Below are 72089 nucleotides of genomic sequence, written 5' to 3' on the forward strand. Positions count from 1 at the left end.
TCCTGGTGCGCGAGGAGATTAACAGCACCACTTAAAGGAGCTCCAGAGACAGGCGCGAGCCACGGCTATCAGCGCAGACCCCAGAGACGGGCATGGGACACTAAGGCTGCTGCTGCCGCCACCAAGAAGCCTGTGTGTGAGCACAGGTCACTCTCTACACCTCCCCTCCCAGGAGCCTGTGCAGCCCGCCACTGCCAGGGTCCCGTGATCCAGGGACAACTTCCCCGGGAGAACGCACGGCGCGCCTCAGGCTGGTGCAACGTCATGCTGGCCTCTGCCGCCGCAGGCTCGCCTCGCATTCCGTACCCCTCCCTCCCCCTGGCCTGAGTGAGCCAGAGCCCCCGAATCAGCTGCTCCTTTAACCCAGTCCTGTCTGAGTGAAGAACAGACGCCCTCAGGTGACCTACACGCAGAGGTGGGGCCAAATCCAAAGCTGAGCCCCGGAAGCTGTGTGAACAAAGAAGAGAAAGGGAAATTTCTCCCAGCAGCCTCAGGAGCAGCAAATTAAATCTCCACAATCAATTTGATGTACCCTGCATCTGTGGAATACCTGAATAGACAATGAATCATCCCAAATGGAGGAGGTGGACTTTGGGAACAAAGATATATATATTTTTTTTCCGTTTTTCTCTTTTTGTGAGTATGTATGTGTATGCTTCTGTGTGTGATTTTGTCTGTATAGCTTTGCTTTTACCATTTATCCTAGGTTTCTGTCCTTTTTTTTTACTTAAAAATGTTTTTTCTTAATAATAATTATTATTATTATTATTTTTTTTTTTTTTGCGGTACGTGGGCCTCTCAATGCTGTGGTCTCTCCCGTTGCGGAGTACAGGCTCCGGATGCGCAGGCTTAGCGGCCATGGCTCACGGGCCCAGCCGCTCCGCGGCATGTGGGATCCTCCTGGACCAGGGCACGAACCCGAGTCCCCTGCATCAGCGGGTGGACTCTCAACCACTGCGCCACCAGGGAAGCCCCCTTAATAATTATTTTTTACTTTTTATTTTAATAACTTTTTAAAATTTAATTTAATTTTATTTTATCTCCTTCCTTCCTTCCTTCCTTCCTTTCCTTCCTTCCTTCTTTCTTTCTTTCTTTCTATTTTTTCTCCCTTTTATTCTGAGCCGTGTGGATGAAAGGCTCTTGGTGCTCCAGCGAGGCATCAGGGTTGTGCCTCTGAGGTGGGAGACCCAACTTCAGGACACTGGTCCACAAGAGACCTCCCAGCTCCACGTAATATCAAATGGCTAAAATCTCCCAGAGATATCCATCTCAACGCCAAGACCCAGCTTCACTCAACGACCAGCAAGCTACAGTGCTGGAAACCCTATGCCAAACAACTAGCAAGACAGGAACACAGCCCCACCCATTAGCACAGAGGCTGCCTAAAATCATAATAAGGCCACAGACACCCCACAACACACCACCAGACATGTACCTGCCCACCAGAAAGACAAGATCCAGCTTCATCCACCAGAACACAGGCACTAGTCCCCTCCACCAGGAAGCCTACACAACCCACTGAACCAACTTTAGTCACTGTGGACAGACACCAAAAATAACAGGAACTACGAACCTGCAGCCTGCGAAAAGGAGACCCCAAACGCAGTAAGTTAAGCAAAATGAGAAGACAGAGAAACACACAGCAGATGAAGGAGCAAGGCAAAAACCCACCAGACCTAACAAATGATGAGGAAATATGCAGTGTACCTGAAAAAGAATTCAGAATAATGATAGTAAAGATGATCCAAAATCTTGGAAATAGAATGGAGAAAATACAAGAAACGTTTAACAAGGACCTAGACGAAATAAAGAGCAAACAAACAGAGATGAACAACACAATAAATGAAATTAAAAATACTCTAGATGGGATCAATAGCAGACTGACTGAGGCAGAAAAACAGATAAGTGACCTGGAAGATAAAATAGTGGAAATAACTACTGCAGAGCAGAACAAAGAAAAAAGAATGAAAAGAACTGAGGACTGTCTCAGAGACCTCTGGGACAACATTAAATGCACCAACATTCGAATTATAGGGGTCCCAGAAAAGAGAAAAAGAAAGGGACTGAGAAAATATTTGAAGAGATTATAGTTGAAAACTTCCCTAATATGGGAAAGGAAATAGTTAATCAAGTCCAGGAAGCACAGAGAGTCCCATACAGGATAAATCTAAGGAGAAACACACCAAGACACATATTAATCAAACTATCAAAAATTAAATACAAGGAAAAATATTAAAAGCAGCAAGGGAAAAACAACAAATAAAACACAGGGGAATCCCCATAAAGTTAACAGCTGATCTTTCAGCAGAAACTCTGCAAGCCAGAAGGGGGTAGCAGGACATATTTAAAGTGATGAAGGAGAAAAACCTACAACCAAGATTACTCTACCCAGCAAGGATCTCATTCAGATTTGATGGAGAAATTAAAACCTTTACAGACAAGCAAAAGCTAAGAGCATTTAGCACCACCAAAGCAGCTTTACAAAAACTGCTAAAGGAACTTCTCTAGGCAGGAAACACAAGAGGAGGAAAAGACCTACAATAACAAACCCAAAACAATTAAGAAAATGGGAATAGGAACATACATATTGATAATTACCTTAAATGTAAATGGATTAAATGCTCCAACCAAAAGACATAGACTGGCTGAATGCATACAAAGACAAGACCCGTATATATGCTGTCTACAAGAGACCCACTTCAGATCTAGGGACACATACAGATTGAAAGTGAGGGGATGGAAAAAGATATTCCATGCAAATGGAAATCAAAAGAAAGCTGGAGTAGCAATTCTCATATCAGACAAAATAGACTTTAAAATAAAGACTATTAGAAGAGACAAAGAAGGACACTACATAATGATCAAGGGAACAACCCAAGAAGAAGATATAACAATTGTAAATATTTATGCACCCAACATAGGAGCACCTCAATACATAAGGCAAATACTAACAGCCATAAAAGGGGAAATCGACAGTAACACAATCATCGTAGAGGACTTTAACACCCCACTTTCACCAATGGACAGATCATCCAAAATGAAAATAAATAAGGAAACACAAGCTTTAAATGATACATTAAACAAGATGGACTTAATTGATATTTATAGGACATTCCATCCAAAAACAACAGAATACACATTCTTCTCAAGTGCTCATGGAACATTCTCCAGGATAGATCATATCTTGAGTCACAAATCAAGCCTTGGTAAATTTAAGAAAATAGAAATCGTATCAAGTATCTTTTCCAACCACAATGCTATGAGACTAGATATCAATTACAGGAAAATAATCTGTAAAAACTACAAGCACATGGAGGCTAAACAATACACTACTTAATAACCAAGAGATCACTGAAGAAATCAAAGAGGAGATCAAAAAATACCTAGACACAAATGACAGTGGAGACACAATGACCCAAAACCTATGGGATGCAGCAAAAACAGTTCTAAGAGGGAAGTTTATAGCAATACAATCCTACCTTAAGAAACAAGAAACATCTCAAATAAACAAGCTACCCTTACACCTAAAGCAATTAGAGAAAGAAGAACAAAAAACCCTCAAAGGTAGCAGAATGAAAGAAAACATAAAGAAAAATGAAAAAAAAAACATAAAGATAAATGAAAAAGAAATGAAGGAAACGATAGCAAAGATCAATAAAACTAAAAGCTGGTTCTTTGAGAAGATAAAGAAAATTGCTAAACCATTAGCCAGACTCATCAAGAAAAAAAGGGAGAAAACTCAAATCAATAGAATTAGAAATGAAAAAGAAGTAACAACTGACACTGCAGAAATACAAAGGATCATGAGAGATTACTACAAACAACTCTATGCCAATAAAATGGACAACCTGGAAGAAATGGACAAATTCTTAGAAATGCACAACCTGCCAAGACTGAACCAGGAAGATATAGAAAATATGAACAGACCAAACACAAGCACTGAAATTGAAACTGTGATTAAAAATCTTCCAACAAACAAAAGTACAGGACCAGATGGCTTCACAGGCGAATTCTATCAAACATTTAGAGAAGAGCTAACACCCATCCTTCTCAAACTCTTCCAAAATATAGCAGAGGGAGGAACACTCCCAAACTCATTCTACGAGGCCACCATCACCCTGATACCAAAACCAGACAAGGATGTCACAAAGAAAGAAAACTACAGGCCAATATCGCTGATGAAAATAAATGCAAAAATCCTCAACAAAATACTAGCAAACAGAATCCAACAGCACATTAAAAGTAGCATACACCATGATCAAGTGGGGTTTATCCCAGGAATGCAAGGATTATTCAATATACACAAATCAATCAATGTGATACACCATATTAACAAATTGAAGGAGAAAAACCATATGATCATCTCAATCGATGCAGGGAAAGCTTTTGACAAAATTCAACACCCATTTATGATAAAAACCCTGCAGAAAGTTAGGCATAGAGGGAACTTTCCTCAACATAATAAAGGCCATATATGACAAACCCACAGCCAACATCGTCCTCAGTGGTGAAAAACTGAAACCATTTCCACTAAGATCAGGAACAAGACAAGGTTGCCCACTCTCACCACTATTATTCAACATAGTTTTGGAAGTTATAGCCAAGCAATCAGAGAAGAAAAAGAAATAAAAGGAATCCAAATCAGAAAAGAAGTAAAGCTGTCACTGTTTGCAGATGACATGATACTATACATAGAGAATCCTAAAGATGGTACCAGAAAACTACTAGAGATAATCAGTGAATTTGGTAAAGTAGCAGGATACAAAATTAATGCACAGAAATCTCTAGCATTCCTATACACTAGTGATGAAAAATCTGAGAGTGAAATTAAGAAAACACTCCCATTTACCATTGCCACAAAAAGAATAAAATATCTAGGAATAAACCTACCTAAGGAGACAAAAGACATGTATGCAGAAAATTATATGACACTTATGAAAGAAATTAAAGATGATACACATAGATGGAGAGATATACCATGTTCTTGGATTGGAAGAATCAACATTGTGAAAATGACTACTACCCAAAGCAATCTACAGATTCAGTACAATCCCTATCAAACTACCACTGGCATTTTTCACAGAACTAGAACAAAAAATTTCACAATTTTTATGGAAACACAAAAGACCCTGAATAGCCAAAGCAATCTTGAGAAAGAAAAACGGAGCTGGAGGAATCAGGCTCCCTGACTTCAGACTGTACTACAAAGCTACAGTAATCAAGATAGTATGGTACTGGCACAAAAACAGAAATATAAATCAATAGAACAGGATAGAAAGCCCAGAGATAAACCCATGCACATATGGTCACCTTATCTTTGATAAAGAAGGCAAGAATATAGAGTGGAGAAAAGATAGCCTCTTCAATAAGTGGTGCTGGGAAAACTGGACAGCTACATGTAAAAGTATGAAATTAGGACACTCCCTAACACTATACACAAAAATAAACTCAAAATGGATTAAAGAACTAAATGTAAGGCCAGACACTATCAAATTCTTAGAGGAAACCATAAGCAGAACACCTTATGACATAAATCACAGCAAGATCCTTTTTGACCCACCTCCTAGAGCAATGGAAATAAAAACAAAAATAAACAAATGGGACGTAATGAAACTTCAAAGCTTTTGCACAGAAAAGGAAACCATAAACAAGACCAAAAGACAACTCTCAGAATAGGAGAAAATATTTACAAACAAAGCAACTGACAAAGGATTAATCTCCAAAATTTACAAGCAGCTCATGCAGCTCAATATCAAAAAAACAAACAGCCCAATCCATCAATGGGCAGAAGACCTAAATAGACATTTCCCCAAAGAAGATATACAGATTGCCAACAAACATATGAAAGAATGCTCAACATTATTAATCATTAGAGAAATGCAAATCAAAACTACAATGAGTATCATCTCACACCAGTCAGAATGGCCATCATCAAAAAATCTAGAAACAATAAATGCTGGAGAGGGTGTGGAGAAAAGGGAACCCTCTTGCACTGTTGGTGGGAATGTAAATTGATACAGCCACTATGGAGAACAGTATGGAGGTTCCTTAAAAAACTAAAAATAGAACTACCATACGACCCAGCAATCCCACTAGTGGGCATATACCCTGAGAAAACCATAATTCAAAAAGAGTCATGTACCACAATGTTCATTGCAGCTCTATTTACAATAGCCAGGACATGGAAGCAACCTAACTGTCCATTGACTGATGAATGGATAAAGAAGATGTGGCACATATATACAATGGAATATTACTGAGCCATAAAAAGAAACGAAATTGAGTTATTTGTAGTGAGGGGGATGGACCTAGAGTCTGTCATACAGAGTAAAGTAAGTCGGAAAGAGAAAAACAAATACCGTATGCTAGCACATATCTATGGAATCTATGAAAAAAAAAAGTCATGAAGAATCTAGGGGCAAGACGGGAATAAAGACACAGACCTACTAGAGCATGGACTTGAGGATATGAGGAGGGGGAAGGGTAAGCTGTGACAAAGTGAGAGAGTGGCATGGACATATATACACCACCAAATGTAAAATAGATACCTAGTGGGAAGCAGGCGCGTAGCACAGGGAGATCAGCTCGGTGCTTTGTGACCATCTAGAGGGGTGGGATAGGGAGGGTGGGAGGGAGGGAGATGCAAGAGGGAAGGGATATGGGGACATATGTATATGTATAACTGATTCACTTTGTTATAAAGCAGAAACTAACACACCATTGTAAAGCAATTATACTCCAATAAAGATATTAAATTTTAAAAAATGATTGTAAATTACTTACTTTCCATTTTAAATGTAGTGGTTAAAACGTCTTTTAATGAGGAACAATTTTTAAACTGTTCTATTTATGCAGCTTTCAAGGTTTTACTTTCAGTATTTTCAAAATCTTACCTTTGAGAAAATGTTGACTGGCATTTTAAAATATGCCTCCAGATCCTATGAGCCATTTTTCATGGTCTCTCCTGGGTTATCCAGGTTAATAGGTAACCCTCGCTGTTACACACAGTACACCATCAGGGAACAACTTTAGGGGTAAAATAAGTCTCATAGGAATTTTTTTCCGGGATTATTTCAATAACATCTCAAACCGAGATGTTTTAGGAGTTTAGAACAGTTTATAAATAACTTTAAGTAATAAAATATATGCCAAATTGTAACCTATTAGTAACAAGAGAATGACTTCACACAATTTTAAAAACCGGTAACTTCAGTTTATGTTACCATGCCACATCTACTTGCCAGCAAATGCAAACTGTATTTTATTAATTTATTTTTTACCTCAGCCTATAAGCCTGCAGTTCCAGCTTCCACGGGTGTCAAATGGAGCTGTTGTGTTCGTACAGTGTCTTTTGTACCATCACGTGTGGGAATTTAGTAACCTTTTAGTAACCTTAGAAATAACAAAGACGTAAGTATTCATTCAGTATAAATTCTGAGCATTAGCAGCTGGCCCAGGACTGGTAAAGTTATTAGAGTGTTTCATATCTGGTTCACTGTGTTTCCCCCTTGGTGAACTATGCGTTGAGGTAGGGTTCTCATGCTTGAGGCTAGGCAGCAGTTTATAGGGTAAAAGACAACAGCACAATTTAACTTTTAGTTAAGTGTTTTTCCATAAATTGGGCCACACATTCTTACAAGCACCATTGCACACAGTTTGGTTCTGAGAAGATTTGCAAGCGTTTTGTGTGTCTTTTGTTAGTTCTGACATACAGTTTATCCTTGATTTAGCAGACTACAGTTACACAAGACTTTTCTTAATTGCTTTTCATGCACAGTTGGGAGAAACAGCAGGCAGCCTCTAAGTGAAGGTTTTGTGGCCCCGAAATGGTAGCTTGAAGGGCCTCCTTTCCTGTGTTTATTATTGACAATTCAATTAGCATGCCAAAGCAGCTGTGGGCTGCAGAAGGCGGGGTCAACGGAGTTGCACAACAACTAATTTTATTAATATGCAAAGCAGAGGGGCAAAATTGGCTGCGATGTATTTATGTCCTGTACTTACTGAAGAACACAACAGACAGGGGAAAGTCTAGCCAGTTTTCCGAGATTTAGATTAATCTTATGAAAAGGCACAAATTTAAGCTTATTTTCCCCCCCATTAGTGGCTGATGAAAGTTATCCATTGTCTCACTCTTCAAGCTTTAACAAAAACCATACTTGGCAACAATGAGATAAAAGACCTCATACTCATTCAGGGTGTTCTTTTAATAAAAAGTGATTTTTTTTTAACTAAAGGCAGGCCAACAAGATAAGTTTCATATAAGGGTATTTCATGGACAATGCATTCAACAATGATATTCAGGTAGCCATAAGCATACTGAATTGTTTAGTTGCTCATAGTAGTTGCAGTATAACTGGTGAGACAACCCAAACAGTGCCAACAGCTACATGTAGGTAGGTAAGCTGAGGGGACTCCAGGGGCAGAATGGGGGAAGCTCCTGAGGTGGAATCTGGCTCTGTAAGTGGATCTGGGGGCAGTTTCCAGACAGATGCTCCACGTTCTGCTGGTGCAGCCGCTCTCTGGAAGCCACGTGGCACTGGTTCCCCGGGGTGCCTGGTGAGCTCGGAGGTGACGGCTGCATCTCCAGGAATTTGGCATTGAGATTGGCTACAGCAGCAGGGTTGACCATCAGACCCTTGGCATGTCACAGCCAGAAGGAGGGAAGGGTCACTTTTCAGAGTTCACAGTTGGTGGCATTGGCGTCCCAGATGCTAACACTTTTTTTTTTAATAAGCTGAAACTTTTTATCCTTTATTTTATTTTTTGGCCACAGTACGTAGCTTGCAGGATCTTAGTTCCCCGACCAAGGATCGAACCCATGCCCCCTGCGATGGAAGTGCGGAGTCCTAACCACTGGACTGCCACGGTATTCTCATTAACACTTACTTCTAATGCCTTAGTTTGACTTTGGACATCACTCTTGGCTGATGGCTACAGAGAGTCTGGGCTGGAGGCAGAGACCTCACAAGGAAACAGCTTAGGGTGACTGTTCTTCCTGCTGTTTGATTTATATACCAAAAATTCTGCAATGGGCAGAATTTGAAACTGCATTACTTTTCTTTCCGGCACTATCAGCAAGGTCTCCTGAATCATTCCATTCTAATCCTGTCATAGTTTAGCCTCTTTTCCTACCTTTCTCTAAAATGTTTTTATCATGCCATTTCTTTGTACTTCTTTAGGCTTAACACCCTAATGTAAGCAACCCCAAAAGTATTAATTTCACCCCAAATGTTCTTATGTTGGCTTTCCTGTGGTGTTAGTCATCTTCTGCTACATTCCCCATGCCTACCTTTTTTTCCCCTGAGATTAGACTTCTCATCAAATACTACTAGGCTTCAAAATAAGTATTTCTCAAATTGTGTGTGTGTGAGGGTAGTAGAGGGCAGAAGTCCCACAAAGATAAGATATAAAAACTCCTAGATCGCCAACTCTCATCAAAAAACAGAGAAGAATCTGAAGAAAGGGGTTCTGAAATAAGATGGAAACTCATTCATATAAAATCCACTCTTGGAAGATTTCGTATAGAGTTGAATGCTGAGTTGACTGACATTCTTCACATTGCACAATTAGAGATGTCAGTCCCTAAGAACCTTACTTTGCAGCCTAATGATCTCCTTCTTGCATTCCATGTTTATTTCAGTGCCTGTGTATTTTCTAAAAGCCTAATGAATGAATGTAATTGTTTAAGAATAATATAACTTTTATTGCTTTTGCAACTACTGATTATGTTTACTGGTCTATATTCCCTAAGGAAAAGGTAAGAATTTTTTGTAAGACCAGCATAGCAGTTACTTTCTCCTTCTAGTATCCTCACTTATAGTTCTTTGAAATTGTCTCTAATGCTACAGACACCATCACACACAAATATGGATTTGCCAGGACCCTAAACGCTCAGATTGTGTTTAATTATAGTTGACACTTTAGAACTTTCAGTTACACTTGGAAGAAATTAGAGAACCAGATTAGCCAATGCTTCTCTTCCCTGCTTATTTGCAAAAATGTGTCTTTAACTCTAGGAAAACATCTCCTAACTGAAACGTCCTAAAGTCAAGGTCTTAATTCACAGGCAAACACAATGTTGGCTACATTTCATGTATGCTTTCAAAGCCTGATCTGTTCATTGATTGGAATGATTCAGTGGCAGTCATATAATTGTTTCCCACAGGCTACTAAGAAATGTAAACTAACTCAGATAACAAGGTTAAAGTCTGATTTATGAAGATGGTACACATGCTTCACATACCTAATTCATTCCTGCACACTCAAGTGGGATTAAATAATGCAGAATCATGTCTAACTCCGTAATCCTGCTCTTACATCACCTTCAAAGAAATGTCAGCGTTGACATATTCACACATATAAAGCCCTATCCATTATATTAATAAATGCCTTCCTAGATATTCCTAATACAACTTGTTGTGATGATTGCAACCTTTTGGCAGTAATTCTTCCCACCTCCAATATCTTTTTTATTAGGTCATCTTTGACTTTTTTTTTTTTTTTGGCTGCGTTGGTTCTTCGTTGCTGTGTGCAGGCTTTCTCTACTCGTGGCGAGCGGGGACTACTCTTCGCTGCGGTGCACAGGCTTCTCATTGTGGTGACTTCTCTTGTTGCGGAGCATGGGCTCTAGAGCACAGGCTCAGTAGTTGTGGCGCATGGGCTTATGGCTCCGCGGCATGTGGGATCTTCCCGGACCAGGGCTCGAACCCGTGTCCCCTGCATTGGCAGGCGGATTCTTAACCACTGCACCACCAGGGAAGCCCCATCTTTGACTCTTTTCTCTTCCCAGCTCCCTATATCCAACTCATCAGCTAAGATTTCAAAATCTAACATGTATCTTAAATCTGTCCAGTTCCCTCCATAACCACTACAACCACTGCTCTAATCCCAGCACCATCTCTCGCCTGGAATATTGCCACAGTCTCCTTTCTCTAATCATGCTCCCAACCTCATATCAATTCTTATCGTCTGAGCAATCTTAAAAAACATAAATCTGATCATGTCATTTGCCTGCTTAGAATACTCCAATGGTTTTCCATATCACTTTGACACAAACCAAACTCCTTCATATGGCCACCATGGCCCTCTATGTTTGCCCCTGCTACCTTCCGCAACGTTCCCTCCTACCCTCTCTCTCTATTCCCCATTCTACTCCCAAGTAGGCTGGGCAATTTCCAGCTTTGGGATTTTCAAATGGCCCTTCAACCCAACTGGACTCCTCCCCCCGCATCAAGCATGGCAGGCTCCTTCCTATCCTATTGGAATCAACTAAAATGTCTCTTCTTCAGAGAAACCTTCCCTAACCACTAAGAATGAATTCAGACTTTGTGAGCCCTGAAGCTTACACAATTTGGGAGAAACTTTTTTAATGGGAAAATTTTAAATCTTAAATTTGTAAATCTTATAAAAACACACCATCATGGGACTCCTGTGGCTGGGACAAGTGAAGGGCCCTAAAGCTTAGCATCATAACCTTCACAGAGACTCTCACTCCATGACTACCATTGTCAAGCAGGTCCTTGCCATCCCCACCCCCACCTCCACCCCATGGCCTCTATCAGTGCATCCCCTTTACCCTTCTTAGCACTTCTCACAATTTGTCACTTGTCTCGTCTGCCCCCTGCATCAGACCATACCTTCCAGCAGGGCAGGTACCATGCAAAAACACCCACCACCAAACATCACATCAAAGTGCCACTGAATGAGTGGGTGACAAAGTGTCCTTTGAGATGAACAATGCTAGATAAATGTAAACAACTATTTTACGATTTAAATTTGCATGTCATTAAAGCAGGCTGGTTTTCTGTCCCTCTGTCCCATGAGAAGAACCTGGCAGTCCAGCGGTTAGGACTCCGCACTTCCACTGCAGGGGGCACAGGTTTGATCCCTGGTTGGGGAACTAAGATCCCACATGCTGTATGGTGTGGCCAAAAAAAAAAGAACCTTACAGTATGACATAATGCCTGGTATGGAGGAAACACTTGCTATGTCCTCTCTATCTACTCCAAGCCTCGGGAATTTTTAAGCCCACCTAATTTCCAGAGACAAAAAATCAGTTGTCCAAGAGAGTGGGCCTGGTTTGGGTCAGGATCACCATCCTCTGTGTTTTGGGGGTAGAGTTCTGCATCAACATGACTCTGGCTGTGGTGACACTAGTCAGGGGCCAGGTGCCAGCATCCTCTGGCATCCTCTTCCCAGGCTCAGGCCTCTCCTCTTTGGATATGTTTGTGTACCCGTTGCCTCGTTACATTCACATTTTTGTGTGTTGGCCTGTCCTCATCACCGCAAGACGTTTCCCCAGTCTCCAGGCTGTGGCTCTGAGAAGGGCATCATGGAAAGGGGCTGGAGTTTGTCTCCAAGGAGGGCTAACACCTGAACCCAGGTGTAGTTGGAGCTCACACACTCCTTCCTGAATTTGAGGGAGAAAAGTAGAACTTGAAATTTTTCTGACTTACTAAGATGATAGTCAACAAGCCTGAAATACTTTCCAATTTGGCTATTTAGTGTAAAGTATTAAACAAGTACTTGAAAAAAAAAAGCATAGTTTTTATAATTGTAGCTAAATATTTCAGGTATCTTGACATTTTCTTGCACTAAAACCTGCAATGTAACCTGCCAATAGCAGGAAAAATTATTAAACCTTAGAATTATCTACCAATAGAAATCATTAAATGACTTCCAGCATACTCTTTTTGAATGGGAGAGATATAAATAAATCAATTTCTTAAATGGTTTAAATTTGGTTTTACCTAGACTAGACAAGGGTGAGTGGGGTTGCTCTCAGGTTTAGAATGCTACAAAAATCTTGTCTGCCTTCCACTAAAAATCCCTCAAAGTCCTCAAAAAAGAATAAGCTGTACAAATCCAGAAATGACCTTGAGGTTCTTCTGTATTTATATGAACAACCTGCATTTCATTTGTTGAGTGACTCAGGATCTATGCTATTCATTTCTTTGTGGCAGGTTAAACAGTCAGCTGGAGTGTATATTTTATGGTTAAATTAACCTGAACTAGGTTAATTATGGTGGCAATTGAATCTCAGTCCTATACCTTGCAGACTGGACCTTGGTGAGACCATATTCCACTCTAAGCTACAGTGTATCAAACACAAACTTCTGACTGGAAGCAGTTTCAGAATCAATTTACATTCAAATAAAAAGGCACTCCAGTGAGAGGCACATCAAGATGTTTAAATTATGGGGCATGTGGGGTTCATCAAGCAAGGAGAGCCGCTGTAAATCAAGCTTATGGTGAATGGGTTAAACATACAAGGGGGTTTTAGTGCATGAGCAACACTTCCTAGTATCTTTTTCTAGTTTTAGCAACTTAAATGGAAATGTTAAGGAAATAGCAAGGAGTAAGTAAGGTTTTTACAAATGACAACTACCAACCATATTTATAGTTTTCCACTGGTCCTGTCATGCCAGCTTTAAAACTAAGGAATAACTAGCAGTAGGAACACATTTCAATATATACCAAACTAGAATGAATAGGAGGGAGGGCAAGAGAGAAATGAGGCCAGCAGTGTGAAGGGCTTTTAAAAAGAATTACCCTTTGTTCTTGCTTCTTTTGTAGATTCTACCATTTTGTATTATATGTGGATTTTCCCTGCTGGATTATCCTATTCCACGTCTTACCTTCATTTCCTAGCCCTGAGCCTTGCAACAAAATAGGTGTTTGTTGAATGGGTGTGCAGTAACCAAAGTGGCACTCTCTGTCTGGATATCTAAGCACTCATTCATGCAGGACATTATTCCTAAAGAATGTGCCTTTGCAGGAAAAACAACAACAAAAATATTATTTGGTGGTCAAATGGATCCTATGAATAATTGTTTAAAGCAGGGAGACAAAACACCTCCCTTTCATAGCTCTCCCCTTTCAATTCCCTTTTCTTTACTCTAGGCACTCTGTGCTCTCGTGCAGCTTCTAGGGCCTCTTTTGGTCCTAGCTACTTAATTAATACTAAAGAAATGCTGACTTGATATGTTTCCCAAGCACATGCATTTTAAGCAGATTCCTAAAGAGAACAATGTTCAACTCATAAATTGAATTTTTAATGGTAAAATTTTAGGCAAAGTCCCTTTTAAGCACAAATCTAACTTTTCTTAGTAGTTAATTTCTCTATGCTACCAAAACCACCTATTTCATTAAGTCCAACAAATGATAAAATAATTCAAACTAGTCTAGCATTTGACTAGATCCACAAAGATAGGCAAACTACAACCCAAAGGCTAAATCCAGCCTACCTCCTGTTTTTGTAAATACAGTTTTATTAGAACGCCACCATGCTCACTCATGTATGTATTGTCGAGTTTGCTTTTGAGCCTCAGTGGCAGAGCTTGCAACAGAGACTGTGTGACCCACAAAGCCTTAAGTATTTACTATGCAATCCCTGGGTTAGGTTGTTCCCTTCTTCAGCTGGCTCTTCGGTTATCTTCTATTTTTCCAGTATGTAGTAGTCCAAGCCCTTGTGAGTTATTCTTATTTCCAAGTTTCAGTAAAAGCTGCCTCTGTTTTGAGAACCCTCAGTGTGTAGCCTGGAATGCAGAGCCTGCACTTTTGAAACATAAACACTTTGTCTCGATATAATTTTAGTACTTCTGGAACTCCCTAGGAAATGAAAAACACCAAGAAGCTCCTCCGACAAAATTCAGCTCATACTGAGAACATGTATCTTTGCAAGAGGTCTCTTCTTGCTCACCTAAACCAGGAGCGAAAACCTTTTTTGGAGAGCCAAACTTTTTCCAATAACATTAAGAGAAAATTGTTTGACCTGCTTTGCTCCTTGATGTGAAATAATTTATTACTTATAACAGATAACAGTAAAGTATAAAAGTCCAATTCCACTTAAAAGTTGAAAGATTAAGTGAATTAATATGGAAGTTGACATCTCCATCGAGATCAACAGCATAAAGATATGAAGCTTTCTATGGTTTTATCATCCTCTATATTTAAAAGTGATTGGAGAAGTATTCTGGTTGATTTCCAAAATAAATCACATTTGAAATAACTTTGTATCAGTGATGTAAGAATTTGTAGAATTGAGTACTATGCTGTTTTTACAAAATCTTATCTTTTTCAAAATTGAATAAGTATTCATCTAGTCTCCTGATCATGTTGCTTTCTCAGCACATCTGCCTGGCTGGAGGAGGTAAACGAAGATGATTTCAATCATCTTTAACTTGAGGATGAGTTGGGGGGACTTTTTTTGAGTCTGGCATCGTAAAGATGGAGGAGAGAGACCAGGACAGCGGGTAGGATTGCTTGGAAGCCGCTTTTCTTCTCTCGTTAAGCACTTGCGAGAGAACTGTTTGAGAGCTGAGTACCCATAAAGGTATTCAAGAGTAAAAGGTGGAATGATTCTGACACTTATTAAGCACCTCCCATGCTCTAGGCACTGCCCAACAGGCTCCACCCAGCTCAGCTCACCTGATCTTAAAACTTGGAGTGTAGACTAAACAGCCAGTAAGTTGCAAAGTGAGAATTTGAATCCAGGTGCCGTAACAAAGCTCTTTTCAAGATGTGATAAGGGGACCATTTTTTTTATTTTTTTATTTTTTTTATAAGGGGACCATTTTGAATGACTGAATGTCTCTAAGGAAAAAGGAGTGAGGGCAGCTGTAGTTCCAGGTTGATGGCACTGCTGAGTGTTTACGTCAGGAAGCACTTAACTTTTTATGAGTAATTTCAAAGGTGAAGAACAGATAACTTGGGGAATAAGATGGTCTGAGGCCCAGCTCTGCTACTTACATAACTCTGAAGTTCTAAATTCTTGATTTCTTCATCTGTAAAATGGAAATAACAATTCCTCCTTCACGGACTTTCAAGGATTACATGAGGTAATACACATGCCAAATGTTTTGCAGAGCACTCGAGCCACTGTTAGACATTATTATCCCTAAGAGGTAAATTATCAAAGGCATAACTATACTGTTTTTGGTAATATTAGTACAGCTGGCAACCATATTTTAAAATTCTATCGGTTGGATTTCAATAACAGTATTAGAAATCTCCGCTTTACCTCACTTTCACCCATGTTCTTGAAAGCTTGTATTATTAAAATATTAAAATTCAGTCTAAATAAACATCACTCTTGAAATATTTAATTTTTCATTTTACTTGTTGAAAGATAATAGCAAATAATTTCTTGCAGAAGACAATAAGTAGTGCTATTTACTTCACAGTGATTACAATTTTTGTATTTGCCTTCTTAATCTGTAACAGATGTGGAATGACATGGCTTTGTCTCACCCCACCTCCAATGCTCAGTGCAACATATGGCACTGAATCAGATTACACTCTGGACGTGACACAGTAAAATACTCACGTATCCATGAGGAGAATCCAAGTTTGCTGTTATTGTACTGTTTGCTAGTTTATTCAGCATGCGTCTAACATTTTTGGTGGTGTTATTTGGCTAGGAAAATTAAAATCCTGAAAGTGAACAAAATTTTCCAAAGAAATGTTAAATTAATTTTGTAGATCTCAAGTTACTGACAAGGAGGCATATATATTAAATTTTTAGTGGCTTTGAAAGTTAATACTTGTCAGAAAAGCCTGTAGAGGGGCATTAATGAGATGTATTTGTATTACGGCAATTACAGAGTAGAAATAATTTTGCAGTCTGGTTAGAAACGTGACCATTAAGATAAAAAAAATCATGTCATCCTCCAAAATAGGCCTGTACATAATTTATTAATGGAGATATTGCAACTATCAAACTGAAAAAGCAAATGTACTTTATTCAGGGACCTTATACCATTAGAAACTGTAGCTGACAGAGGCTCATACTGATGAGCAAAATGGAAGGTGGAAGAAAACACAGCTGAATCTAAAACTCTGGTCCTCTTTTGCTTATAAATATCACAACTCTATATGTATTGAACATAAATTGTCTCAAACCTCTACACAAATGTTATTGCCCTCTCCCCAAAAAAAGACACCTGCAGGAGCTGCAAACAGCGGTGGCTTTCATTGTACCTCAAAAGATTTTGCTACTTAAAATTCCTCTTACTATGGTTTGGAAGAGTTGATGACATTTTGTGGATTTGAGAAACCAATTGCTTTAAATCTCCTGCAGTCGGTTCTTGCCCTTCTTTCCTCATTAACATGAAAAAGGCATGAGAGAAACAGGAAGAGGCAGAAGTGCTAGTTTCCAGTCCTCAGTCCTTGAAGCTCAGGTTGAGGTCAGGACGAGAGATACTGAGGTGAAGTTCATCCACTGTGGGACTTCACTACTACCCTGTGACACACAAACTCCCCTTTGTGGGCTACAACAGCAGCACCTGGAAAGAAATTACCCTGTCTTAGCCATCTGAGAGGCAGATGGTGAAAATACCTGAAAGCAACCATATGGCATCTCAAAGACTATGTGGTCCTGATGTGGGCAAAGGTGAGAACTCCTTCTTCTGGGATTGTGGAAATTGTTGGGGTTTGGGGGTCAGTCAGGAGGCAGGGATGTTCTCTTACTTCCAAAAGAGGGAATTTAGATCAATTGTTATTTACCATTTTAGGAAACTTTTGTTCAGGAATGAATTTCATTCTTGCATGTTTGTCCTTGTAGAAGGAAACAGCACCATTTGCTTCATAAGTGTTTTCTTTTCAGCATACCACAGCTTAGAAATTTGGTTCTATTAATACTAATATCAAATATGTAAATTTAAGAGAATGAGACTGTCAAGTGATGGGCACAGGCTCTAAAGAACGCCTGCTGGAGGAAGAAGTGAGAGCATCATTTGTTCCCCATGGTCCCTGGGGGACCCCACTGCAGCTTGGGTAATGAGAGTGAGCATTTGTTTCAAAAGTCAGAATCACCTCTCTCCTGACCACCATCATTCCTTTTATTAAGCATATTTTACTGAGCATTAAACAGCACAAATCCAAATGATAAAGTGCAGACCACTGCACAGGCCTGTAATTCAGTTCAGCTTGGGTGTGAGTGTACGGACACACACCCCACGCTAACACACACAGACACACCCACACCCAGAATCTTGCACATTTTACCATCCTGCAACTACAGCATTTTAGAGAGCCCCATATCTTTAAAAAAATAACACCCTGGTGCATATGCGTACACACTTTCTTTTCCTGGTCAAATGCAGCAAGTGAGATTTATTTTAAAAGAAGAAGAAGAAAAAGACTTACACCAATGGGGTTATCTAAAAGGAAGCAGATTAAACAGAGCCATGCTGATAACAGCTGATGTCTGGTTATAATTCACTTCCCTAATGCTGATTAATATATTCACAAACAAATCGAATGTGTTGCCAAAAGAGAAACACTGCTGTTAACACCCCAACAGCTACTGGTTTCAGTTGTGCTTCTCGATCAGGCAAAATGCTCTTTCCCCAGCTCCTAACACTGTTTATTTTGCTTCCTGCCAATCTTGCAAATAATTCGTCTTGCGTGTCGTTTCCTCATAAATGCTTCCTGGTGCTTGATCACTTTGCCTGTGTGGCATTTGATTTCAAACTGCCATTTTACCTTTATAAACATTTAGAACTTTCTAAGCGTGAGGAGAATGCCCAAAAGGCATGCAAAAATGAGGCTGTAATTAGATCAGCAAAGTATGCCTTACAGCCTATCTAGCTTTCTGTGTATACCAGAAATCTCTCTTTGCATCCAATATTGCATTCCCAATCTGGGTGCAGAACAGTAAATTAACATTTACTCCAGCAAAGAGGCCCTGGTATCAATATGTTTAATTTATTATTATTGCAAAGGACAGTTTTCCCATGATTAGTGAAACAGAATACATATAATATATTTAAGGATCTGCACCCAGACCACAAAAAAGGGGGGTAGGGATGGAGGGTAGGAGAAAAGCAGAAAATAAAAGAAAAAATAGAAGTAATATCAGTTACCACCTGATTTTTGTGGTTAAAAAATAGAATATGACGTGCAATAGTGCAATTTTCCTTTGCTAGTCCAGCAACGCAAGTCTTAATAGGAAGTCCACTGAGGATTTTCTGCATTTCAGGATTTAGTTGCGTGCTTGCCAGGAGTTAGAGTTCCTACCAGACTTCTGACTCTGAGTGGAATCACTATGGCTAGAATCACTTTTATTCAGTCCAAGATGACGGAGCTTCATATCCCAGCGCTGTGAAATTTAAAACAGAAAACGGTCACAAGCACATATTACCAGGGTCATCACTTCTATTATTCTAACAACTGAGTAAGACTGCAAAATCAGACCTCAAAAGCATTTTACTACTTTTCCAAAAGTATAAAAATCTATATCCCAGGGTAACAATGAGATGGATGCTATGTAAACATAATTCTTTTATTTGAAAAAGCACAAAATTGGCCACTTGTATCAGTAATGCTTTCATATCAAATCTTTAACTTAAAATATCCAATAAACGGTGACACAAATATACATTGATATCTGTGGGTATTTCCTGAGGTAACATACACAAGTCTAGTACTTCATGGGTGACCAACAAATGGAAGATTTAAATAGAGAATTTGAAGAAAGGGCTACTTTTTATTTTCCTCTCTTATGACTTGTAAAAACACAGCCTTTTAAACCTGTGTGATTTGAGCGGTGAAAAAAATGAAAATGGGGGGAGGGGGTAGAGTCCCTTAAAAATATTTCCTAAATAATATCTACCAAGTGCAACAAAATAGAACACAGTTCTGCCCTCATTCTATGTTTTACAAAGCAGACATCACCAATGTTTCTAATAACTACAATCAAGCTTATTAATATTTCATATTAACAATTTCAATAATGTTTACATTATTGAATATAATAATTTAAAAGGAAGTTATATTATGGTATTACAGGTAGTAAATAAGAATAAGGGCTATAGCAGTACTTCTTAAACTTCAATGAATATAGAAATAACTTGGAGATCTTGTTAAAATTGCAGATCCTCATTCAGTGGGTCTGGGATGGGGCCCAAGATTTTCATACCTAACAGGCTCCCAGGTGATGCCAGTGTTGCTGGTCCAGGGATCACACTTTGAGCAGCAAGGAGCTAATGTCAGATGGCCCAAGTTCAAATTCTAACTCCATCAGTTACCATTCGAAGATTCTTGGACTTACTAGACCTTATCATTTACATATTAGAATTAATTCTAGCATCTGCTTAGTGTTCTGAAGATTCACAGATGAAAAATGTATAAAATTCTTAGTAGAAAACAAATTCTCCATTTTCAATTACTGAAATTACTGAAAGTAATTCTTCATTTTAGCACACTTAACTCCACAATCTTATTGGATTTTCATATTAAAAAAAAAAAGTCTGAATTTCAGCTCCCCAAGGCAGGCTAAATATCTTGATTTGAACAACCTGCTATTACAGAGACTTAGGTTTAAAAAAAAAAATTGCATTGCAAAGCCATAAAAAAGTCTTTATTTAATTCTTGATCTATCCCTGAGCGCAAAAAAAAATCAGCTGAAAAGGACAACTCTTATTAAAAAAAAAACAGTATCCTCCATAAAACTCTTTTTTACATCTTCAGAACGGACTGGAAAACTACAGTAAGGATCTCAGTAATTCTAGCCAAAAGAGGTTTCCCATTCATGGTCTTTAACCCTGAGTTCTGTGTATGAATTAAAAATTGTTCAAGTTATTTCTTCCCTTCAGCATGTTTAAATCCAGACTGAAAATATAAATGAGTTCACAATAATAACTGAGTTCCCTGTAGAAAGCAATGGAAAATATCTTTGCCTTACTAAGAAAAAGGACAAACACGCCATGTGTCCTGGGTCTTTACACGATGATAATTGTTTTGGTACCAAAAGAGAAGCAGCAAGCCGTGTTATATGCTTTGCAGCAATGATGTTGAAAGCTCTTCCAACTGGTACAGGAATTTAGGACAAATTCCTGTTCTGCATTAGCAAGCAGAAAACGGAATTAAAAGGACAGTAAGAGATTCCAATACACTGAAGAAGAGCTACTTTTTAACAGACAGCAAACAAATTGAAAAGAGATACAAATAGAGAATTCTCATGAGTCTGAACTTGAAATACATCTCACTTTTGACAAAATACTGGAGCGGAGGTGGGGGGGGTGGGGGGGGCGGGGGGGGGGGAGGGATAGCTTTCTGGAGGGTATTTTCTCCCTGCAAAATAATGCCCTCTACGTTTCTCGTAGGTCACTTAAACTGAAATGTATCTGCTGTGTTAAGTGCCAGGTGTATAAGATAAACTGCCTGGGGGTGTTTAACTTACACTTGTAAATGTTTGGTACAATTCCCACTCTCCCCTCCCCCCCTTTCTGCCCACTACACACACACACACACACACACACACACACACACACACACACACACACACACACACACACACACACACCGTTTTTGATTCTTTGCCCTTCTGTGCATACTACCCACATTCCTTCTGTTGAAACAGATTTGCTTAGTAAGAGGAAATGGAACCTTCTATAATAAGGTGATTTTTTAAAAAATGCATCACTTACAGAATCTAAGAGTCATTGGCTTAAAAATAAAGCTATGGGGCTTCCCTGGTGGCGCAGTGGTTGAGAGTCCGCCTGCCCATGCAGGGGATGCGGGTTCGTGCCCCGGTCCGGGAAGATCCCACACGCCGCAGAGCGGCTGGGCCTGTGAGCCATGGCCACTGAGCCTGCGCATCCGGAGCCTGTGCTCCGCAACGGGAAAGGCCACAACAGTGAGAGGCCCGCGTACCGCAAAAAAAAAAAAAAGAAAACAATAAAGCTATGTTTCTGCTCTAAGGACCTAATTTGGTCAGATCTCTTATATACAGATGAATGTGGCTGCACCTTGTACATAGGAACTGGTGCCTATGCATTGGGACAATATTGGCAGTTTTGTACCCAAACTTTATTCTCCCCTTCTTCTCTGACTCACAGAACTGCAATTGTTCAAGGAACCAACATATTCAGCTAAAAAAACTACACTTTCCAGCTTCTCTTGCAGCTAGGGATGGACAGGAGACCCAGTCCTAAGTAAAATTGCTAGGTAGGATGCTTGGAATCTATTTTTACCTCCCTTTTCTTTCTCCCTGAAATGTAGGTGTGATGTGGAGGTAGGGCAGCCATCCTGTGACGTCCAGCTAACCTTGAATATGGAAGCAATATCTTTGAAAATGACCGATCCGTAAGCTAGAGGGAGCCTGGAGCCCTAATGAGAATGTGGAGCCACCAGAGCTCACTGAACAGTGAGCTAAGATGAGGAAGGTGGCCAGCTGGCCTAACTACAGCTAGACTTCCCATGGTGGGAAGTTAGACAGCTGTAGTTAGGTCTCTGATACACACACAGAGAATTTGCTCCTTAAACGAAACAGACATTACAGACAAACTCAGTTCTTGGAATATTAAATATATATGTATCAGGTTTTAATATTTCTCATGAAGTTGAGGGCAGCTATTTTGTTTAAATGACTGTCTTTCTACTTTTATTTTCTGTTTATCATTTTGAACATAAAATTTAGGCTTACCTTAACTTTTTTACCAAGTCGATCCTTCCATTTCTCAGCAATAGAACCTTCCACCAACAGTAATCTATATTTTTAAAGAAGCAACCATTTTTGAAACATTAAAATATATTACTGAAAAGTACAAGGGATCATTGTCAGAAAGACTTACTGTTTATACTAGACTAGGACAGCCAAGTTTTAGAACAGTAATTCTAACTAATTGGGAGTCATGGACCCCTCTAAGAACAAATGAAGCTATGATCCCTCTCCCCAGAAAAATGCACACCCACAAATTTCCCACATATACTTTTGTATCCAATACATGAAATTGAAGGATCCAACTAAAACTGATCTTTAATCCCTCAGAAGGTAGACAGATCCCAAAGTAAGAACCCAGGAGTCATTATTCTGAATCCTTAAGGAGTGAATTACCTGGAGCGTTCCTCATCTTCATAGCCCATGATGAGATACTCTTCATTGACGTTAAGTGGAGGACACAGGCAACCAGAGCTGGTGTAAAGGTTAACAGTGTCCCTTGGAATGTTTACCAGAGAAGCCTTTAAAATCTCCTTCACCTCCACTACTGCAGTCACATCATGGCACTTGATCTTCACTTCTTTAACTTTAGCCCGAATGACTGGATAAAAGACAATAAAGCTGATGTGGTAATATGATACACAATAGGCACCCCATTCAAAAAAGACACATAGGCTTCTTTCTAGTCAATTCATATCCACTTAATGCTCAAAGAATAGAGAGGAAAAGTCAACCATATATTTTCACCTTAGACAGTAGTGAGTGACACACTACACAACACACCTGCCCCCTTAATGTTCAGCCCTGATCCCCTTTGCATGTAAGTTTATATTTGTGTGTATATAAGCATACATGTGTGCATGTATTTCATGGTGAGAAACCATTTAGATAATCAAAGATTGAATCTGGATGTAATTTTCCTTCAAAATTTCATTTTGGATGTGCGTATATGTATATGTGCAGTTTCAACGGTGCCAAGAAGAATTTAAACTATATTAATTTCACTATATGTAAAGACCTAGTACTTAAATATTCTTTGTTGCTTTGTCAGCATTCTTCTATAGGGTCTATTAACAGATTTTCTAAAGAGTTGGGGTTTTCTTTAGCGTCATAAAGCTGTTCTGTTCTACGGTGTCCCCAAGCTTGTTCTTCGATCTTTCCACCTTCCTCATCTTAGCTCACTGTTCAGACATCTGCTCCTTTCTTCCTTTGTTTCAGTATAGATTATCTTTCATACCTTCCTTTAGGTATACTGCATTTTCTTTTTGAATAAAAACTGTCGCCACTCATGTGCTATGGAATGTGGCCTAATATGTCAATTGCATTAATTTACCTCTTTCAAGGGATATTCTAGCATCCAACTTATAAGACTCGGCTTGACTTCTCAATATAAAGACAAACTGACTTAAAACTAATTCAGTTGCAAAGTCAAAGTATTTGACTCAGAATCTAGAAAGTACAGTTCTCCTTCTTTTCTGTATTTCCCTCCTTTGGAAGAGCCAAATTCTTTAGATTCCTACTTCTGGTAAATGAGCTTTTTACTTTTTTTTTTCCTAAAGGGGGAGTTTGAAAAAGCCTAAGAAGAAGCAAAAATGTCAATTAGTAAGAAGCCAGTGGCTTTTGACCAGGCAGCCTCATTGCTCTAGTTCAATATCCATGGATATTATACACAGGAAAACACAACATATCCAAATGAATGTACTTTTTGAAAGCCTCTTAGGCATATATCTGTAAACTACCTTCATCTGAGTCCCTTCCCACATATTTTAGGGGTTTTGAACTACAAAGAAAAAAGTAATCCGTGAAAATATAAAGCCAGCTAATAAGCCATTGCCTCCCATCAATGCCCCAATTCCATACAGAAACTTATTCAATAACATTCCACCAGTACAAGACACATACAATAAAAATTAAGCTACTAATTCTAAAAACTTTAGGACAAAACCTCATTTTTGCTTCACAGGTATTTCAATCTTCAGAGAACTAGTTGTCTCAAGTATGAGAGCTTATACTAAGCAAAATGTAACTGCCCAGCTGTCCCTGCTTGGTGTGATTTGTGAGTGAAGGAGTCCCTTTTTATTAGTGTTCTACTCTTATTTTAACAAAAGATGAGATTGCCCTTTTTGAAATGTCATTTGGGAGAATCAGATGATAGATTCACAACCCCAGCTAGCAGACATTTTTGTGCGTCCTGGCTTATGTGAATGTGCTTCATAGCATTCATCAACTATCACAGATTAGTGAACTGTGCAAACCTTCTCAAACTAATGATTTATTTACCCGGTGTGTCTACTATTTTCATTAGAAATTTTTAGCACATGTACCCACTCCAAAATAAATATCTCTCTACAAGACTTACTTTATTATTCAAGCAATTTTGTTAAAGCTCAAGAGCTTTAAACTGAATTAATCTGAATGAAGCAGAGGTTTTATCTGAATTATCAAATGCTCCCACCCCCACTTTGTTTTCTCAGTAGACACATGTAGATATTTAAGAAAGACAAAAATCAACATATTTTGGAATTTAAAATGTATTTTCTTTGCAGGGTTTTTCCTTCTATTTAATCATTTCAGTGCCTGCCTTCCCCAGAGAATCTCTGAGTAAGCCTCAGACAAGTGAAAATCCTTAAACTATGGGCAATCTAGTTATTGTTTGGCTATGAGAAAGAAATTATCTTTTTTCCATTAACTGTGCTCTGTATCCCATTTTCGGTTGTAATTTTCACTCAGCTACCTCGTTGCTGATTTTCTCTTCCCCTGACTTGTACCCAGTAGTATTTTATCTTTTAATAAAAATAGCAGCACTAACCACTGCAGCACTAAGAAGGTTGGGTATAGTAAAAATTAATAAGTAAAATAAATATAAATTCAACTAAAATTCCCCAATATAAAATTTCTATCATGCTTTTGTTTTTAATATAACCGTACTTAAAAGTTCATATAGCATTTTTCAGTCTTACAAAGCTAATCTCCTAAAAATTAAGACTTCCTTTTTCTTGTGATATCTCATATCACTTTGTAGAGGAGAGGGTCCTCAGATGAGCAGCCAGGTAAACATTTCAACCTTGGAAAGTGTGTCTACCATTGACTAAGAGAAACTATAGATTCCTCTAAAGATGTTAGTAAACAAAAAATAAAAATTGATTCCATTGAAGAAAAACTTGAGAAACTAGGTATATTTATTTTAAAGAGATTTAACTACACTGAATCTTTTACTTGATACCTTTCAATACACAGTATTCTCAAAGATATCAAAGATTACTCTTACAGAGATTTACCCATTTCTCTCCATCCAATTCCCAAAATTATAAAAGCAGGATAAGTGTGCCGTGTATGTCCTATATTCTCTAAAGTAGGGTATGTAAACTCAATAATAAAGCCCTCATTTTAATCATGTAGGTGCATTTAAAAATCTATTTAATTGCCATGTTTATTCATTTACTCAGCATCGACAGAGACAGTAACATGAACTTTATTAATCTCATAAATGCCACAGGGGGAAAATCATAATAAAATGCCTATGGAATACAGCAAATACTGATTTGTTCCTTATTTTATCAACTGGAAAACTCTATTAATTGACCCTTTGAAATATAGTGGTAATTGATATTTGTGACTCTGAAGCATCCCAGTACCCAAAAGTAATTCTGAATAATCAAAGGAAAGACAACTTAGGTTCAATAATCATTGATAAAATAAGGATAATAGAACGTCTCATGGCGCAGTTGAGAAAATCACATAAGATAGTGTATAGAAACCGCCTAATACAGTACTTGGCACAGAGGCAGCAGGCTTTTTCCTCCTCCAGTTAAATTTGTCAGCTACATTTAGATTGGTAGCTCTTCAATTAATATTTTGTTTATCAGAATACCACATGTCTAGGTCAGTCTAGATAACAAAACATTTCCTTAATTGAATACTAACAACTTCTGTGTTACTTTCCAACTCTGTCAATGTTTTTCATGAGTTAGACTGAAGAAACCCAGTTTGATTCTTTTAACCACTCATAACACATTGAAGTGCTCCTCTGTTTACCCCACTTACTGTTCACCCCCGTAAATCACAACTGATGACCCATTGCAGTTCCAGATCCTCCCTGGCCCGTCAGAAAGGGAAGAGTCCCTCCCACCTGTTTTGAAATGTATCTCTGTGTACTTAACTGCATGGTTCTAAGATGCCAGCAATGCTGCCTGATATGCTTCAAAAAAATCAAGCATTTGTTGAGAATGGTCCCCTTATGAGACCGTTTAGTTGTTTGGAACAGGGAGAGTTTGCTCTTAAAAGTTGTCCTTGTTGGGGCTACCCTGGTGGTGCAGTGGTTAAGAACCCACCTGCCAATGCAGGGGACACGGGTTTGAGCCCTGGTCTGGGAAGATTCCACATGCCACGGAGCAACTAAGCCGGTGCACCACAATTACTGAGCCTGCGCTCTAGAGCCCGTGAACCACAGCTACTGAGCCCGTGTGCCACAACTACTGAAGCCCGCGCGCCTAGAGCTTGTGCTCCACAAGAGAAGCCACGGCAACGAGAAGCCTGCGCACCCCACGGAACCCCCACTCGGGGCAACCAGAGAAAGCCCACACACAGCAATGAAGACCCAATGCAGCCAAAAAAAAAAAAAAATCAATTAAATAAATCAATTTAAAAAAAAGTTGTCCTTGTTTGTTTTTAAGCCTCATTCTTATTTACACACACATACACATCCTTTCTTAACTCAGCAGTTTATAAATCAATCGTGAAGTTATCCTTACCATAGTTGTAATTGTTTCGGAAATAGGTCTTCTGTGTAGCTCTGATAGGTTTACATTTGCAGCGTTCTAAAAAATATAACATTTTATCTATTATAAGCAAAACTTCAACATCAGCTTTCTTTTGTTTATGCACATTTTTTGGTAATATTAGATCCAAGTTCGGTAGCAAGGAGGCTCTTAGTAATTCTACGTGTCTGGTCTCTTTCTTCTGGAACTACATTCACGTTTATTCTAGATACATAGCCTCTTATTCAGTGTCAAATGCTCATAAGTTCCCATTCTCCAACAAACCACCCAGATCCTGAGGAAACACTTCATCACCATGCAGGAGGAGAGCATGACTCCAGAGTCCTGAAAGAGACATGCTTAGTGCTTGTGGCAGAAGAATCAATGCCAACTGAGAGGCAATTTATGCTTATGCTCAGGTAACTGGTTTACCCCTGTGCAAGATCACTTGCATTCATGGACATTTTACAGGTTACACAGCACCCCTCCAAATATTAGTTTCCGGATCTAAAAGCAACTCAGTGAGATAAGCAGGTATTGTTATAACCCAGTGAACTTATTGAAGAGGCATGAGTTTCTTCTTTTTTATTTAATTTTTACTTTTTAAATTTTTAACTGAAGTATGAGTTACAATATTATACTTGTTTCAGGTGTACACCATAGTGATTATCATGACTACCTTCTACAGGCAGAATAACTGCTATTAAACTCAATGGTATTTTTATGTTTATTGGCGGAAATTACTAGATACATATTTCAAAATGAGAAGTTCTGTGCTTTTTAAATATCTGGTGAGTGGTGACCAGAACACATATTCTATGTGACATAATACAGGTGTATGTAATAAACGTAATTATCTCAAAATGTTTCATGTATTGGATAAATCATTTAACATCTTGGAGAGTGGATTACTATATTGTTTATAGATTACTTAGCTAAGAAATATACAATATATATACATCATACATCATAATATATATACATCATAGTAAATTCTTAGTCATTAAAGTCAATATAAAAATAGGAAATAACACACAATTACCTTAGAAAGCATTTTAGTTTATGTAAAGATTTCTTTAAAATAGTACCCCTGAGAAAGCTTCATTGAAGATGAAATGGTATGTGTTTCTTCTATTTTCACACAGAAAAAGGAAAAATGAACACATTAACCACAGAAAAGAAGCCAACAAAAAATTTTTGTTTAAAAAGTGTTTTATGTTAGCACGGAGACTAATAAAAGGCAGAAGTTTTCCTTGACCATTTGACATTGTGTTTTCTAATCAAAATAAATGTTATTTCCAGTTGAACTCACAGAAAACATGCTTTGAAGTAGTAGTCCCAAGGGATGTAACACTTCACTACCCGATTTTCAATTCTAGAAATAAGCGTCTCTACTGGGGACAGGTGCTGGTCTCCAAAGCAGAAGCAGCAGCACTGTTGTTCTCACCCAGGAGAGAAGTGAGGATGTCCTCAGGGCTACACACAGCAATTCTCTTGTTCTGCAGATAATTTTTAACACTGTTTTTGTGGAAGAACAATCTCAGCCCAATAAACCATATGCAACATCAGTGCTGGTTGCTATTTTGAAGAAGACTCTTCAAAAAATAACTTTCTTATTAGCAAAACATTTGTATTCCCATTTAAAACAGAATAGAAAGTTATCTAGTTCTATTGTTTTATTTTGTACCAAAATATTACACATTTTTAAAAGAGATATTCTTGAGATTGACATTATTTCTGAAGAAATATATGTTATGGTCTTTGACTTACAAATTATCCTCACCCATATATAGATATGGATTTATGCTTTTCTACCTCTTTATATTTTTTTAATTAAAAATTTTTTTTTATTGGGGTATAGTTGTTTTACAATGTTGTGTTAATTTCTACTATATAGTGAAGTGGAGTTCCCTGTGCTATACAGCAGGTTCTTATTAGTTATCTATTTTATACATATTAGTGTATATATGTCAATCCCAATCTCCCAATTCACTTATGCTTTTCTATCTCTTTAAAAATAGACATTTATTTATTTATAATGAATAGATATTTATTCATTAAAAATAATGAATGTAGATAAATTACCTACATATTTGTAATTCTTCAGAAAATTGCACATGTTCTAATGAAAAATTCTTGGCAAAAATACACCAGCTGTTACTGGATTGCATCTAATATGTTGTTGTTACCATATAGCTTTGCTTGAAGCATAAAAAATGGATTCTAAAACACTTTCCAGGCAGAGATTTTTCAAAAAAATTATATCATAAAACAATTTAGGAAGAGTTTAAGTAGGTGTTTCCACAACCATATGTACAACTACAGGGCTTCCCTGGTGGCGCAGTAGTTGAGAGTCCACCTGCTGATGCAGGGGACATGGGTTCGTGCCCTGGTCTGGGAAGATCCCACATGCCGCGGAGCGGCTGGGCCCGTGAGCCATGGCCACTGAGCCTGCGCGTCTGGAGCCTGTGCTCCGCAATGGGAGAGGCCACAGCAGTGAGACGCCTGAGTACAGAAAAAAAAAAAAAAAAAAAAGCCTGAAACTCATATGTACAACTACATGTATTAGCTAGTCTCTTTCCTAATAGCTAATGACCTAAGTAATTATTTTCTTGGGACTAAATTTTGTTCCTCCTCAATGCACTTGTTTCTCCTGCTGGCCTCAGAGGTGGCAATGCCGTACTATATGTTTGAAAACTTTCTTATGCTCCAAACCTTAGCTCTTGCTATCAGCAAATATCTGTCTGGTTGAAGTAACTAGTAGCTCAAAAAATAACAGAGTAATAAGGAGGAGTGGAATTTTATATCTACAAGGCTCAAATACAGAAGAACTTTCACTTACTTATGCTAACTCAACTCAAACATTCATATCTGAAGGTTTTCATGAAAAGTGTATCTTAGATCAACATATCTGGAAGATTATCCCTTTTCTAAAGTATTTCTACCCACATCTACATATATGTCTCCAAAAGCCCAAGAACTGGGAAATGGCCAAAAAAAAAAAAATCATAGAGGAATACACTGCATGCATTATTTACTACATTTTTTTGTACCAGCCACCCTCAATCAGACTGCAACAGCTTCTTTTTATTTTGCTACCAATAGTTGATTTCTCAGACTTTTTATTGGGCCAGTAGCATTATCATCATACCTACTTTAATTCACCAATAATTTTGCCACTAGTGTCCCTCCTCCAGCTTGCCAATGGCACAGGTCTATTATTTTACTGAGCTTTGCACAAAAGACCACTAGATATTGATTTGCTTGCATCCCACTGTTAAGAAGAAAAACATGTAAAGGAACTGCCTTGGTGCTCTTATCTAAGGAAAAAATACGGCAAAATTTAAAGGAGTTGGCTGTGACACAGTAAAGAAGTGACAAAGAGTTCTTCTAGTGTGGGGAAAGTTTTAATATTAGCAATTCATTCACCTCGAAGTCTAGAATTAAATATAACCTGAATCACAGGACAACATGCAATCCTATATCTCACAAGCATCTGTGGAGCACAACCAGGAAACTGTCTTGGGCAGCTTTCCCTCACATTCTCTAGTTAGATTCTCTCAGCTACTCTTCTAGAATCCAAGATCTCCTACTCCTCTGCTAATGAAACTGAAAACTGTTTATTATCCTAGTATGAACATGAGTTTACCACCCTAGAACACATAGGAGTTTGTGAAATTAACATGCCCAGTGCTGCACAGAACCTGGTCTGCAATTCAGGGGAGCTGCCCTATGGTGCACCGCAGTGCCTGAGCCAGGAACAGCTTCCCTGTCTCAACACTGGGGCTTCTGAGAAACAGTTCTGAGTGGGAAGTCATCACATCCTTCTTCATTCATTTTTTTACACATAAAAAAAGAATCAGCTCATTTATTGAAAATACATAAAGACAATAGTCTTTTTTAAAGGGTTCCATGATTTTACAAGTCTAAAAATTATAAGTACCTGACAATTATGAAATTTGATACTCACCGGACCTTAACTATTTAAGGCAACCTTGTTTGAGTTCAAGCTTAAGTGTGATATGACTTTCTAACTAACCCTGACCTTTGTTTGAAATTGACTTCTGTTGGGTCTTCTCCAGAGCTGTAAGACTATAATTAACTTTGGCAGATTCCAAAACCCCTATAACCTTTCATGTACCATGACTTTGGAATACTACCATCTGTTAGTGAGTACTTTTCTGCTTTTTTTAAGGAAAAGGCCTTAGATCTGTGCTCAAGATTTATTTTCAAAAAGAAAATACAATTCTATTTGCATTACAATTTCTATTATAACTCTTTCAAGACGGACTCTAATCAGATCAGAGTTTAAATAATTTTAATTTGCACCAAATGAACTATGTTTTATATTTGACCCTGAAAGCCCACTTGTCCACCTTCGCTCCATTTTAAGACACATAGGAGCAGACCACAACAATTTTTAAAGCAGATGTAAAAAATAAAATGTTATGATCCTTAACTATGACTTCTTTACTGAGATCCAGATCTATATTTTCAATTGCCTATAAATGGTGTCCATGAACCAGGTTTGAGTAATTTTAAACATATGTCAATGTCCATCACACCATAAAATTGTCTTTCTTCTATAGAAATAGCGTTTTCTGACTCTACAACCCTGGGATAGCTATGCTTCTCTAAATATAAGATGGAAAAGGAAAAGAGAACTAACATTTGTTGAAGCCTTTGAGTCACTTACATATTAATTCATTCATTCTACAAATATTTATTGGGTGTCTATTACACGCCAAACTCTGTGCCAGGCATGTAGGACACCTGATGAGCAATACAGACAATTCAGAATAGGATACAGACATTGAACAAATAATTACACATGAAATAATTTATTTTCATATGTAATACATCCTATGAAAGAAAAGTACAATGTGCAGTGAGAACATACAATTTGATGACCTAAACTAGTCTGGTCTTCAAAGTCCTCTGAGGAAATGACATTAAAGCTTGAAACCTGAAAGATTAGCTGTAGCTATCCAGGCAGGAACTACATCTTTATACATAACATAGTGAAGAAGAAGACCATAAAGGAGACTGAGAAGGCACATCCAAAGATGGGGAAGAAATACAGGAGAGTATAGAGTCAAAAAGCTGAAAGAAGATGGTGTTTCAAGAGAAAAGGAGAGCTCTCTTTGAGGAGAGCTCCCTCAAAGCTCAGATGACTTAAGAGAGAAAGGGGTCCATTAAATTCAGTTGGCAAGGGGACTTCCCTGGCAGCCCAGTGGTTAAGACTCTGCGCTTCCACTGCAGGGGGCGTGGGTTTGATCTTGGGGAACTAAGATTGCGCATGCCGGGGGGCCAAAAAAAATTTTTAGTTGGCAAGGAAAACATGGGTGTAAGCCAGAGGGACACTCTATCCACTGCACAAGAAGAGAAAGGAGAGAGGGGTACTGATGTTGACAGCTTCTAAATCTGTTGCTGGGATGATGAGAGTTCCCTCTGTTGGCGTTTACTTTCTCACTGAAGGATGAAGTCATCAGCTGCAGGGAATGAGAGGCTAAGAGAAGCAGGGTATGGAAGAGTAAGGAGACAAGAGAAAGTATAAAAGAGTTATTTTGGGCTTCCCGGGTGGTGCAGTGGTTGAGAGTCCGCCTGCCGATGCAGGGGACACGGGTTCATGCCCCGGTGCGGGAGGATCCCACATACCGCGGAGCGGCTGGGCCCCTGAGCTCAAGGCCACTGAGCCTGAGCATCCGGATCCTGTGCTCCGCAACGGAAGAGGCCACAGCAGTGAGAGGCCCGCGTACCACAAAAAAACAAACAAAAAACCCAGTTATTTTATTGAGTGGAAAGGCAAACTTTCCAGAGAAACAAGGTAGGGTTGCTAAGCAATGTTAATCATGTATTTGAATTTTGTCTTGAACTTAAAGTAAAACCAGTCACCCTAGCCAAGTAATCTTCTCCAGCATCAGGAGTTGAGAATTTGCCAGGTGACTAAGGCAGAAGAAAAGATACGCAAGGGAATTGAGGGTATTTTCAAGGGAATGATTATTACAATAGACTGTGAAATCTCAGGTAGACAAGGAGGTTAGGGTTGAACAATAATAGTAAGCAGTATATGATGAATAGGTAGTCCCAGTGGAGTAACATTTTAGCAGTGATGATACTAAAGCAAATCTGCTGGAATGAAAAGAGATGGTAGGCAAAGAAGTGGATACTTGAAAGTAAGATTACAGAGCTGGCATCACTGCTAGATGGCAAGGTACAGAATGTGCCCATGGAAGTGGATGGCTGGGGTAGAACAAACAGGTTAGTGAAGTGAAGGAGTCAATGCACTAGACGGATGATCTACTTTATCATCAAAGTCATCAAAATGGCAACAGGGATGAGTGCCATGATGGAACATGTACAGATAGAGCTTAGTGCAGGGTGGGCAATGTATCATTTGGCCTTCTGGAAGTCAGCTTCACTACCCTTCTAGAAAAAAAGAGATGGTGATACATCCCTAGATTCCACCCCTAGGACCACCTTCCCTCTTCCCAAAATTACAAGTCATGAAATGCACACTGTATTGAAAATCTAGAGGATATTATTATTCCTGGTGCAGTAAGAAAAAAAAACTAAAACAAACAAAAAAACAGAACCCTAATGTCCTGATCTCAATAATGAAGGAAAAATTTTAAAAAGAACAACAATGCGTCTCTTACAGAATCAGGAACCATGTTGATCTGTACCACTAAGAAGATCTATACCACTGAGGCAGAGTCCAGGAAACACCATGGTTATAAAAGGATGGACTTTTATTGTGAGACACAGCTGTGTTTGAATGTAGGCTCCATCTCTTACTGAGATGGAGTTAAAAAAAAGTTACTATTTTTGTAACTTTTAATATCTAAAAGGTGGTATCTTGCAGAATAACTGAGAGAATTAAATGAGATAATACACATAAAATACCTTTCACAGTACCTAGCACACCACAGACCATAAATGTCAGACTTATTTTTGTGCAAGATTCACTGGGAATCTTAATCCCTCATTTGTAAAGACCATTTAATGATTAAGATAAGCAATATTTTCCCAAGGCTCCTTGTCACCTACAGAACTGCGGTGCCTACCAAAAGTAAGCAAAGCGATCAGAATTTTTTCAGTAGTGCCTGACTCTGCTATTTTGATTCAGGTACACCAAGCTAATTTCTTTCCTGATGTAGGAAGTCCATTTGAACTATTATGTACACATCCAAAATTTGAAGGATCAAACTTAGCGAGCCAAAATGATCATGTATGTGGCCATTCTAATAAACGTTAGTGCTAAAGAGTATGGCAAAATTAAGGGCACATGAGTTTAAATCCCATCTCTGTCCCTTCCTACGTATGTGGCCTTGGGCAAGTTACAAAACCCATTTCTACACTAATGCTGGCTACCTCAGAGGGTTATTGTAAGAATTTAAAGAGTAATTCACATAAAGAATTTGGCACAGAGCCTGGTACTTAATCACTCATTGGATGTTAGCTAGTAGTAGTAGTAATATATAAGCAAACCAAAAAGATTGGAAGGAAGATACTTATGCAAATTCAAGAGCAGTTTATGAAACAGAAGAGATAATTTTCTAACAAAAAAATGATCTATAAGTTTGAGGATAAAAATTTGCTAAATTTTCTCCTAGAGATAGAAACTTAATTTAGATGATTACATTTAGTTTGGGAGGAACTGTATAAAAAGAATAGAATTTAGAAATCATATTGGTATTATGCTCACACACAGGCATACTATTTCACAATAAAATGATACACAGAACTAAATGGGTAAATCTCAAAAGCATTATACAAAAAGAAAAGCAGCCAGTCACAAAAGAGTATGTACTGTATGATTCCACTTCCATGAAGCTGAAGAACAAACATTAATTTATGGTAATAAAAATCAGACCTATGCTCACCCCATGCTGGGGTAGGTGATTGACTCGGCACAAGGGAATTCTCAGGGGTGATGGATATGTTCTTTATCTGGATCTGGGTGATAGCTACATGGGTATATACATTTGTCAAAAGTCAATGTGCCATAGACTTAAGAATTGTGCATTTTACTGTAAGTACCATTGACATAAAAATTCATACTTATATGAATTCCTTTCATTTTTCCATACAAAGTGTCATGACTTAGCAGCTGTTCATTACATGTTTAAAATAATATTTATTTCCTAAACGTATACATTGGGCAAAAATATCATATTAGATTCTATTTTGGATTAGAGCAGTATGTGGAAAAGGCAGTGAAGTTGATTGGTGAACTCAGGTAATATAATCAGGCTTTAAAAAGCAAAACTAACATTCGCTTAATTTAGCTCAAAAAACAAACCTCGAACATTGTAATAAAGATCTCAATTCATAGTAATTTGCACTTTGTAAAAGGGACTTGCTTAAGATTGAGGGAACTAACACTATATTAATATGAAAAGGAAATTTAGTTTTATTCCTTTAGGATTTATGTCACAGGAAATTTTTAAATAAACTGTCTTTCAGAAGGTTTCTGGATCCACAAGTCATTCAGGATATACAAAATGTAGAGAACCAATGTGATATGCCTGTTTTCTCCTGTGAGATCTGAAGTGTTAGTTTTGTGATATATAAAAGAGGTCAATTAAGAGGGAATTCCCTGGCAGTCCAGTGGTTAGGACACTGCCGAGGGCCCTGGTTCAATCCCTAGTCGGGAAAGTAAGAACCCCTCAAGCCACTCAGTATGGCTAAAAAAATAAAAAGGTAAATTAAGAGAAAAGCAAAGTGGGTCTTTCAGAACATCATGCATCCACTCAATGTCAACCACACAGAAAAGAGGTGGGAGAAAAGGATAGTGCAGTCAACTGTTCACTCCTTCACTCCCTCCCTGTTCTTGGCATCAAGTATGCCTGGTACAAGGGGTGGTCATTAACTTTTTGATGAAAGGTGGGTGGATGGACTAATAAGTTTATTGGTAGATGGACTATGAAGTTTCAGTACTGGGGATCTGGGAAAACAATGGTGCCACATACTAAAACAAAAGTTGCAAGGAGTAAATTTTTAATGAAAAGAAAATTATTAAATAATGTAGTATTTGAAGTACAAATAGGCTGCCCAGGTGGAAGTGTTTACTGGAGGAGAAATGTGGAACTCTACCTGCGAGAGTGATCAGAACTGTCACAAGAGTGATAATTAGGCCTATATGGCTGAATGACTTCCAACAGGAAGAACTCATTGTAAGAAGCAGAGGTCAAGCACAGAAACTTGGGGAATGCCCATGGCTGGCGGACAGGAGGAAAAGAACTAGGACAATTTGGGTAATAGCTCAGGGAGAAGAATACTTAGGAATATGTATTAATCAAAAGTGTCCAGGGACTTCCTTGGTGGTGCAGTGGTTGAGAATCTGCCTGCCAATGCATGGGACACGGGTTCGATCCCTGGTCCGGGAAGATCCCACATGCCATGGAGCAACTAAGCCCATACGCCACAACTACTGAGCCTGCGCTCTAGAGCCCGTGAGCCACAACTACTGAAGCCTGCGTGCCCTAGATCCTATGCACGGCAACTACTGAGCCCACACGCCGCAACTGCTGAAGCCCACACCCTCTAGGGCCCGTGTGCCACAACTACTGAGCCCACGTACTGCAACTACTGAAGCCCTTGTTACCTAGAGCCCGTGTTCTGCAACAAGAGAAGCCACCGCAATGAGAAGCCTGTGCACCACAATGAAGAGTAGCCCCAGCGCAACTAGAGAAAGCCTACTTGCAGCAACAAAGACCCAACACAGCCAAAAAAGAAAAGTGTCCAATACTGGAAAGCAGTGAAAAAAGCATATATTTGTAAGCTACTATATAATTACAAAATACGATTTTTATCTATCCTAATTTTATTTTCAAATAAAGGGTAGAAGTTGCCACAAGTGAAGTCAGCCTCTATAGTCAGTATACATTTGCACCAAAGGAAAAAAAAAATTGGACTCCTTCCCAAAATTAGTAGGAAGCCAAAGGGGAGGAAATAAATTTGGAGAAGGAAAGAGAGAAAATGGGTCTATACTACCCAAGCTAGGCATTGGTCATCCCAATAAAAGGGGTGGGGGGGCGTTGCCACGGCAGGCCTGGCAGGTGCAGGCAATCAAGAATCACGTTACTCAGCTGCTCAGAGGAATTTCTCAGAAGCACCTTGGAAAAAGGGTCAGGAAGGTGTTAGTGAAAACTGGGAGAGTACCCAACTTAACATCAGCAGATATTACTCATGTTTCCCTAATTTGAAAATATATCAGATATGGGACTTCCCTGGCGGTCCAGTGGTTAAGACTTCGCCTTCCAATGCAGGCTGTGCAGGTTCGATCCCTGGTCGGGGAGCTGGGATCCTATGTACCTCCTGGCCAGAAAACCAAAACGTAAAACAGAAGCAATATTGTAACAAACTCAATAAAGACTTTAAAAATGGTCCACACCAAAAAAAAAAATCTTAAAAAAAATTTTTTTTTAAAGAAAATATATCAGAATTCAGCAGTCAATATGATCTGATTTTATATTTAAAAAACAGACCCAGAATAACAGGTTAAGTAATTTGGTCATGCTTACACAGTTAATTAGTGTCAGAATTTACTAACTATATCACCTCTTTGGGGAAATTTGTGTTTTTCAAATACAAAAGCTCATAAACTGGTCACCATCACCAAGTAGAAAACTGGGGCGGGGGGGCGGGATTCTTCTTCAGAATTGTTTTAATAAACAACATATCTTTTCATTGCACCATTTGAATACCTGCCTTAATTTTCTGTGTTGATTTGACAGACGAAGTGACTCAGCAGAATAGAACTAAAATTGTTTTTCTCCATATTCCATGTTATGGAAACTAGAGAGAATGTACACCTTATTATGATAGTGGATTTACAATAGCAAAACACACTCACAAACTGGAAGCTGCTCAGATAGTCACTATCTTCCAAAAAAGAAGACTGTTAGCCTTTGAGGCAAAGGATAAATTAACTGGAGAGAAAGAATTTCATTTCCAGATTCCAGACAGAAACAGCTTGACACTTTTGAAAGAGGGGGTTATGAAGGTTACAATGTTTTTGTGTCTTCCTCATTTCCTGCTTTATCATAATCAACCTCAGCTGTTACATTACTCCAAAGCACAAAATTTTGAGTGTGAACAAATTTTCTTTTCTTTTGGAACATGTGACTATGTCAGTGTGTTCCTTCACAAGCAAATGAGCTTGGTTTTGCCTCCCTGTTAATTTGTTTTCATCACTCCCATTATACCAGGGGACAGGAAAACATTTATAAAAGAGAAACAGTAAACACTGAACCCTGGAACACTGTATTCATTCTAGGTAGTTTTACACATTGAACTATCTTTGTGTATGAATGTATAGTGTCATTAATGTCTTCTCTCTTTCACACACTGAAGTGCTATATTATTCTAACCATAAGTTCTAGACAAATTGATAGCACATGCATGCGCTTGGCCTGAAATTTTGACTCACTAATTGTACTATATACTAATGAGGTTTTCTGTTTGTTTTCAGCAAACGTGAATAGCAGGAGTGATCCTTAAAATAGCACCACTACTGGACACCAGTGATTTCCAGCTAATTTCATGACACTATAAGAACACTCAATTACATTAAAAAGGTAACAACGTAATTCTAAATAAATCATTTTAATTCACTTGTGTTTTTTAAGAGATAAATGTTTGTTTGGTGCACACTGCCTCATGTCAAATACTTGTCACTCTGATAAGATTCAGTGGAAATCAACAGTGAAAACTCTTCCAATCTAATGAAAATTGATGTTTCAAATTTATTTACAACTTACTAAAGATTCCACTTCCACCTATAAAACACCTTACAAGGCAGTACATACAGACCCAAACCAGTGCACATTACTATTTCCAGAAAGTAAAAAAGACTTCATACAGTAACTAATTGTAGTTGTTCCTGCAGAAACAAATGCAGCATTAGTCATAGTAAAAAAACAAAACAAAACTAGAAACAATGTAAACGTCCAGGAACATTAGAATGAATAAATGAAGTGTGGTATACTCACATGATAGAAAACTATATAGCAATGAAAATTTAGAAGTTCTGCTATACACAGCATAATGAAGAACAAAGGAAGCCCCACACACGCACGCACACATGCACACACACTATATATATATTAGGATTCCATTCATAAAAATTGAAAATCAGGCAAAATTAATCTATGCTGTTAGAATTTCTGCTAGTGGTTACCTCTGGGAAAAAAGGTGGAAGTAGTGGTTTGGAAGAGGCACAAGGAAGTGTTTCTGGAGTGCTGGTAATGGTATACATCTTGATCTGTGCAGTGGTTACATACGAGTGTTTATTTTGTGAAAAGGCACTGGGCTGCATGCTTATGATTTGTGCCTTTTCTGCACGTATGCCATACTTCACTTAAAGGTTTATTTTATGGAAAGATGGAGTAAGTAGACTCCATCATGTCTCTCCCACTGAACACAGTTATCAAACAGAACACAAGATGTTGCTACTTAAGGACTCTGAAAAGTAAACAGTAGCAGGAAGTTTGAGGAGAAGCTCAGTACCATCAGACTGATAGTGGGTTCATCATTCTTTCCACCTCTGGTACCTCCCAGCCTGGTTTCAACACAGCCAGCAAGTAGGTATCATGCAGAGTCCTCCAGGAAAAGCCCCCTGGTTCTGACTCAGGAAGTCAGAAATGGTCTCCTAACACTCCATTCTCTTCTATCCCCATCTCTGAAGCAATCGTGGGACAGTGGTGGCAGCAACAGCTGCTGCAAGGGAGGTCCTTGGAAGCCTAAAATGCCGATGGAGGGGAACCTTCCTTTCTGATTGGATGACATGTGGTGTCAAGAGACTGGGACAAACCCCCATTGCTTTGTCCTCCACCACTTGGCCCCTGATACAGAAGAAGTCACAGGAAGTATATCACAGTGGGATAAATAAAGCTCCAGCTTTCTGGCCAAAGGACAAAAAGGGGGAGCCCCCAGGGAACAGAAAAGTACTAAGGCAATCACAGAGAAGGAGGAGCTTGGGAAATGATCCCATAAAAATGCTTATGAACTGCTGGGCTCACCCCTGGGTATATGTGACTCTGACACTAAACAGTACACTATAGACTTTGAAAACTCGACTATGGTATAAATCACAGCCCTGATCTCACACTGGCCACTGAGTAGTGTACACATGGGATAGATCTGAAAGGCACTGCAAATGCCTTTGGAAGTGGAACTGATATTGAAATCACAACCCACAGAAGACTAGTCAGAATTTGCAGCCTAACCCAGTTAGGTAGACTGCTGCTAGAACAAAAACATCACCATTCCCCATATGATTTTAAGGACCCAAAGTCTTAGAACATAATATTCAAAATGTCCAGAATCTAATAAAAAATTACTCTGCCCATGAAGAACCAGGAAAATCTCAATCTGTATGGGACAATCAGATGACACAAATGTTGAAATTATCCACCCATGATTTTAAGGCAGTTTTATAAAAATTCCCCAAAAAGTAATGGTGAACACCCTTGAAATGAAGGGAAAGATAGAAAGTCTCAACAAAGAAATTCAGGATATAATAAAGAACCAAGAGGAAATCTTAATTTTGAAAATTACAATAATGGAAATTTAAAAGTTCACTGGATGGGCTCAACAGCAGAATGGAGAGGACTAAGGCAGGAGTCAGTAAACTTGAAGACAGGCTGATAGAAACTATCCAATGTAAAGAACAGAGGAAGGCTGGGAGGGAATGAACAGAGCCTCTGGGACCTGTGGGAAATATCAAAAGGTCTAAAATTCATATCATCATCAACTCACAAGTAGAAGAGAATGTGGTATAAAATATTTTTTGAAGAAATAATTGCTGAAAGCTTCCCAAATTTGAGAAAAGGTATAAACTTATAGATACAAGAAGCTCAATTAACCCTAAACAGGATAAACCCAAAGAAATCAATGTCCAGACATACTGTAATCAAACTGCTAAAAAGTAAAGACAAAGAAAACATTATTGAAAGCAACCAGAGAAATCTGATGCATTACTTACAGGAGAACAACGATCTGAATGACAACCAATTTCCCATGAGAAACACTGAGGACAGAAGTAAATGAACTAACATTTCTTAAGGACTGAATGAACTGCCAACCCAGAATTCTATATCCAATGAAAATATCCTTCAGGAATGAATATGAGATGAAGACATTTTTAGATGAAGGAAAACTGATAGAATCTGCTGCCACCAGAACTGCTCTAAAAGAAGTATAAAGGAAGTTCTTCAGACACAAGGGAAATGATACTAGAACATCAGGGAAGAAGGAAGAACAACAGAAATTATAAACATCTGTATAAATACAGTAGGCTATTTTTCTCCTCTTGAGCTGTTTAAAACATATTTAATGTTTGAAAGAAACATGAATGGTTCAAAGAGAGAATATTACATTGTCTCATGGAAAGATATATATATATATATATATATATATATCAGACAGACACATACATGGGTGTGTCTGTGTGTGTGTGTACACATGTGCACATGAGAGAGAGAGACAGAGAGACAGAGAGAATGAGAGAGAGATACATTCAAATAACCCAAGAGAAAGCTAGGAAATTGGAAACAGGAATGAAAAAGAGAGGGAACAAACATAAAACAAATAAAATAGTGGCTCTGAATACAAAGATATTAATAATTACAGCAGATGTAAATGATCTAAATATACTAATCAAAAGACAAAGGTTGACAGAATGGATAGAAAACCAGCACCAACAAAAAAACCAACTATATGATGTCTAGAAGAAATTTAAAACATAATGATGTAGGTAAGTTAAAGGATAGAAAAAGATACACCTTGCAAACACTAATCAAAAGAAAACTGGAGGAAAAAAAAAAAAAAAGAAAACTGGTGTAGCTATATTATCATAAAACAAAATAGACTTTAGAAAAAAGAAAATTACCAGAGATAAAGAGGAACATTGCATCATGAAAAGGGTCAATTCACCAATAGGACATAAAAATATTAAATGTGTACACACCAAATAATATCACCTTTGACTTCATGGAACAAAACTGACAGAACTGAAAAAAGAAACAGAAAAATCCACAATATTTGGAGACTTAAACATTTCTCTCACAGTGATTGATAGATGTAGTAGATAGAAAACCAGCAAGAATATAAAAGAACTAAAAAAAAGTATCAATCAATGAATCTAATTGACATTTAAAGAACATTCCACCCAATAACACCAGAATATATATTTCCAAAGTGCACATGAAACATTCACCAGGATAGATCATATCCTGGGTCATGTAATAAATCTTAACAAATTTAAAAGATTAAAATCATACAAATTATATTCTTTGACCATAATGGAATTAGAATAAAAAATTAATAGCATAAAAAGAAAAGAAAAACCTCCAAACAGCACCGAATTTAACAACACAATCCTAAGTAAGGCATGAATCACAAAGGTAATCTCAAGGGAAATTATAAAACATTCTGAACTGAAGAAAAATCAAAGTAAAACCTACCAAAATTTGCAGGATGCAACTAAAGCCATTCATAGATGCAGAGCACCTAGAACTCTTAAGTATTGCTAGTGCAAAATTGAACAGTCATTTTGGAAACAGTTTGGCAGTTTTTTATGAAGTTAGACATATCTTTATCATTTAGCCCAGTAATCATATTCCTAGGTATTTACCCTAGAGAAATGAAAACTTACTTTACACAAAAACCTATACACAAATGTTTATAACAGCTCGGTCGATGATAGCCAAAAAGTGGAAACACCCTAAATATCCTTCAAGACATAAATGGATAAACAAATGGTAATACATCCAAGTAATAAAATATTCAGCAGCAAAATGGAATGGACTATTGATACATGCAAAAACTTAGATGAGGGCTTCCCTGGTGGCACAGTGGTTAAGAATCTGCCTGCCAATGCAGGGGACACGGGTTCGATCCCTGGTCTGGGAAGATCCCACATGTCGCAGAGCAACTAAGCCCTCAAGCCACAACTACTGAGCCTGTGCTCTACAGCCCGCGACCCACAACTACTGATCCCACGTGCTACAACTACTGAAGGCTATGTGCCTAGAGCCCATGCTCCACAACAAGAGAAGCCACCGCAATGAGAAGCCCGCGCACCGCAATGAAGAGTAGCCCCACTTGCCGCAACTAGAGAAAGCCCACGCGCAGCAACAAGGACCCAATGCAGCCAAAAATAAATAAATTAAATAAATAAAAATTAAAAAAAAAAACTTAGATGAATCTCAAAGGCATTTTGTGTGTGAAAGAAGCCAATGTCCAAAGGTTACATACTCTATCATCCCACATATGGCAATCTCAAAAAGACAAAAGTATGGCAATGAAGAACAGATCAGGGATTGCCAGTGGTTAAGGGTGGGAGAAGCTCAAGGAAACTGGGGTTTTCTTGTTTGTTTTGAGGTTATGGAACTGTTACGTATACTGATTGTGGTGGTAGTTACACAAATCTAAACATGCATTAAAATTCATAGACCTATACACCAAAACAAAAGATCAAATTTTACCATGTTAATTTAAAAAATAAAATTAATACAAATAAATATTTTTATTTGTTTACTTTGCAAATATAAGACACAAACTTCCCCAAATAAGATTTGAACATCTAGGTAACATCAAGACTAATCTGACCACAAAAGAAAACCAGGAAGATAGTGATATACTCACCACTGCTTGCCCCTCTACAGTTTCCATTACTAGAATCCATAGGAAAATCTGAAAGGAGGTGATAGAATAAAGTAAGAATCATAACATGTTCATTATTATTTCAAGAATTCCCATATTAAAATCTAATTCAGTCACAAGTTGATTTGGGTAAGAACCCAGGTGTCTCAAGGAAATTGATTCTTGTTAGTGTTGTGAGGTTGACACTCTATCATTTGTAGGTCAAATAAGGACACAATGTATTCTTTTATGTGATTGACAGTTGATATACTCTTTTGAATCTTCATCAACTGTGCATACTATTTCAGTATTTAATAAACAAAGTTTCTGAGTTTCACAAAAACTTCCTGTAGCTTTAAAGCCCATGAATATATTAGGTATTCACCCAACACATTTCTTGATGGCTAAAAGAACTAAATACACCTCTTCAATAAACAGATGTATCACACTTCACTGGCATACATTTTAATTCTTAGTACTTAAGGAAAGCATGCAGAAAGCATTCTTGTGCTCTGGGTTAACTGCACACTAAACAGTTCATTTGCATAAAGGAAACCTACCATCCAGGGGACTACTCAAGCCAGTGCAATTAATAGACACAGTAATAATTGGAATGTGCTATCAACTCCTTTCATGATCCCCAAATCCCAGAAAATGATAAAATGATAAATGGTAATGAAAATGGTAATTATGTAAAGTTCTTCTTTGTTCTAGTTTAGAAATCAGCCTCTAATGAATAACACTGAGTGCCCCAGCAAAGCACTATGCTGCCTAATTATATGTTCTTACTGACACTTCAACTCAGTACACTTACACGAGCATTTTACATTTGTGTTAACACTTTATGTTAAATGAGTTTAATGCCTTTGTTTATCCTAATAGAAAATAATGTTCTTCCTCGGTCCTTTTTCTTCACAGGTCATATCATGAATAAATTAAACAAGGAGGGGTAATACCATTTTAGAACAATAACACCCAAAATTACAACTAATGAATTACTTTCCCAGGCTTAGTAATCATTAGCTGGTATTTTAAAAGGTATATCCTACGGAGTTTCCTGGTGGCCTAGTTGTTAGGATTCTGGGCTTTCACTGCTGTGACTAGGGTTCAATCCCTGGTTGGGGAACTGAGATCCCGCAAGCCTGCAGTGTGGCCAAAAAAATTAATAAAGAATAAGAAAAAAAGCTATATCCTAGGAAAGATGGCAGTCACCAAATAAAAATATAGATAATTAGGCAACAAAGACTTGATTCTAAAATGTTTGGTTCCACTCAGGTCAGATACTATGAATTCTATTCTTGAATAAGTCTAATATTCATGTGATAATATGCATATGATTTATACAAAGATGATCTCTCCGTAAATTAAAAAAGTATATTGATCCACATTTAAAATAATTGCTTAATGTCAAAAGGTTGAAATAAAACTGAAAGATAAAATTCTTCTCTTGGAAAAAGAAAACCCCTTTGAAGCAGCTGAAACTGGGAGCTTGGTTTTCTTCTTTTACTCTTATTCATAGGAAAATGTTTCTACACTTTTTAAAGTGCTTAGACAACAGTTGTTAGAATTATAAGAGAGAAAACCAAAGTTTTCTGATCATAAATAATCCAAAACAATGTTTTCAGAAAGTTAAACTTAGGGATTCTAACAAAATTATCCTAAATTAAAATAGTGGGTATTAGTAGTAGGTTTTAATGCCCCAAGGATTTCAGGTAGGGGTCATATAGGTTTCCAGGAGAAGAGTTCTAAAAAAGAGCTGGAGAAGGAAAGGAGGGTTTTCCAAATAGAGAATAGCACATGCAAAGGTCTGGGGTGAGAAACCACAGGACTCATCAAAGGACCTGCAAGTCTTCCAGTGGGGCTAATAGAGTGGTGTAAGCAGAGAGAAAGGAAACTAGAGAGGTAAGAAGGCATGAAATCATGAAGACTAGAGGCAGATATCAAAGGATTTTAAACAACAGATTTGTACTTCAGAAAGATCACCCTGTTGGAATAGGGAGGCATCATACTGGAGGTCAGCAAGCCAATTATCATTCTAGCTCCATAATGCATGGAAGAAATGGTGAGGCCAAAACAAAGAAAGTACCATTAGGGAAGAAGGGGAGGGAACTGGATTCAGAGTAGATCTAATAGCACTTGATACCTATTGAATGTGGGGGATAAAGAAAAGAGTGGAAGCAAAGCTGACTCCCAGGCCTGGAGTATGGGTGTGGCGGTGCCTCTTAACAATATAGAAAATACTAGAAGAGAATAGTCATATGAAGGTAAGGAGATAATGAGTTCACTCTGGGGCCTGCAGAGACTGAGGGGCTCAGGGTTAGACAGGAGAGTCTGGAATGTATGTCTTCTGCTGTCTCAGAAGTGCAGAGAAGTACTTGTCTCTTATCTCTTGGAATCCATTGTCCAGGACTGTCTTCTATTCTCTTAGGCCATATATAAATGGGCTTTTGAAATGCAATGAAGAAAACTTGTTCCTTTAACTGAAATCTGATGGTTGAAAGACACAGATTCTCTGTACAGTTAGTATCACCTATTTCTTCATAAGAGAGGAAATATAGCTTAAAATAGGTCCTGGTTTGAATCTTCTTTCTATTAATAGCTTTATGGACTTGGTGCACTTAACTTCTCTAGATGCTTCAGCTTCCCTCTGTGCAGATAAGAGTAATAGTATTATACCTACTGTGCAGTTATTACGAGAATTAAATAAATTAATATGCACTGCCCACTTAGAACAGCACCTGGAACATACTAGGTGTTGTTAGTTCTTATTCCGTGGCCGCTAATGATTCCTGTTCTGAGAATGACACGTCCTCTTCCCAATCACATTAATGTTGATTTACCATTTATCATTCACTTCACATGAATATTTCTTTTTGTTCTTCACAATCTCAATGTTAAAGTCAAATGACTTGCTCAAGGTACAACATTAATGGCAAATCTGGGATTCCAACTAAGGGCCCATAACTTTAAAACTGGTGTTCTTTAAACTGAGGATATATAGCCAATTCTTAATCATTTAAAACTCTGTATGGTGGTTCTTGGTCTCCTCTTTCGATACACCTAGTAGGAGGAGAAAGGACAAATATAACTTAGTCATTTTTTCTATTTATAGCAAACAACTATTTAGAATTTTGTGGGAACGAGATAAAAGTGAATTATTGAAATACAATTTGGAAACTACATGAGATTCCATTACCACTGATAATTGTGTTAGCTATAAATAGAATTTAATATCATCGCATTCTAAAATTCTCTTCTCTACCCCATCCAGAGTGCCTTTCGATATTTTACATTATGAAGAAGCTTTAGAATCATGTTTTCTCTCTAGTCTTGATCTAAAATGTCCATTTCTCCTTTCCATTCCATTTTCCTCCTCATATCACACTAAATAATTCTCCCTTCTTGGTATTTGGCCCCTCAAATATTTGTAGAACAGGGCTAAAGAAAAGGCTGTCTGTTCCCCAGAAAGTGGAGAAATGATTAAACAGCAGTGCATGCATGTGAAAGTTGGCACAGCTCTGCCAGGCGAGAGAGGGCTGGGAGAAATGTGCTGGGCAAGAGCTGGGGTGACAACAAAAAGCAGCAATGACTGAGGAGCGATTATAAAGCCCTTGGCATGGCAAACCAGGAGGCTGTATAAACACCAGTTAACTATCATACCATAAATATTCTTAAACACTCAACGTCTACATTTCTGAGATAAACTATTTGTAACTAACAGACATCCATCAGACTCATTCTTTATACCTATTGCTCCCAAAGGGATTTGTTCTTGAGCCTGAGGTCCAGGTCCATTTGTGTACAATGAAATACCAAGTTTATATTCAGGAGAAATAAGATCTGCTTTCCCAGTTAGTTCTCAGTGTGAAGCTTGTTTCCCAGAGTTGAACTGATAAAGATCTAGGCCGTATCTGCATTTACCAACAGACCATGTTTGTCCAAAAAAACAAACAAAAAATCAATTTGAATAACAATGATAATAATGGTAAAATAGCAATAGCAACAGCAGCAATTTGTTGAAGACCTACTATGTACCAGATGTCCATGGGATGTAGGCAGTACGTCCCCATGTTACAGATTAGAAAACTTTGAATTGGAGAGGTTATATCATTTCCCTATAGTAACAGTTGGTATGGGGCCAGAGTCAAGATGCAATACCTACCTAGTCTGCCCCATTCCAAGCACATACCCTTTACTCACTATACAATATTAAAGATTTGACTAATGTCTTAATTAACTGGCTGAATGACTAAATTGAACCGAATTCTCAGATAAAGCAGGTGTACATGCAGTCTCAACTCTCTAGTAAATATAAAATGTGGAAAAAGAATAAACTTCATGTGAATTTCTTAGTAATAATCAGGAAGATACGATCTTTTCTTTATAAAATTATGTTTGCCCCTAATATTTCAAAACAAAAAGTAGTTTGAAGCAATATTTCATTTCAATAAGATTTTGCTTTGTAAAATGTCCTTAAACTTGTTGGTGGAGTCATAATGTACTACAAGGGAACAGATCTGAGTGAATGGTATGATTTGAAAATCCTCTTGACATTGAAGGAAAGTAAAAGGTGGTTCCATTTTATTCAGGGAGACCTCATTTTTATATTCTGCTAGATTCTAAGCATAAGACATAGGAACTGTGTTTATACCTAGAGGAAGGAAAAAAAAAAAACCCTGCTTTGTGAACTACCATATCCCACTGAACCAAGGAGTATATTGCATCGTAAATTAAACTGGCCACATGTGGTAGTTCCTAAGTAATTCCAGGTGCCTGACAGTTTGACCCAGGATAGGGAGTGTAATTTTCAGCAAGCTGGCCTTGGAATCCACCATTCCATTCCCCTTCCCCACCTCCCCTTCAGCTCCCTCCTGCCACAGTCTCTGATTCACATTGAGGGTTATGGTAAAGGGAAAGGGAAGGGAGAACATCACTAAAATACAGTTCCAACTGCCACCTACCCCTACTTCTTTTTCTAGCAAGGATGCTGTCAGCAAAGCACATTATGGCATTTGAAAGCAGCTTAGCAATCAGGTTCCATGGACTGACAAATTGTTTCCATGCATGTCCTATTTGAGGGCTTCAATGAGGCAATTGTTCTACATTTGGTCTGATGATAGGTAACTTAAGGGACACTTAAGGAAACTGCTTTCCATTCATATTGACCATGGCTTTTGAGAGCCATTAACCTTGCCAAACCTCTCTCATTTGAGGTGCATCTCTAAGAGAGGTTTCAGAGCAAGAGGAGGAATGCATTTCAGTGTGAACCACGGCCACCTCATTCCTAGCCCTTGGCCTGAGAAGAGCATCAGCATTTAACTAATCTAAGCGTCTGGCAGACCAGGGCAGCAACTGAGCTCTCCCAGTGTCTGCACAGCCTGTAACGTTAATGAGTACAAAAGCTCAAGAGTGCTCTTTTAGACCAAAGATTAATAAGAAATACATTTCTTTTTGATTATTTTAAACAACCAGTTGTTGGTTCATCATTAAAATCAAGACGACTATAAGGGTAGTCAAAGGTGATAAACTGAGGTGACCATCAAAAAGCTCTTGAAATCTTTCTGTTCAGTTTGGTTTTGTACAAGTACTTTTCCCCTCCCCACTCACTGTATGTTAAGTGGGTCAGTGTGCACAGAATGCAATTTTTCCAAATCAATTCCCAGACCACCAAGAACTATTTTACCTAGAAACGGACTAAGGACATGAGCTTAGGCTGAGCAAGTTGAGAGGCAGAAGAAAAAGTTGATGCCCCAGAAATGAACAGAGAAGGAGGTATAAAGACATCACATCTAAGGGCAGAGTTGATCTGGGGAGGGTGTGAAAGAGGACCAATCATAAAAGATTGGGTTTATATTTAAAGTATATGAAGGGTGAAATTTTCACGTTTGGGGTAATTGGTAGGAATGATTTTGAGTTAGAATTAAACAGACTATAATGAACTAGATTTAGCTGGGGTCTTAAGAGTTATGACTTCCCTAATTAGACCAAACACTAGTGAGAAAACAACTTGTGATCGATTCCATTTACTGTAGAACTGTAATAAAGTTTTACAGTAGGGAAAGAAATGAAATGAAATGAACCGGTGGTTGATGCACACAGAGAAAGGGCATAAAATAAAGTATCAAAGACAAATTAGTTGCAGAGCTTAAGAGTGGGATAAGGGGTCAGATTAAAAATAACATTACATGAGTGTATGATGATAACACGCCTTAAATATAACTCCTTTCATCCATATGTCATTTACAAAATGACTTGAAGGCATGTGGGAATGTGAAAGGAGCCCAGCAATTTCACTCCGCCAGCTCTGTGGCTGCAGGAAGTCTCAGGAGCTAATTAGCAGTGGATGGCAATGTTTCCCAGCTATTTCAGTCTGGAATGGAAGGACAATTTATCTCATTGAAAGGAGGGGGAAATTTAAGGTGAAGGTAATTGCTCAAACTGGATGTTGAGCAAACACATACCACTAACATCTGTGGGTTGGAGTAAGGTTATTGGAACTATCTTGGCATTTTCAACGATTAGAAGAAAACAGTTTTTCAGTTCTCTGTTTTCACCATACAATCTTGACAAGTAGCTAAACACGAGGAATATAGAAAACTGATGACTGAGAATGCAAGAGAATCAGGCAAGAAAGTTAAGTGATTCTAAACAAATTAAGAAAGTAAGAAAAAAGCATCACTATAGGAGATGTGGTTACTTGGACACGTAAAGAAGAAGCGAAGGGGCAGTGTTGAGAAGTGTAATGGGAGTGGAGGGAACTGAGTGTTTTAGAAATACAGATCGCCTATTGAAATAGAGTGCATCCGTTGGAAGGGTGATGAGGTGAGAGAAAAAAAGGCATGGTGCTCGACAGAGCAGCAATTAACAGAGACATTAAGAGAGGTGATCCAAAGAGAAAAGACAGAAATCAGAGAGTAAAGGCGAGTAACAAGGACTCCAAGAAGTAAGCGGCTGGAGGACGCGCTTGGGCGGGGGGGAGGGGGGGCGCCGCAGGTTATGCAGTGTCAGGACTCACCGGCTCCGTCTGCAGTGACGATGGCCTCGGGAGAGATGCACACGCCGCGGTCATAAACCGGCAACTCCTCACAGGCCAGGCTTTCCGGCCACGAGTGGCGGTATTTGATGAGGATGGGCTCACAGCCCTGCCGGGCCCGCTCGCACACAGACTTGCAGGGCTTGATGGGCTCGTGCTGGAAGTCAATGGTGCAGATGGGCGCGTACATGGCGCAGAGGAAGAAGAGCAGATCCGGGCTGCAGTGGGTGCCCAGCAGACCTTCGAACTGCTCGATGGCCAGGATGGCGTTGGCCTGGGTGCTGTGGTGCAGGTGGTTGGGCATCTTGGTCATGTTCCAGGGCAGGGACTTGCACAGGGGGATGCGGACGGGCTCACAGGCTGCCGCCCGCGCTCCGGGCACGCGGAGCAGGCAGAGGGCAGCCAGGGCGAGCAGCCCGGCCCGCAGCAGCAGCATCCCTCCCGGGCTGCCGCAGACCATGATCCCGGCGGGACGGGGCAGGGTGCAGCAGTGCCGAGGACGCCAAGAGGCCCGCTCCGCCGTCTCCTCCTCCCCCCTGGAAGTGGACACAATGATCTGGGAGCTTCTCCTCCCCCGGCAATCTCACAGCTTCCTTGGATCAAATTCCCCCAATGGGGTACCACGAGCTTCGCCGAGCTCCAGCCGCCGCCGCCCCTGCCGCTCCTGCAGCTCTGGCTGCTCTTTCCCGACGTCTAAGCCTTCTGGGGCCGCAGCATCTATTTATTCCTCGCTCCCTCTGGCAGAAGCATCGGACTTCGCAGATGAATCAGATGAGAGGAAACAAGAGGAAGCGAGGAAGAAATAAAAACAAAAGTAGAATTCAGCTGAGGTAGTTGGAGCTCTGGGGTGTCACCTCCCCTGGATTACAAAAAGGTGCTAAAAGAAGCATGAAATTCTCCCACGTGAGGAGGAGGACCGGAGGGGGGTTGGAGAAGGGGGGAACCTGAGGGCAAAGACTCCTAATGCGGGAGGGCGGTGCAGGAAGAGTTTGCAAGTCTTGTAGGCTGAGCAGAAGGTCCAATTTTTGGTGTGAACTGCGACCAGCCAGCCGCAGGCAGGAGGGCACCAGCAGGAGGAGCCTCGACAGGAGGTCCGTGGCTCCGACCCTCTGCTCTTCACTTTCCTACCTACTGACCCGACAGGCAGCTCCGCCCCGGTGCAGTCCCAGCCCTCCAGCGCTCGCTCCCCTTCCCGGGAAGGGAGTGAGGGGTCCAGAGAGAGGTCTGTGGGTTGGAGGCGGAGGAAAAGGAAGCCTGGAGAAGCAGTGAGGATGCGAGAACCCAAGACAGAGCAGACTTGAGACGACCACCTCTTCCCCACCCACACACGGGGGAGCACCCCGTCAGCCCCCCACCCCCGGCTCCAAAGGAGAGCCCCCGGCCTCTCACTGAAGAGCCCACCCCAAATCCCCACGAAGGAGTGCCCCCAGTTCCCCACTTGGGAACCCACCCGAGCCCCACGCTCCCTGGAGATATTTCCTTTAAGCAAACTATAGCCTCACCTCTGTGATCACCGGCTCTGCAGAAAGTCAGACCTGAGGGGGGAAGAGTTAAGCAACGTCACTCAATGTCCAAGTCGCAGGAAACAGGGACCCCTGCAGCGGTGTCGGAGCCTTATCAACCCAGAGCTCCTGACTACAGAGGTCTGCATTTTGAGTAACTAGGTGGAGGGAAATCGCCTTTCATACAAGGAGAAGAAATGCTATATAATTACAAATAGGCCACCAGAAGCAAGGTATGGGTGGGTTTTTTGTTGTTGTTGATATTTTGTTTTTCCTTTGCCCTGCAGAATTAAAACTTTTGAGTTTTGCTTTTTAAGCTTCGAATTGAAAATTGCTTTAAAGTACCTGGGCATTTTTTTTTTCCAATTTTACTCACTAAAATAAAATGGCATTTATTAACTCTTCTCACCAATAATTTCACCTAACACTTGAGAGATGTGTAGGAAAATTACACTACACTGGTAATGATAATGATGATAATGACAACAATAAAACCCTTTTCATCCAAATAAGCTCAATCTAGAAAAGAAAATGGAAAACAGATCCCCTCCTGGTCTGCTCCTTCCACTAATGAGCCGCCTCTTTTCCTCCCTCTCCCCCTTCCTCCCTTTTCAGGGCAAATTGTAAATGAATGACCTACAGAGGCACTCCTACTCTGCCCTTTCAATGGGAAATTACTGAGCAAAAGGATTGCAGAATGTCAGAAAACACAGCCTTCATTGAGAAGAGAAGGAAACAAACCCTAAAACAAAACAGGAAGTCACCTTTGCTCTGCATCAGTGAAACATTTCGCTGCTTTAATCCAGCCATTTATCACAGTCAATAATAAGCAGACAAAAGATGCTTCCACTTTAGAGCACCAAGTGAGATGGTTTCCATCCCCCAGCATTGACTTGACAGCACTTATAAAATGTCAGTGCTAACCTGAGTTTATGGAATTTTATCTCTAAAATGACCATAAACAGCCATTTGGGACTGCAGTAAATTATTTCAGAAGGAAGTTTGTTCCACTTAGGAGAAAAGAAAAAAACAACAGATGGCAGGTAGGGAGTCATTTAAGTGAGTATACCAACTTTGCCTGGCCTACAATTATTTAGTGTCATTTAACAAAAGAAAGCCAAAAATTATATAACTGAATTAGATGAAAAATGATTTAGTAAGTAAAATTTAGGGAAAAAAACAAATATAAAAACAGTTAATAATAGAGCCTTTGGGGGGGCTCTGTAAAGAAAATGTAGGTGGAATTTTCAATAAACTAGAAGGAAGAAGTGAGGAGTACATATAATAGATTGTTTGATAAATATATTTTCCTGTTCATCTTAAGTCTTAACAGCATGAGGGAAAAAAAATGAGCCAGTTGTTTTAATGGTTCTACAATTATCTGAAATAAAGTGTGTTTGCCTTCCCCTGCACATAAGTCAAATATCCCCTTTGTCTAACATGTATCCTCACAACTTTTCTCTAATCCAAATTTCTCTTTATCAAAACCTAAAATAAATTTCAGAAGCCTTTTTGGGTTTTGGTTTTTTTTTAATTTATTTCTTTATTGAACTATAGTTGATTTACAATGTTGTGTTAGTTTCTGGTATACAGCAAAGTGATACCATCATATATATATATATATTATTTTTCATATTCTTTTCCATTATGATTTATTACAGGATATTGAATATAGTTCCCAGTGCTATACAGTAGGACCTTGTTATTTATCCATGCTATATATAATAGTTTCCCTCTGCTAATCCCAAACTCCCAATCCATCCCTCCCACAAGCCCCCTCCCCTTGGCAACCACAAGTCTGTTCACTATGTCTGTGAGTCTGTTTCTGTTTTGTAAATAAGTTCATTTGGGTCATATTTTAGATTCCACATATAAGTGATATCATACAGTATTTGTCTTTCTCTTTCTGACTTACTTCACTTAGTATGATAATACCTAGGTCTATCCATGTTGCTGCAAATGGTATTATTTCATTATTTTTTATGGCTGAGTAGTATTCCATTGTATATATGTACCACGTCTTCTTTATTCATTCATCTGTTGATGAACATTTAGGTTGCTTCCATGTCTTGGCTATTGTAAATAGTGCTGCTATAAACATAGGGGTTTGTGTATCTTTTCAAATTATAGGTTTTTTTCCATACATATATATATATGACCAGGAGTGGGATTGCTGGATCATATGGTAACTCTATTTTTAGTTTTTTAAGTAAACTCCATACTGTTTTCCTAGTGGCTGCACCAGTTTACATTCCCACCAACAGTGTAGGAGGGTTCCCTTTTCTCCACACCCTCTCCAGCATTTGTTATTTGTAGACTTTTTAATAATGGCCATTCTGACCTGTGTGAGGTGGTACCTCATTGTAGTCTTTTTTTTTTGCGGTACACGGGCCTCTCACTGTTGTGGCCTCTCCCTTTGCAGAGCACAGGCTCCGGGGCACAGGCTCCGGAGGGAAGCCCCTCATTGTAGTTTTGATTTGTGTTTCTCTAATAGCTAGTGATGTTGAGCATCTTTTCATGTGCCTATTGGCTACCAGAAGCCTTTTTGAGTACCCTGCCTGGTTCTGATCATTTTTCTAGTTAGTTCCCCTTGAACAGCATTCATTTTTGCAAATTATTCTTTAGCACTTGCCAATTTACTGCTTCAAAAAAAATTCTTCATTATTTCATCTGGGTGGGCTGTGCCTTCCTAAATAGCATGTATGATTTTTCTTTTTTAAAGAAGAGACTTCATCTTCTATTTCTTTTGAAATAGTCATTTGAGAAATGTTGGCTGATGGAACTTGGAATGCAATATTTTAAATATTAAAATATACATATATTAAAGAGAAGTAAAATACAAACAGTAAATTATGATAGCCAAGTTTGAAAAGTAGGCTATATAATCATGAAGGAAACACAAATGAGATATGGCATTGTTTCCACTAGTAGATGAGCTGTACCCTCAAAACTGAGTGCCTGGGCTTCCCTGGTGGCACAGTGGTTGAGAGTCCGCCTGCCAATGCAGGGGACGCGGGTTCGTGCCCCGGTCCGGAAAGATCCCACATGCCGCGGAGCGGCTGGGCCCGTGAGCCATGGCCGCTGAGCCTGCGCGTCCGGAGCCTGTGCTCCGCAACGGGAGAGGCCACAACAGTGACAGGCCCGTGTACCGCAAAAAAACAAAACAAAACAAAACAAAAACTGAGTGCCTTCAAACAGGCCCACACTAGAGAAAATTAAGGGAAGGCTGAAACCGGGTGCCCCAGAGGAAATAGGTCATTGGTAATTTGTTTCTCTTATGTTCTATTCTACACCACTTTATTTAACCAGCGTTTAACTGACAGAACACTGATCTTCTTGTAAAACTGCACCTGGGCTACATGAAAGACAGATGATTGCTTTAGACATTTCTCCCTATCTGGTGAAGAAATTTCAAAGTAGATAATCTGTAGGCCACACAGAAGGGGCTGGAGAATTGGAGCTTTTAAATGATATTTTGATGGGCATAGCTACAGTGATCTTTTAGAACTCACCTAGTTGGGACTGTGGGTCAATTCTGGGCTCGACAGCTGCTTAGGAACTACACCCAGACCCAGTCATGGCCAATCAGTCTTCTTATAATGCCTCATGGCACCATGGTAAGTACCATTCCATTTAAGTTCCTGATAAGGGTTCCTGTGGAGACATCAAAAAAAGATCTTGCTAGAGGTTATCACTGTGAAATAGCCATATTTCCAAAATTTAAGTTTGAACAATTAAAAAAAAATTTGCAATGTCTTGTTTTGTCAATAATTTAAACATTAACATAATTTTCATCTGTTAAATACACTTTAAACTTACCCCAGCTGTGGTTTGTGAGACGGTCCACCTCTGTCCTATAAGGAAATGTGCAGGGCTGACCTGTGAAGTAACTAACAACTAGGGCAGCTCAGACACTGACCAGTCAGAGCGACTGCAGCCAATCTCATTCTGCAACAAGTGAGCATCAGCCCTAAGTACCCGGGGAGCAGGGGGACTAGTGTTTATTGAATACCTACTATGTGTGAGGCACATAAACCACACCACGCTTTGCCAGAGGTATTGGTTACAAAGATGAAGAAACTGGGCTTCCCTGGTGGCGCAGTGGTTGAGAGTCCGCCTGCCGATGCATGGAACACGGGTTCGTGCCCCAGTCTGGGAAGATCCCACATGCCACGAAGCGGTTGGGCCTGTGAGCCATGGCCGCTGAGCCTGCGCATACGGAGCCTGTGCTCCGCAACGGGAGAGGCCGCAACAGTGAGAGGCCCGCGTACCGCAAAAAAAAAAAAGAAAAAAAAAAAAAGATGGAAAGATGAAGAAACTGAGGCTCAGAGAAATGAAGTCATTTCCCAAAGCTCTCACAGCTGGCTAAGGGCCTGTCAGAAGTGGGACTTGAATCCATGCTCTTTTCACAATTACAACAATCATACTTCTTCCTGGGCAGAAAGGAGCTGGGAAATGGGAGAAACAGGGCTCTCTGTGATTCTGGGTCTCTGAACACGGCTACACTGGCGGTCAGCCTCTGGCTCTGCTACCCAGGAATAGAATGCAAAGCTTTGGCCTCCTTCCTGCTTCATGGCCTCTACCCAAGCTATTCTGCAGACCTAGTAATTCCTCTTTAGGAAGATCTCACGTTTCCAGTCTCCAAGCAATCCAACAAAAGCTTCCCACCTGTTAGCTACATCAGCATTAGGGCAGTGACTCTCAAATGGTAATGTGCAGCAGAATCCCCTGCAGGGCTTCTGAAAACAAAGATTACTGGGCCTCATCCAGAGTTTCTAATGTAGTGGGTCTGGGGTAGGGCGTGAGAATTTGCATTTCTAATGAGTTCCCAAGTGACGCTGATACTGCTGTCCAGGGACATTTGGAGTATCACCGTTTTGAACTAGATATTAAGCTCTGGTTTACCTTTAGTAAACTCTTTACATGCTATAAAGATTTCATGATTTTATCTCCTGGTTATCTTCTCTTACTTGAAACAAAATTTCAGTAGAGCAGCCTAACAGCTAAAAGGGGTAGGAAAGAAGAGAGGACTAGATGCCTCTGTTAGTTATTCAAATGTCGTCCTCAGAGCCCCAGTGAGGCCTGACAATAAAATCAGCTGGCTCTCTGACCCTAATGTACTTTTCTAAAGGAAAACAGCACCACTCCACCCCCATTGTAACAAAAGAACAATAGATCCAGCTTCAAAGAAGTTCCAGAAAGAACCATAGTATCTTAGTAAAGACATGAACCTCAGCAATATAGCCCACCCACCTGTTCCCCCTCCCTCACCTCTCAGCCTTCCATATCTTAATTTGAAGAGAAAACTCAGAGTTAAAATCATTTATGTAGGGCTTCTCTGGTGGCGCAGTGGTTGACAGTCTGCCTGCCGATGCAGGGGACGCGGGTTCGTGCCCGGTCTGGGAAGATCCCACATGCCGTGGAGCGGCTGGGCCCGTGAGCCATGGCCGCTGGGCCTGCGCGTCCGGAGCCTGTGCTCTGCAATGGGAGAGGCCACAACAGTGAGAAGCCCGCGTACCGCAAAAAAAAAAAAAAAAAAAAAAAAAAAAAATCACTTATGTAAAGTCATGAAGTCAGTTAATGGTAGTTAAAGGTTCCCGGTTCAATATTCTTTCTATTTACACCATACTTCTCTGTTGAAGGTGTGTGTTTTTCATCCATTTGGAAACACCAATGTCTATATAAAGTTTATATGATAATTAAACATAATGGTATTCAGTTTACACAATCCCTTAAAATCTTGCAAACCTTCCAAACAGCTTAAAAGGATTTGGGAATCCAGAAGAGAAGGTATGGGACACATCCAAGGAAACCTCGCCCTGTGGCACTTCATGTGTCTAATGTCAATTGAAACCTAGATGATCCTGGATTTCTTTCTAATCTCCCTTTGACAAGATTTAACTGCAGATGATTTCTAGAATACCCTTTCTATCATCTTACCCTAGAATAGACCTCCATGTTTTGCTGCATCTTTCATCTTATCATATGTGGGGAAGTCTTGATTTACTCCTCAGTTCCCCCTCTTATGGTGGCAGAGGAGAAGTCAAGTAACACACAGGTCATCCCAACCTGAGTTATGATGTAAACAACTGAGCAACTGATGGTCACCATCAAGGCCACATTAGAAAATGGCATTAAAATGATCCCCACAAGATTAGAAATCCTGCAAAAAAAAAAAATCAATAAGAAGCAATAACCTGGGAATTCCCTGGCAGTCCAGTGGTTAGGACTCCTTGCTTTCACTGCCAAGGGCGTGGGTTCATTTCATGGTCAGATAACCCAGCTAGTCTTCTGTCATCTGTGATTTGTTAAATGTGAGTTATACATATCATATTTAACCTGGAAGACGATTCGGTCTCTTCCATGGTTATATAAATAATGAGAACATGAATCTGCCAACTTGGCAACTATATCAATTACTAAAGCCAATGAATTTTTAAAATTTTTTTTCAGTTTTGAAGAGTAATAATGCTCATCAGAATATCAGAAGTAGGTATTGAAAGATTTCTACATTCAAAGTGAGAGACTTCAGGGACCTCCCTGGCGGTCCTGTGGTTAAGATTCTGTGCTCCCAGTGCAGGGAACATGGGCTCAGTCCTTGGTTGGGGAACTAGGATCTTGCATGCCACACAGCACAGCCAAATAAATGAATAAATAAATACTCATCTGCTTTATCCCACAGCATACATACAACGCTCTTAGAATAAAAATAACAGCACAACCAGCAATATGATTACTGTAAACACTTAAAAAAAAAAGTGAGAGACTTCAAAATAAATTACCCAGTGTAAATATCCTAAATGTTAACATGGATCCTCCTGGTGCTAACAGGACCTTTCCCGGGACTAGGCTTATTACCCTTATATCACTAATCAACTAATTTGCCCCGTGTGAGAATCCTGACCTGTTGAACTTCTTGCTAATCCAAGACCATTAATTACCCTGTGCCATTTTCCTCCATGATCCTTTCTAATTGAGGCCCTTGACCCTCAGGTTGGCCCTCAGCTATCTTACTCTTCCCATCACCTGTTAATAACTCCACCTTTGACTAATACTCTTTCAATCTTTCTCTCCATTCTTCCATCATAAATAACTGGATCTTTATAGTGCAGCTCAGGCCAGAATCGTGGGAACCACCCAATGCTAACAACTTTAGTAACTCAGTAGTTGACTTAGTAGTTAGAGAATTTCCTAATTGAAGCTCTCAAAAGGAAAATGCAGATATTTTGCCTCTTTCTTGAGATATATTTAATCATATTTCACAGAAACAAGGTATTATTTCTTAGAATGTAACAACATGAGGAGGCAAATGCCAATGTTGTTTTCCTTTTCCTGCATTTTTGTTGTTGTTATTATCTGTCTGAAATCTGTCCCTTAGAAATCCGTTTTTCCTTATTCCAACTTTGGCTCCTTTTTTCATACATTTACTCACTAAGTTGGAAGCAGAAAGAGTTGGAATCCAGTCAGCACCAAAAAGTTATGTTTTGAATTTTGCGGACTATATATAATAATAATAAATATTTATATAGCATTTACTATGATTTACTATGTGCCAGGCACCATAAAAACATCGAATTCATTCAGTCATCACAACGACTTCATAACATGGTAACATTATTCTCACTTAGGAATGAGGAAGCTGAGCCACAGAGTAAATAAATAATTTCCCAAGACCCCACAACTTAATAAGAGGTCATGTCAGGATTCAAATCCAGCAATCCAGCTGTAAGACCCGTGCTCTTCCTCTTGGCCCTGCATTGCTTCCACATGAAAACTTACACTGTGCCTAATGGCACAGTGCTCATTAGGACAGTGGGGTGTGCTTTAATATAAGTACCTTACCTACTAAGTATCATGCCAATCCCCCAGATTTTTTTTATAACATCTGTAATGAGATATAATTTGCATAAATTATATAAACTTCGTTCTTCTAAAGTATACAATCCAGTGGGTCTTAGATTATTCAGAGTTGAGCAACCACCATCACAACAGATTTTAGAACATTTTCATCATCCCCAAAAAGAAACCCATTCCAATTAGCAGTCACTCCCCATTTCCCCCAAGCCTTCTAGCCCTAGACAACCACTAATCTATCTTCTGTCTCTATAGTTTGCCTATTCTGGACTTACATATACCTTTTCATATAAATGCAATCATACAATATATGGTCATTGTGACTGGCTTTTTTCACCTTTCATAATGTTTTTGGGTTCATCTATGTTGTAGTATACGTCAGTACTTCACTTTTTCTTGCTGAATAATATTCCGTTTTATGGACATACCACATTTTGCTTATCCATTTACCAGTTGATGAACATTTCAGAAGTTTCCACTCTTTGGCTATTATAAATAATGCTGCTATGACGTTTCTGTACAAGTTTTTATGTGAACATATGTTTTCATTTCTCTTGGTTACATACCTAGGAGTGCACTTGCTGGATCACATGGTAACTCTATGTTTAACCTTTGGGGAACTGCCAAACTGTGTTCAAAGTGGCTGCACCATCTTGCATTCTTACCAGCAACATATAAGGGTTTCCAGTTTCTCTACATCCTTCCCAACACTTAATATCATCTGTCTTTTTTATTACAGCCATCCTAGTGGCTGTGAAGTGGCATCTCATTGTGGTTTTGATGTGTATTTTCTTAATGACCAATGATGTTGAGCATATCTTCAAGTGCTTATTGGCTGTGTATTTGTATATCTTCTGTGGAGAAATCTCTCTTTGGATCCTTTGCACTTTTTTTTTTTTTTTTTTTGCGGTACGCAGGCCTCTCACTGTTGTGGCCTCTCCTGTTGCGGAGCCCAGGCTCCGGGTGCGCAGGCTCAGCGGCCCTGGCTCACGGGCCCAGCCGCTCCGCGGCATGTGGGATCTTCCCGGACCGGGGCGCGAACCCATGTCCCCTGCATCGGCAGGCGGACTGTCAACCACTGCGCCACCAGGGAAGCCCCTTTGCACTTTTTAATTGGGCTGTTTGTCATTGTTGGTTTGGTTTGTTTGCTTTGTTTTAGGTTGTTTTGATTTGTAAGAGTTTTTAATACAGTCTAGGTACAAGTTCCTTATCAGATATATAATTTGCAAATACCTTTTCTCCTTCTATGGTTTGTCTTCTTATTTTTTTTTTTTTTTTTTTTTTTTTGCAGTAAGCAGGCCTCTCTCACTGTTGTGGCCTCTCCCGTTGTGGAGCACAGGCTCCGGACGCGCAGGCTCGGCAGCCATGGCTCACGGGCCCAGCCGCTCCGCGGCATGTGGGATCTTCCCGGACCGGGGCATGAACCCATGTCCCCTGCATCGGCAGGCGGACTCTCAACCACTGCGCCACCAGGGAAGCCCTGTCTTCTTATTTTCTTAATTGTGTTCTTTGAAGCAGAAAAGTTTATAATGTTGAAGTTCAATATTTCTTTTGTCTTTTGTGTTTTAGCATCAAATCTAAGAAGGATTGGAGTAACCCAAGGTCACAAAGATTTACTCCTGTTTTCTTCTAAGAACTTTTAGCTCTTGCATTTTGGTCTATGGTCTATTTTGAGTTAGTTTTTATGCATGGTGTAAGGAAGAGGTCCAACTTCATTCTTTTGCATGTGGCTATCTAGTTGTCTCAGCACTATTTATTGAAAAGATTATTCTTGCCCCATTTAATTGTCTTGGCATTCTTGTCAAATATCAGTTAAACATAAATGTAAAGGTTTATTCTGGACTCTCAATTCTATTCCATTGATTCTCTTGATATCTTGATTCATTCTGATGATAATTAGTGAAGATCTTAACACCAAGATTGGTTTTATCTTAGGAAATTTGTCTTGTAAAACCTGTCTCCTTTGAGGAATCTCTCAGAAATGATAAAGAAAGACAGGAAGATTATAATTTCCAAATCCTACCCTGAATGTATGACTGATCGATACAATATTATTAACTGAACACAAGACTAAATAATTTATTTTTATTCAAACAGAGAGTCACAAAAATTATAATCATCCTCATCAGTTCACTCAGTCCCATGTAATTATTTTTTTTCATCTTTATCTTTTGTTAGCACTTTTATGAATTCATCGGTTTTCCATTAGAGTTCTGAAAATACTTATTCATTCAGCTCAGCAGTATAGTCAGTTATCAGAAACCTGTACTTGTCAGAGTCTTTTCCATGAATTCCTTGAAGATGAAACCCTTTTATAGGAACGTTTTTGCAAAAGCATCAGAGTACACCCAGAACTGTCTGTAAATGACAAAAGACTTAAAAATGACCACGGTTAAAGATTTGATGAAAGTTCATAATAATGCAATTGACAAGGAAATTTACTTATTTCTGAGATATACATTTTAAAGTAATAACTAGAATTACGACTTATAACATTATATCAGAACATATAAGATTTTTAGAAATTTCATGTAATGTCTGAAACATTTATGTTAACATATTTCCATACAAATAACCCAAAGAAAGTTTAGTGTTAGTTGGTTTTTTTTTGCTTGTTTGTTTTCTTATACTGCAGGTTCTTATTTGTCATCAATTTTATACACATCAGTGTATACATGTCAATCCCAATCGCCCAATTCAGCACACCACCATCCCTACCCCACCACGGTTTTTCCCACTTGGTGTCCATACGTTTGTTCTCTACATCTGTGTCTCAACTTCTGCCCTGCAAACCGGTTCATCTGTACCATTTTTCTAGGTTCCACATACATGCATTAAATATGATATTTGTATTTCTCTTTCTGACTTACTTCACTCTGTATGACAGTCTCTAGATCCATCCATGTCTCAACAAATGACCCAATTTCGTTCCTTTTTATGGCTGAGCAATATTCCATTGTATATATGTACCATATCTTCTTTATCCATTTGTCTGTCAATGGGCATTTAGGTTGCTTCCATGACCTGGCTATTGTACATAGTGCTGCAATGAACATTGGGGTGCATGTGTCTTTTTGAATTATGGTTTTCTCTGGGTATATGCCCAGCAGTGGGATTGCTGGGGCATATGGTAGTTCTATTTTTAGTTTTTTAAGGAACCTCCATACTGTTCTCCATAGTGGCTGTATCAATTTACATTCCCACCAACAGTGCAAGAGGGTTCCCTTTTCTCCACACCCTCTCCAGCATTTGTTGTTTGTAGATTTTCCGATGATGCCCATTCTATCTGGAATGAGGTGATACCTCATTGTAGTTTTGATTTGCATTTCTCTAATAATTAGTGATGTTGAGCAGCTTTTCATGTGCTTCCTGGCCATCTGTATGTCTTCTTTGGAGAAATGTCTATTTAGGTCTTCTGTCCATTTTTGGATTGGGCTGTTTGTTTCTTTAATATTGAGCTGCATGAGCTGTTTATATACTTTGGAGATTAATCCTTTGTCCATTGATTCGTTTGCAAATATTTTCTCGCATTCTGAGGGTTGTCTTTTCATCTTGTTTATGGTTTCCTTTGCTGTGCAAAAGCTTTGAAGTTTCATTAGGTCCCATTTGTTTATTTTTGTTTTTATTTCCATTACTCTAGGAGGTGTATCAAAAAAGATCTTGCTGTGATTTATGTCAAAGAGTGTTCTCCCTATGCTTTCCTCTAAGAGTTTGATAGTGTCTGGTCTTACATTTAGGTCTCGAATCCATTTTGAGTTTATTTTTGTGTATGGTGTTAGGGAGTGTTCTGATTTCATGTTTTTACATGTACCTGTCCAGTTTTCCCAGTACCACTTATTGAAGAGACTGTCTTTTCTCCACTGTATATCCTTGCCTCCTTTGTCATAGATTAGTTGACCATAGGTGTGTGGGTTTACCTCTGAGCTTTCTATCTTGTTCCATTGATCTATGTTTCTGTTTTTGTGCCAGTACCATATTGTCTTGATTACTGTAGCTTTGTAGTATAGTCTGAAGTCAGGGAGTCTGATTCCGCCAGCTCTATTTTTTTCCCTCAAGACTCCTCTGGCTATTCGGGGTCTTTTGTGTCTCCATACAAATTTTAAGATGATTTGTTCTAGTTCGATAAAAAATGCCATCGGTAATTTGATAGGGATTGTATTGAATCTGTAGATTGCTTTGGGTAGTATAGTCATTTTCACAGTATTGATTCTTTCAATCCAAGAGCATGGTATATCTCTCCATCTGTTGGTATAATCTTTTTCATTTTATTTTTTTGTTGTTGTTGGTATAATCTTTAATTTCTTTCATCAGTGTCTTATAGTTTTCTGCATACAGGTCTTTTGTCTCCCTAGGTAGGTTTATTCCTAGGCATTTTATTCCTTTTGTTGCAATGGTAAATGGGAGTGTTTCCATAATATCTCTTTCAGATTTTTCATCATTAGTGTATAGGAATGCAAGAGATTTCTGTGCATTAATTTTGTATCCTGCAACTTTACCCAAGTCATTGATTAGCTCTAGTAGTTTTCTGATGGCATTTTTAGGATTCTCTATGTATAGTATCATGTCATCTGCAAACAGTGACAGTGTTACTTCTTCTTTTCCAATTTGTATTCATTTTATTTCTTTTTCTTCTCTGATTGCTGTGGCTAGGACTTCCAAAACTATGTTGAATAATAGTGGTGAGAGTGGACATCCTTGTCTCATTCCTGATCTTAGAGGAAATGCTTTCAGTTTTTCACCATTGAGAATGATGTTTGCTGTGGGTTTGTCACATATGGCCTTGATTATATTGAGGTAGGTTCCCTCTATGCTCATTTTCTGGAGAGTTTTTACCGTAAATGGGTGTTGAATTTTGTCAAAAGCTTTTTCTGCGTCTATTGAGATGATCATATGGTTTTTATACTTAAATTTGTTAATATGGTGTATCACATTGATTGATTTGCATATATTGAAGAATCTTTGCATCTCTGGGATAAACACCACTTGATCATGGTGTATGATCCTTTTAATGTGTTGTTGGATTATGTTTGCTAGTATTTTGTTGAGGATTTTTGCATCTATATTCATCAGTGATATTGGTCTGTAATTTTCTTTTTTTGTAGTATCTTTCTCTGGTTTTGGTATCAGGGTCATGTTGGCCTCATAGAATGAGTTTGGGAGTCTTCCTTCTGCTGCAATTTCTTGGAAGAGTTTGAGAAGGATGGGTGTTAGCTCTTCTCTAAATGTTTGATTGAAGTCACCTGTGAAGCCATCTGGTCCTGGACTTTTGTTTGTTGGAAGATTTTTAATCACAGTTTCAATTTCATTACTTGTGATTGATCTGTTCATATTTTCTGTTTCTTCCTGGTTCAGTCTTGGAAGGTTATACCTTTCTAAGGATTTGTCCATTTCTTCCAGGTTGTCCATTTTATTGGCATAGAGTTGTTTGCAATAGTCTCTTAGTATGCGTTGTATTTCTGCGGTGTCTGTTGTAACTTTTTTTTCATTTCTAATTTTATTGATTTGAGTCCTCTCCCTCTTTTTCTTGATGAGTTTGGATAATGGTTTATCAATTTTGTTTATCTTCTCAAAGAACAAGCTTTTAGTTTTATTGATCTTTGTTATTGTTTTCTTTGTTTCTATTTCATTTATTTCTGCTCTGATCTTCATGATTTCTTTCCTTCTGCTAACTTCGGGTTTTGTTTGTTCTTCTTTCTCTACTTCCTTTAGGTGTAAGGTTAGATTGTTTATTTGTGATTTTTCTTGTTTCTTGAGGTAGGCTTTTATAGCTATAAACTTCCCTCTTAGAACTGCTTCTGCTGCATGCCATAGGTTTTGGATTGTTGTGTTTTCATTGTCATTTGTCTCTATGTATTTTTTGATTTCCTCTTTGATTTCTTCAGTGATCTCTTGGTTATTTAGTAATGTATTGTTTAGCCTCCATGTGTTTGTGTTTTTTACGGTTTTTTCCCAGTAATTAATTTCTAACCTCATAGCATTGTGGTCAGAAAAGATGCTTGATATGAATTCAATTTTTCTTAAATATACTGAGGCTTGATTTGTGACCCAAGATGTGATCTATCCTGGAGAATGTTCCATGCGCAGTTGAGAAGAAAGTGTAATCTGCTGTTTTTGGATGGAATATCCTATAAATATCAATTCAATCTATCTGGTCTATTGTGTCATTTAAAGCTTCTGTTTCTTTATTTATTTTCATTTTGGATGATCTGTCCATTGGTGTAATTGAAGTGTTAAAGTCCCCCAGTATTATTGTGTTACTGTTGATTTCCTGTTTTAGAGCTGTTAGCCATTGCCTTATGTACTGAGGTGTTCCTATGTTGGGTGCATATATATTTATAATTGTTATACCTTCTTCTTGGATTGATCCCTTGATCATTATATAGTGTCCTTCCTTGTCTCTTGTAACATTCTTTATGTTAAAGTCTATTTTATCTGATATGAGTATAGCTACTCCAGCTTTCTTTTGATTTCTGTTTGCATGGAATACCTTTTTCCATACCCTCACTTTCAGTCTGTATGTGTCCCTACGTCTGAACTGGGTCTCTTGTAGACAGCATATATATGGGTCTTGTTTTTGTATCCATTCAGCAAGCCTGTGTCTTTTGGTTGGAGCATTTAATCCATTCATGTTTAAGGTAATTATCAATATGTATGTTCCTATGACCATTTTCTTAATTGTTTTGGGTTTGTTTTTGTAAGTCCTTTTCTTCTCTTGTGTTTCTCACTTAGAGAAGTTCCTTTAGCATTTGTTGTAGAGCTGGTTTGGTGGTGCTGAATTCTCTTAGCTTTTGCTTTTCTGTAAAGCTTTTGATTTCTCCATCGAATCTGAATGAGATCCTTGCCAGGTAGAGTAATCTTGGTTGTAGGTTCTTCCCTTTCATCACTTTAAGTATATCATGCCACTCCCTTCTGGCTTGTAGAGTTTCTGCTGAGAAATCAGCTGTTAACCTTATGGGAGTTCCCTTTTATGTTATTTGTTGTTTTCCCCTTGCCGCTTTCAATAATTTTTCTTTGTCTTTAATTTTTGCCAGTTGGATTACTATGTGTTTCGGCGTGTTTCTCCTTGGGTTTATCCTGTATGGGACTCGCTGCACTTCCTGGACTTGAGTGGCTATTTCCTTTCTCGTGTTAGGGAAGTTTTTGACTATAATCTCTTCAAATATTTTCTCTGGTTCTTTCTCTCTCTCTTCTCCTTCTGGGACCCCTATAATGTGAATGTTGTTGCATTTAATGTTGTCCCAGAAGTCTCTTTGGCTGTCCTCATTTCTTTCCGTTCTTTTTCCTTTAGTCTGTTCCACAGCAGTGAATTCCACCATTCTGTCTTCCAGGTCACTTATCTGTTCTTCTGCCTCAGTTATTCTGCTATTGATTCCTTCTAGTGTAGATTTCATTTCAGTTATTGTATTGTTCATCTCTGTTTGTTTGTTCTTTAATTCTTCTAGGTCTTTGTTTCACTATCATTATTGTGAATTCTTTTTCTGGAAGGTTGCTTATCTCCACTTCATTTAGTTGTTTTTCTGGGGTTTTATCTTGTTCCTTCAACTGGTATATAGCCCTCTGCCTTTTCATCTTGTCTATCTTTCTGTGAATGTGGTTTTTGTTCCACTTGCTGCAGGATTGTAGTTCTTCTTGCTTCTGCTGTCTGCCCTCTGCTGGATGAGGCTATCTAAGAGGCTTGAAGGGATGGACTGGTGGTGGGTAGAGCTGACTGTTGCTCTGGTGGGCAGAGCTCAGTTAAACTTTAATCCACTTGACTGTTGATGGGTGGGGTGGGTTCCCTCCCTGTTGGTTGTCTGGCCTGAGGCAACCCAACAGTGTAGCTTACCTGGGCTCTTTGGTGGGGCTAATGACAGACTTTGGGAGGGCTCACGCCAAGGAGTACTTCCCAGAACTTCTGCTGCCAGTGTCCTTGTCCCCAAGGTGAAACAGAGCCACCCCCCGCCTCTGCAGGAGACCCTCCAACACTAGCAGGTAGGTCTGGTTCAGTCTCCCCTGGGGTCACTGCTCCTTCCCCTGGGTCCTGATGCACACACTACTTTGTGTGTGCCCTCCAAGTGTGGAGTCTCTGTTTCTCCCAGTCCTGTGAAGTCCTGCAATGAAATCCTAGTACCTTCAAAGTCTGATTCTCTAGGAATTCCTCCTCCTGTTGCCGGACCCCCTGACTTGGGGCTCAGAACCTTCACTCCAGTGGGTGGACTTCTGTGGTATAAGTGTTCTCCAGTCTGTGAGTCACCCACCCACCAGTTATGGGATTTGATTTTACTGTGATTGCGCCCCTCCTACCGTCTCATTGTGGCTTCTCCTTTGTCTTTGGATGTGGGGTATCTTTTTGGTGAGTTCCAGTGTCTTCCTGTCGATGATTGTCCAGCAGCTAGTTGTGATTCTGATGTTCTCGCAAGAGGGAGTGAGAGCATGTCCTTCTACTCTGCCATCTTGGTTCCTCTTCAAGAGTAAATAATTTCTTGAACCCAAAGGAAAAACATCTGGTCAAACCTGTTAATTACAATGACATTATGATACATGACAGTCTCTGGAATAATTCTAGTGGAGAATTTTGTCTTGTATCTCCAAATAAAACCTTGTTTTTATTTATTTTTTTCATAAGAAATAAATTCCAAGACTATTCAGAAATGATTATAATTTATAAAAAATAATACTTGTTTTGATTCTATTTATTACCTGCCAGTCTGATCATTATTAAAGGATTATTATTAAAGTATATTATTAAAAGGAAAAAGAAATGAGTCTCTCCAATTCCTTGATTGACCTAATGTGGTTCAAAATTTGATAGGACTTTGCACATAAATCATCTGGGAAAACCATGCCTTCCCCCCTAGTTACACGTCATGTCAAAGGTAACACATTGCATGGGAAGGAGTCCCAGAGAGAGAATTAGGGAATGATGTTATATAGAGTGACATCACTGAATTATTCCATCCGAAGTGGAAAGAGAGACAGGAACAGAAAATCAGCTATTCTTTTCCTTTGCCGATAAAGATAAAAACCTGACAAAGTTATGAAAACGACACCCATGAAGATCAGATCAGGCCATTCAGATACTTTTAAGCATAGACTTTTTATAAATCCTTCATCTCCTCTCTTGATAGACATTCAGATTTTGACTTCTTACTAGTAATTGCCAAACAAAAACAATTTAAATTCTTTAAATATTTTGCAAGAGTGAGAAATAGCATCCCTTTTCTTAGATTTCCTTTCTTCCCAATTTTGAAACAAAAACCATTTAAATTTGTAAGATTGGAATGAAAACAAGGAAGTCTTTAAGAGGACCTTTTAGTAGAGTGCCCATTGGAGTCCATTTATACTGTTTTATAAACAAATATTAATGTTTTTGATTATGATGATAGTGATGGTGATTAACACAATGACAACATAGCTATCAAGGTCTAGAATATTGTGTCTAATAGGACCAAAGTGAAGAGGATACAGAGGAAACAATGAAACTTCTCTTTGGCGGAGTTGAGGTGGTGGAATATAATCTCTGAAGAGAGTTTAAAAGAATATTGTTATCCTGGAAAAGATCATTCATCCATTCATTCATTGAACACATACTGCTACCTTCTAAGTGCCAGTTTTAGGTTGTGGAGATGACACAACAAACAAAGTCTGAGCCATCATAAAATTTACATTGTTATAAGTTTTCTCTACAAGATGGAAAGAACTGTATAATGCTTGGTCCTATATCTTAACTGAGAAAAGACTAAGTTACAACATTATGTTACAGCAAAGAAGATTTACACTAGATCTGAAGGATGTTCTCCATTGAGGTTGATAAATTCCTGAAATTGGTCCCTTAAAAACTAAATTAGTGTAGAAAGAGAGAACACCTTTTTCTTCCAAGGGTTTAGATGATACCACCCTACAAGCACGGTCACAAACATCACTGTTTTCTTCAGATAGGCCCCAAACTTAAAGTGGAAGGAGGAGGCCCTGGGAGGGGAGGCTTTGAAAGAATTGGCAGGTGGAAAATGGTTAAGTTGGCATTTTTGATAGTACCTCTAAACTGCTCTTGAAAAACTGCTTACATTTCCCTAACATATTTTCAGCTCAGTATATATTTATTTAGTCACTTATCATATAATAAGAGCCTAAGTGTGTACATCTGAAATGATTCTTTTCATGCAGGTGACATGTTTCATTTCACCAAATTATAGGTCCATATTTTCCTTTTATTTTTGCTTCTTCTCCACATCACCCATGGACATGCTTTTTGCAGAAGATTGCATTTCCTTTTCTAGGCATAAAAAATTTTAACTAGAAGTATCTGTAAGACCACAATAGCCAGAGTGGTGCAGCCCTCAAGGAACCCTGTCACACTGCACCACATCAGCCACTCAGTGGGTGCTGCCTAGTGTTAAAAATATCATTTATGGTGAAGGTTAGTTGGGGAACTTTGCAGTGCTTTACATCTGCTATGCATTTTGTTTCAGAGCTCACTTTTCTCTGAAGAATGTGGTCAAGCCAACAACATGCTTAGATTTTCCCTAAAGTATTTAAGAACAACCAAATAGAAAACCATAAAGTTGTAACACTTGATTCATAGTAAGACTTTGACTAAGGCAATCAAGAAACTACTTTACTAGAAAAGAATTCAATCACATTTAGAAAAGAAAAAAGTATCCAAATAGATAGCCAGTCCATTGTTTCTATCTAGCTATTGCTGCCTCCAGGGAAACACAAATTTGTAGGTTCTCCTATGAATGAACTTATTCTATATTTTAACAAATGTAAGGTATTCACACATTCCATGTTTTCAACCTCTGTAAAAATTTACATTTTCTTTCCTCACTATAGAGAATTAATATTTGCATCATTTCATATATAGATCTCAAAATATACAAAGTATATGTTTCCATTGTTGCATTTCTAAATAGGTATAAATAGTATATATCCCTAAGGCCATGATATATGATTGAAATAAATTATTAGGACAAAAAAAGTTTGATGGCTGCCCAGGAAGTCCCCCTCCCCCACCCCAGGCAGGGAAGGAGAACAAAGGAGAGAACAAAGGAAACGAAAAGAGGTGCAGCAAAAACAGGCTGGAAGGATGCTAGGGATGAACTTAATGCTAGTGGGGAAACAAGAAGATAATTCCACAGGGAGGAGGAGATGTCCACTCCTCCCCAGGACTAAATACATGGGAGGAATCTGACTGGAAGAGCCACTTTTCCGGCCTGTGAACTTGAGCACAGAAAGCTATTGGGCTTTTCCCTCTCTTTTGGAGATCTCTTGGAGATCTTCAAGCCCTCTTTGGTGCCCACTGTGGTCACTTCTAGAGGTAGTGCAGCCACTGCAAGGAAGGCCTACGATGGCCCAGCACTCCTATGACTGGGTACTTAATTCTCAGTCCTGGGGTCAAAAGTTAGCAAGTCCTGTTAGCCATATATCTAAAGCCACTTTCTCCAATCAACTTTGTTAGTAATCGTATCCATCAGTTGGTCTGCTATAACTTTTTTTCTAACTGGAATCCTAATTTGGATTGGTAAGAAAGGTCTTTGTTTACTAAACCCTTCAAGGTTTACCAGGAGTCTAATTTCATCCCATTGGCCTCGGGGATGACTATGTCTCTGGGGTCTAGTTCCCTTATAATAGGGATAGTAATGAGACCTCTGTGCAGTGCCTCAGCACTACATCACCACAAAGGATACAATTTCAAAAAGATGATTTGATGCCAAAGTACTACTCTTTTTAATAATATTGTTTATTTTTATAAAAACAATTACAAAGAACAAATAGGTCGCAGATGATAAGTATAAAGTAATATTTACCAGGACTTCAACTCTCACCATTTTAATTTTTCTCATGTGTGCCACGACCCCCAACCAATT

The 72089-nt window shown here is 38.9% G+C and overlaps 1 protein-coding gene across 1 annotated transcript; it reads right to left on the bottom strand.

The window, feature by feature from the left end:
• Positions 1-17961: 17961 nt before the first annotated feature.
• FRZB (frizzled related protein) lies at positions 17962-51435 on the bottom strand. Its single transcript, XM_079924446.1, has 6 exons — positions 50870-51435; positions 43858-43905; positions 27196-27261; positions 22841-23045; positions 22430-22493; positions 17962-19102 (listed from the first exon to the last, which is right to left on the bottom strand). Exons 1-6 carry the CDS (start codon positions 51345-51347, stop codon positions 18986-18988), a joined length of 978 nt encoding a protein of 325 aa, XP_079780572.1. The 5' UTR covers positions 51348-51435; the 3' UTR covers positions 17962-18985.
• Between the last annotated feature and the right edge of the window lie 20654 nt (positions 51436-72089).

The sequence above is a fragment of the Stenella coeruleoalba genome, assembly GCF_951394435.1.
Source record: "Stenella coeruleoalba genome assembly, chromosome: 6".
NCBI lineage: Eukaryota > Metazoa > Chordata > Mammalia > Artiodactyla > Delphinidae > Stenella > Stenella coeruleoalba.

Bases quoted from the DNA above. Each gene is read 5' to 3' on its own strand.
- FRZB (XM_079924446.1), bottom strand. From the start codon at position 51,347: ATGGTCTGCGGCAGCCCGGGAGGGATGCTGCTGCTGCGGGCCGGGCTG. The intron at 27,262-43,857 runs GTGAGTATATCA...TATATTTTTTAG, and splicing joins CTGTAGAGGGGCAAGCAGTG to AACGCTGCAAATGTAAACCT. The intron at 19,103-22,429 runs GTAAGCCTAAAT...TAAATTTCACAG, and splicing joins GACTTGGTAAAAAAGTTAAG to CGCTGGGATATGAAGCTCCG.